Here is a 72,089-nt window from a genome sequence, read left to right as displayed (position 1 = left end):
TAGAAAATCAAACATGACGTGTATGTGGGGACACGCAACAGTTTCTCCATTAATTGAGGAATTTATCCATCAGTTAAAGAGATAAGGATGAGTTGTAATTAGTTGACTTAGTTAACTGAGTCAAGTCTAGTTAGATTAATTCAAATAGTTAGTTGAATTAATGTGAGTTCAGTTAGTTAATGCATGTATGCATGTAACTACTGCACTTCAGATAACTAAATATTATGTCATAAATAACTCATGCATGTCAGTTCAGACAGAGACCTAGTTGAGATCAGATGGAGGGGCAGTGTACTATCAGTTGCTTGAATATTCCATTGTGAATATTCCTTGCATGTAGAACGAATTCTTTCCTTGAGGATTGTGCAGTTACTTCTTCAGGTTTTGTGAGTGTGATGAGGCCAATTCACACATGTGGCTTCACTGGACCCCAAGAAAAACTGCGCAAGGAAATAGGAGGCTTGGAGGGCTTGAGGAGGACATATACAATGTCTATTCAGTCTGTGAGCTGTATTGTTTGATTGCAGAGAGAGCAGGATAGCTTGAGAGCTGATTCTTTTTGTAACTTGAACAAGACTTCCATTTGTATGATAATACAGATATTGGGGTTTTAGGTTGAGGCTTTCCCTGGGTTATTTCTTCTGTGTTATGTGTGATTGATTTCTCATTCTCAGTTATATGTGTTCTCATTGATCGTGCTCAAATTGATTAAGCTTCCACAAAGTTTATTGTAGAAGTAGATCTTGTATTTTTCTTTAGTCTATTGCATAATCTATTGATCTACAGTGGGAATTTCTACATGGTATCAGAGCAAAGGTGATCAAAGGAGAAGAACAATATACAAGAAAGGAGAAGTTCGAAGTTTGTGGTTCCTGAATATAGAAATCGAGTTCTTATCACATCTCAATTTCACCAATCGTGTTCAGTGGTTTAAGACTCGAGTATGCCCTTGATGGCAGCTCGAATTATATAGCCTGGAAGGATCGCATGGAAGTAGTATTAGAGGATAATGGTCTAAAGGACTTCGTTGATCAAGAAGTCCCCAAGCCAACTGATGCTACTCAACTGGCGGAATGGAAGAAATGTGTGGCTAGAGCTAGGAGAATCATCCTGGAGGGAGTTCGAAACCACATTGTCTCAAGCCTCCATGGGAAGGAGACACCATTTTCGATGTGGAAAACATTGAAAGGTCTATATCAGAACAACAACGATCAGAGGAAGCTGGTGCTGAAAGACAAGCTTTGTAAGATCAAGTGTGAAATGGGCGACACGATCTCTACATATCTGAACAAGCTCACCACTTGCAGGGATGAGCTTGGAAGTGTAGGGATCATGACCGCTGATGATGACATGGTGAGTATTGCACTCCTCGGTCTTCCTAAGAGCTTGCATAGCTACCAAGACTTGGTTAATGGAAGAGAAAAACTACTAGATTGGGAACGACTTTGGTCGGATCTGATGTAGGAGGAAATAAGCACCAAAGATGGATCCTCATCGAAGCAAGATTATGAGGAAAATCTAGCCTTAGCGAGTAAGGAGAGGAAAGGGAAAGGGAAGGCGTCCCATCCCAAATCCAGTTCTTCCCATGGTGGGAAGAAGATTGACAAATTGAAAGTGTGATGCTTTCATTGTCATGAAGTGGGCCATTATGCTATGAATTGTCCACGGAAGAAATCCAAGAAGGGTTCCTCGAAGGGATCTGATGGTGAGGCACTGGCCTCATAGCTTGAGCTAGATTTCTCGCTTATCGCATGCATGGTTTCATCCATGGTGGGATATGTCTGGTACCTGGATAGTGGAGCTTCAGTCCACATGTTAGGTGACAAGAATATTTTCAGTACCTTGGAGGAGAAGGATCTCGAGATGCAGATCGAGATGGGTGATAATGGAAAGTACCATGTTTTAGGTGAAGTTATGGTTGTGTTTTAGAGGGAGCATGGAGCTCCCATCACCCTGACTGATGTAAAGTATGTACCAGGTCTGAAGAAGAATCTTATGTTTGTCGCCATGCTAGAAGATAAAGGGTATGATGTAGTCTTTAGTAAAGGAAAGGTATTCCTGAGGTATATCAGTACTGGACAGACGAAGCGAATAGGGATTCGAGTTAAGAATCTCTACAAGCTAGAGGTAGACCACTGTTTTTGGGAAATGGATCCCCCCATAGCGGATTTTTGGGGCTTGTAGCCAGAGTTTTGGTCAATGTAATGTAAAGACCCCGCAAAATGCGGGTGCAGAGCGCAAGAGTCTAGGGTTGTTTGCCCTAAGATAATATAATTTAATGTAGAGTGTGTCGGCCTACCCATGGTTCGCAGACCATGGGATTGTATAAATAGAGCGAGGCTCTAAGTGTAAAGGTCGTCTTAGTCTTAGCTTGGAGAAGTAATATGGGTTTTTGAATAAGGAATTATTTCTAAGTTTGTAAGTCCGAGTCTTAGGTTGTAGTAGTAAGGAGAGGCTCTGCAACTGTGTGTGCAGAGGTTTGGTAGAGTCCGTAGCTATGTGCGTGGGCCCCTGCAGCTGAGTGCGCAGGGCGGAGTTGGAATTTTATTTGAACAAAGGATTAATAAAAGATAAGTTACTTGTGGAATATTTTGTGTCTATGCTTCTAATATCTTTATGCATCTCTTTACTGTTTATGATTTCGTGCACTTGTTAGAATGTTGAATGATTAATGAGAATATTGGGCCCACATAATTAAGTTAAGATCTATAATAAAAGCACAGTAAGGGATAAGGATCTAGAAAGCACCTCTCCACGCTTGGTACAGAGCTACGCGGAAGCAGTTGCATAAGTTGCGAAGGACAGATGGCTATGTGAAGCAGCGCAAGCGTGCAGATTCGGTTTGTGAACTTCCCAAACTTCATCAAGACATCCCTAGGGTGCGGAAACCTAGTTCCAACACCCTCCCATACTACCTCGGGTGAGACCTCAGTCTGCGCACCGCGGACTGTTGTTGGAAGGGCCAGTAGTTTTAGGATTTGTTTGGCTAAATCACTTCTGAACCTAGGTCAGGCCCCAACAAGACAACAAATGGTTTAGTTGCCGGGACTGAGATCTACCTAAGGGATGTCTGATGTCGAAACATTGGAATCCCACGAAGAAGGAAATTGAAGAGTGGTTGGATAAGAAGCTTCACGAGTTCATGACATAGGAAAACAGAACTTTGCAGATATTTGAGAAGAGGTGGCTAGATTGCTACGTATATACGGAAATCCATGAGATCTTCTTCGCGTCCTTCTCTTCTAAACTGTATGAGTGGATCGCGAGGTTAGCTGATAGTTGGGGAATGTACAAGCTCGACCAACCGATAGTGTGGACTCCGGAGTTAGTGTGCAGACTAGAGGAATCAGAAGACAAGATTGCGCGAGTTGTGGACCATTGGATCGATTGGATAATAGGGGGATTCATCACTAAGTTTGCAATAGACACGACTATGAGCTACAATGAAGCAGAGTGACGTTTTCTCAAGGGACTGCGAGGTAGGTACATTAAATCCCTGAATACTTGGATTAAGATACTATTATGTGAAAAACGGGTGATGTGAATGCATTAATGTTTGGAACGACGCAGAGTGGAAAGATATAGAAAGGTACCGAGGAATTAGGAAACAGTCCCTTAATTTCACCTTCATGAGAGAGTGAGGAAGAGCGCGCTCGAGTTTCTCCGAGAAGTGCGGTTAGTTTGATCAGGCAGCGCATTCTACAGTTACCACCTCCACTTACGCCACCACCCGCTTCACCTCCTTCATCTTCACCCACCCCACCTCCACCACCCCCATAGTTCAGCATGGCGAGCGTGATCAAGCTACCTGTATTCAAAGGGGTAGGGAATGAGGATCCAGACTAGCTCTGGTTCGTGGTAAAAGCAGAGTGGAAAGCACAAGGGGTCACAGATGACAACATTAAGAAGGCCACATTGGTGAGCGCGCTGCAGGATCGCACGCTGACATGGTTTATCAAGCACTCGAATGATCACCCAAGTGTAGGAATAGCGGAGATCCAGAATGCACTAAACAGAGAATTTAGCCGATCGAAATTAGAGACACATTTAATCATTAGATTTAAAGAAATCGCGATGCTTCCAAGCAAGACCCGCTAGGATCTGGATTAGAGGCTAAAGAGTACAATCCGTGAAGCTAATATGACACTAATGGATGTGCAACATCGCGTGTGGTTTGTGACATCTTTGACACCACACCTGAGGACGGCGCTGTCACAACAGAAGCTTTCAACCCCGACCGAAGCATTGGAAATGGCGATGAGATTGCATGAAACACCGATATAGGATCCGGGGTTGGGAGTCCAACAAATCCACACGCAACTAGAGAATCTATGCTTGCAGATGTAGAGTTTGAAGCAGGATAGGGTGCCACGGTCAGAGGCACGTGAAGAAGTGTGGTGCATAAAATGCAAAGGTCAGGGCCATGACAAAGACCACTGTCCAGTATTTGTAAACTACTTGGCAGGAGGGTGACTAATGTCGTTGAGACCAAAGGCACAGGCAGGGCCAAGTGTGGCACATGTGCTCTAGTGCGCGATCAGTCAGATAGGAGGAAAGCACACAACAGATAATTGTCATTTGTTGCAGGAGTATACAACGACACCCAAACAACTATTTTGTAATTTCTGTAGGTCGGTTGGCCACGATGAGCCTACTTTTCAGAGCTACGAGTTAATGATGGATCGGACCCCAGCATATCGGATGTAAACAAAAACGCGAGCCCTCGACCTAGTGGCGGGAAGGGTGCGCGGTGGATTTCAAGGGCGAGGTCGAGGATGAGGAGGAATGGGACTAGGAAGGGGCTGCGAACAATTAATTTGTTACAATTGCAGAGGACCAAGACACTATGCCCACGATTGTACCAACCCGACGAGAGTATCCTGTTCATACTGTGATCAGTTTGATCATGAAATGGTAGATTGTCCTATGCTGATCGCACAGATGCGTGAGAAAGGGGTATTCCAGCCTACTCCGACTCAAAATATTCAAATGATGAGGTCTGAACCCTGCGAAGAGGACCCAAATGTGAATATAGTGCTCAGAAGCGGTGCGACCACCAGGGAAGATAAGGGGAAGCAACCTGAGGAAGATACATGGGTTCTCAAGGCTCCTACAAAGGAACCTGAATGTGACTTGGAACGTGCAAAGGAGACATTCATGGAAGCTAAGAAGAGCTTCGTGGAGGCCTCCACTTCAGGTAGTAAGGATCAACCAGAGACAGGAATGGATCCTTCTATGCTTACTACCTTTCTGGAGATATGCTTGAAACTGCTTCATGACAATAAGGCAATTAAAGGACTACATGAGTTGATAACTAGATGCGCAAGGTCAGGGGAATCAAACGTAGTCCGCAAACTAGGAAAGCATGCATTGTGCATCGGGAGGGAAATGAGATTGACGACATAGATTGTCGAGTATGAACTGGATCAGGTAATCCTATACCTGGGTTCAGACGCGAATGTGTTACCAAAGCAAACATGGGAACGCATGGGTAGGTGCGCGTTACAGTGGTCCTCTATTCAATTATGAATAGCGAACCAATAGAAGATTTTGCCCATGGGGAGATTGCAAGGGCTAACAGTTGATATCAAAGGTGTGAGCACACAAACAGACTTCAAAGTAATAGAGATTATTGATGACAACAATCCTTATCCCATGTTTCTAGGAATAGACTGGGCCACCGATATGAATGGAGTCATCAATATGAAGAAACGGAAGATGATATTCGAGAAAAAGTCCCTACGCGTAGTAGTTCCATTAGACCAAGCCGAAGGAGCGCGCTTCACTGAACCTGTGCTCAACGATGGAAGCGACGATGAGCTAGATTGTATGTACAAGATAATTACGCGAGATCAGGATTGGGTGAATCCGATTGCAGATGGAAGGATCTCATGGGAGCGTGCAAGTTCCTGCACCTCAGATTTAGACGAAGAAGACGAACACTGGCACAATCGGTTGAACGAAGTGACAACGTTGAATTGAAAAATGATGACTAGATCACTGCATTGTATAACAACCCAAGCTTGAGATCTACCAACATATGATGGATTGATAATGGTGGATGAATTCTTGAGAAAGTTTGAGAGTGCAGTACCGGAACAACAGTGGTTTGATGTGTTGAAGTGTGTGCTGCGTGTGACACCTGCGCATTGGTGGGGAACACATTAAGGAAATTTTTAAAACTAGCATAGCTGTAAGAGGATGATGTGGTTACGATTTGGGAAACCAGAACTATGGATAGCAGATAAATACGACGGATGCGACGACCCGCACACGAACCTTGCAAAATGGACCAAGGCCTATGGAGAAGAACTGTAGCCTGAATGGGTACACTTATTCTACCATACCCTGGATGTCATACCCATGAATTGGTATACCGAGACGGAACTCTGACATGGTACGGGCGAATGGTATGTCTTGCGCAAGGGATTTTTGTTAACATTCACATTTGAAGACTGATGGTCGGATACTGTTGACGACGCGCTACAAGCCATAAAAGCTGCCATATTCAAAATACCACATGAACCATGGGAAGTAGTTCAACCAGCATGGGCAACCCAGTTAACCAGTGCCCTAGAATGTTATAACGTACAAGTAAAAGAGGATGATGACGACCCCTGAAATATTAATATTCTAGAAACTGAAGGGTGTCATGAAGTTCGAGGACCATCAATTGAGGATCCTGACATCACTGTGCTACTCAAAACAAAAGCATGTAAAGATTGGTATAGATGCGGAGCCAAAGTACGCGATGCTTGTGGACTATTGGGATGATGCTATGATAGATAAGGTGGCCGAGTTACTCCGTGAATATCAAGATTTGTTCCCGACCAAAATCACGGACTTAAAGGGGATCATTGGCGACTTAGGGATGATGAAGATTACTCTGAAACTGAGCGCGAAGCCAGTGAAGCAGTGACCTTACCCTTTGAATCCAAAGGATAAAGAAAAGGTCTGTGAAGAATTAGAGAAAATGCTTGCCGCCAAAATTATTGAACCAGTGGAAGAATCTGATTAGGTGAGTCCCATGGTAGTACAGGAAAAAAAATAGAAGGGCAAAATTAGAATCTGCGTGGACCTCAGGAAGCTCAACGATGCTTGTGTTCATGATCCATTCCTGACACCGTTTACAGATGAAGTATTGGAGAAATATAGGAAGCTTACTCATTCACAGATGGCTTCTCAGGGTACCGTTAGATCAATATTGCCCCGGAAGATAGGATCTCTTTGGACTCAAGAATACGCTAGCGATATTTTTGCACGTAGTGGTGGCCGCATTCAAGGAATACATCTACAAGTTCTTAGAGGTCTATCTCGATGATTGGACTGTATTTGGGTTAGTTGAGTACCATATAGAGAGCTTACGTTTGATGCTGGTGTTGTGGGGAAAAATGCCTATGCAGGACGATCCTATCCACCTAAGGTGTGACAGTGCCTTAGCAAAAAACAGAGACAACTATTCTGGTTTCTTCCTTTATGAAATGTGAAAGAAGAGAGATCAATAGACTTACCGGTGTCTTCCGTTTGTCCCTCGATCCGGTCTCTCTTCTCTTTGGGAGTTCACAGCTACTTGCCTTCTTGCTTATCCAGCTTCAACGGGTTCCTGCAAGATCACAAGAGAACAGCTACTTGCGACAAGAGAATAGCTACTTGCGACAAGAGAAGAACACTACACAAAGATAGATATTCACATTCATAACTAGTTTAGGATTAGAAATAAACTAAACATACTAATTCATTCATACATTAAAAATACATCAGCATATAGGAGAAACCAAGATAGCTTTATTGATGAATAACAAGGTTCAGGAAGAGATACAACCCAGAGGGCTCCAATCCAGCATCCCCTTCCCAGCAAATGGAATTCCTATCTTCACCCCTTTCAAAGCATTAAGCACCCAATGATTCCAATCTCAAACCAACAACAATTCTTTGCAATAAAAAAATTCCAGCCCCCAGATCTCATGGAGGAGAGATCCATATATAGATATTTGGAGAGAGGATGAGTCAGCTTGAGATCTGACTAGTGTCTACTCCCTCTATTATTTCTTGAGTCCACTTGGAGGTTCTTGCTTCCACTTGGAGATTTGGAACCTCTTACTCATCACCAGTCGAATTCCCTGAGGCAAGTGTCATTTTGGAAGCTTCCTGGGTTTTGACACCTTGAGAAATGAGCCTGCCACATGTCCACTCTCGTTCAGCGTAGGTAGCCAGTGTTCCAGTTGACATTCAACGCAGGTAGCCAGTGTTGGCTTTGACATTCAGCGCAAACAGCTAGTGTAGCCACTGAAATGATCCTGAATTGACTTGTTTTTGAGCAGTTTCTGGTGGAGAACTTCTGTGAATTACTGTGGTTTGTTAGCCTTGTTCCTCTAGGGGTAGGAACAACATGTTTAGGGACTTTGGATCCCTTAGATTATGGACATTTCATGCTCAATGCTGTAAGGCACAAAAATGTCTATAACAGTTGCCCCCTAAAGTATGAGGCTGTTTATCGGGCGAAATGCTTTATCAGGGGGATCCGAAGTTCATCCAATGCTGAGAGGAGACCTGTAATAAGATACAATACAATACATTATTTTTCATACTGCTTTCATGATCTAGCTGAGGCGGGCATTCCCATGCTCAGCTTTATAAATTCATTTTTCTGTACATAGAACAGACAATCGTCTGGTGGTAGACTGATAATTTTGATGAAATTATCATCCTTTGAGTAGGATGATTATCTGCTGCAATGATGTACATGTCAATGTCTTTATCTTTCCTGAATATATATCGCGGCCCGGATGGATGAAACTAGATCCGGGGTCTTCAAACTCGTTCGATCTTCACTCTAAGTACAAGTCGATCCATGTGAGAAATGTTCTGAAGTCGAACATGGAAAGACATCGCTTGATTACCGGTCAATGATGTAAACCGTTAACAAGCGCGAGAGGAATCACCGATAATGATAATGACCCTCAAGGTACTACAGTACAATTCACGTGGTGTGAATAAAGGACTTGGCGTCGAACACCACGCAAAATCTTTCGGTCGAAGGTCATTGATGTATACCTATCGCCGAAAGTGAGAAACTTGCCATTGTGGCATGCAAGCTTCAAAGTACTGAAGGGGTTGTTCCTAGATCAACTTCTTGGATAATGAGCTGATGTCGACAAGAAGCGATCCGTCAAAGGTGGGCCTTAATGAATCCCACATCAGTGACACGGAACAGAGCTAATGATTTTAATGGAGTTGAAAACGATCTGTGACATATGATTCAGGGTGGAAAGGATGAAGGATAATGTATGGCAGTGGATGGGACACGGTTGACTTTTCTGAACGACTTCTCTTGATCATATGGCGACACTGATGCGATGGATTGGTAGCATTACCCCAAATATGGATGGTATGGCGAGACCATGGATGTGACCGGTGAATGAAACAACCCAACCCGATTGTGGTACAAAGGAAAAGTGTCATGTTCAAGAGCGACTTGCTACCATCAAAGTTTTCTTTAGTTTCTCCCAATTTTTCCCCAGTCATTGCTGACCAGTACCTCTTTATTTTTGTCAAGCTTGAGGAGGATAACATACGCTTGTTCTATAACCTGCCCTTCGGGCAAGCCCATCGCTATGTTTTAACGAGCCTAGCGATAGTGAAACTCGTTCTCGTCTAAAGACAAGTTTGTCGCTATTTAATGATTTTAACGAGTCTAACGACAAGGATAACTCGGTCCTTTTCATTTTTAGAGAGTCTGAAAAGGTACATAAAGTTAACTCCAAAAGTCATTTTTCGTCATCTAATCCCTTAAGTCCAAAAAAGTATAAAACAATACAGAAGGGATGAGTTTTCGATAGTTTTAACGAGCCGAACAAAACAAGCGCTCGATCTTTTTGTGCAATAATCCCTCAGGTCCAAAAATATTAAAATCTAGAGGAGGGATAGCTCTTCCTGTCCCTTTAACGAGCTGGAAGGCCAAGGACTCGGCAATCTTTTCATATTTTACGAGTCAGTTGAAAATAGCTTAAAGAAGACTCGTCTTTTGAGGAACGAGTGATAAACAGGGTTAGCAGCTGATTCCAGGTACAGGTTGGAATTTTCCAATCACGGCAGTGTCACAAGGATGGCTAGGTGAAATCACTCTTCGCAGCTGTTCCTCAAAATGGGTAAACAATCATATGGAGGTGAACGATCGGCCAAATGAAAAGTGGAGATGACGGTGCAAACACGACCAAGGCTTTAATGGCTGATGATATTACATTCACAGTGGTTATTTACAGGGATAGTTCATTTTTTAACGAGCTTAAACGCGGGTGGAAACATTTGCTCGATCTTACGTTTATTTTTTAACGAGCATGAATTATGTGCTAAAACTGCTCGGACCTTGCGTTTATTTTTTAACGAGCATGAAATTTGTGCTAAAACTGCTCTATATACCAGTCATATGATAAGAGTGTCTCATCAAGATTCTATTTTTTATGGAGCTTCATCTCACTAAGCTTTGCTCCGCATCCTTTCTTTATGCAAGTTAGGAAACGGCTAATCCCAAAAACAGATAAATAACCGCTCTTTGCTTACACTCCAAAAGGGTTGCATGCCCCCAGGTATAAAGTACGATTTCAAGGTTACCTCTACTTCTTTTCCGTCAAAACAATTGTTTTAATGAGAGAGGCTTACCTCTTTCAGGTTACCCAAAGATTGTCTCGTTAATCTTTCAAACAAAACACTTCCTCGGCAATGTCTACCGAAATAGACAAAGGTGAGCGACGTAGCCCGCCAACTCACATAACTTTGACAAAAGAATCTTATTCAAGAATAACCCCTCTTCCTAGACGGACGGGGTACAGACTAGTCATATTCTCCCGCGGAAACCTACTCTATACCCAAAGTTTCCCTGCCGAAGCAGACCAGGACGCATGCCCCCTGGGTTCCAGTCATATCCTCCCGGATTACTCGCGCTCATCAGGAGGACGGACCGTGGGTTGAGACACTTCTTGTGTGAATAGACCATTTAGGGATGGTACATGACTATTTTCGATGCGTGATCCGGGAAATGAAAGTTGGTCCACGAGCTTGACCACTCTTCCTTCATGCGGAAAACACATTACTCTAAAGAGTGAGGAGACTATAGCTCCCATGCAATATATATAGTCTCGTCCAAGGAGTAGGTTATAATCCAAGTGTCCTTGAACGACCATCACGTTCATTTGAACGGTCTTCCCTTTCAATGTTATGGGCACATTGGGGAGGATCCCTAAAGGTCGACTGGTTCCTTTATCAAAGCCTGATAGATTTCTCATTTCAGGCAAAAGCGCTGGCGAACCAAGCGCTTTCCAAGCAATAGAGGAAAGGATACTCACAAATGCCCCCTCATCAATGATAGTGCCAGCCATTACCATTCTGTATATTTGAACGATAATTCTGAATGGTATGCTTGCTGGCAACCGGGGTCTGCCTAGTTGGTTCCAGTCAAAGGACACAACCAGGTTGCTTGGTAGTGAGACCGAATAGACGGCCGGATATGAATCTGACGAAGTTCCTTCCTGCGATAAAGGAATGGGCAAATTGCCCCCTTGTTCGTTGGAGTCTGTGTTGATGAAGAGAATTTGGACGGTGTCATCTTTATTCTCCTCTGTGATGATATCATTCGAAGATAGAGCCTCTGAAGGCAAAACCGGGTCAACTGCCGTTTCAACCTTTTGACTTTCGTCAGTCATGGATCCAGACGGTTCATCTTCAATGATAGGTGCTTCGGCTGACCACCTGGGTGGGCCAGCCGGGTTCTCAACTAGTGAAGGACTTGGCAGGAGTTTTTGATATCCAGGAGGAAGTTGTGCTCGTAAAATCGGGCGGTCTTCCAAAACTCTTTTTGCCTCGTCTAAGAAGGGACAACGGTGGATGGCGTGATCGCCTTCACACTGTTTGCAGGGAAATCTAGCTTTCCCTCTCTGTCCTGGGACTTCACTTTCACTAGTCAACGGTGAGCTGTCAACATGGCTATCAGAGGTCGACGCTACCGAATTGTGCAAACGGGGAGACCAGTCCCTTAGTATCCGAGGGATGCAGGGACAATCTCTGTGGAAGTGGTCTCCCTTGCATATGACACATGGCGATTTAGGCCTGGTCAGTGCTGTGTGTGGATTTTTTTCAGACGACACTTGTTTGCCCCCAGTCGCTTTTGGCTCCTTCTTCTTCTTCTCTTTCTTCTTCTTTTCCTTCTTCTCCTTAGGAACTTGGTTTTTTGTTTTACCAGTTCCGTCAAGCGAAGAGGAAGGAGGAGAGGAAGAGTTAGATGAGGTAGAAGGCTGGTTGGAAACTTTGGTCTGGTCTAACTGTTGACTCGACTGTTCAGGAATGGTGGTGTTCTGAACGACATTGGTTGAAAAGAGCCAGACTGGTAGGCCAATTGTCAGTCCTGGAAGCGACAATGTGGCCATGTGGGGTGCACCAACATCTCCCCAAGAGGAGAAGGGACTAGGATTTCCACCAAGGGGAATTCCTTGGTTGGTGTGCTCCATTTTTTCAACCTAAAGATCAACGCAGGAATAGGGGTGATTGTTCCGTTTAAAATAAATTTTAACGATGCTTTAGACACAACTTGCTTTTTCAATTTTAAAGAGTCGAGAAAAAGCTAAAGATGACTCTAGTCTCCTTCGATGTTTTAACGAGCCCGAAGTGACAAATGCTCGGATGGACTTTTTCCGTTATAGAGTCTGAAAAAGGCCAAAAGGAACTGCTCTGGAGTTCTAGGCAGAGGGTGTGCCAAACTTTTCGCAAAACCGCAGAATACTTTTTAGGGTACGGGCGGTCGATATTCCTGAATGTTGTGTTCAGTGCATTGCGATCAGTAGGGCGGCCGACACGGCTTCCTAAGGATAAAGGTTTTATGCCTATAGGGGTCTCCCAATATATACGCTACGGTACGTGGAAGCACAATCCGTACTGGCGCTATCGTCCCTCAGGAGGAATCACCCACCATCCACGAGATCGACAGTCACCAGGCTTAACGACGCCGGAACACGTCTCTAGCCTAGACCTCTATGTTGTGCGTTATGTTGCAAAGCGTTGTTAAGTTCATTCAATTTATTTTAGGTTGATCTTTTTAGAAGTTTGTCTTTCAAGGTTCACCACGAGATGTATGATACAATTCCTAAATGCAGTCTAAAGATGATAAGCAAGCTTTATATCTTTTCAACTTTGAAAATCCTAGCTACTAAGGGAAAAGAAAGACACCATCTTTTCTCAAAGAGCAATCAGCACACTCTAATGCACTTTTCCTAAATCAAGCATGCAAACTATCAAATGCAAATGCACAATGCAAGTGTTTGTTTTCCGCTTTCTTAGTATTGATGCCTACAAAGAAAGCTTTTTGTACAACTTTGAATTTGCTTTTAAATGACAAATACAAACAAGTTTACTTTTTCGAAATCAGAGAGGGTAGAAGAGATTACAACACTTAACGATTTTCGAAATGAATACTTGTTTTGACACTTAAAAGAGACAAGCTCAAACCAATAAGCAAAAGCAAATGTACAATCAATCTCCAAACAGCCAATGAACTCTCTTCTAAGATCACAATCAACAGATCTGAATCAAGGGCTACATGATGACTATTTTACTCATGCAAAGGAAAACTGTAAATGATGCCACAAACACATAAAAACACTCATAGTCCTTTTGTACAAAAGGAGGTGGAATCTAAGCATAGAAAATGAGTTATCAGATTGGTACCTATGCTGGTTACAGGCTGCAAAAATCAGAGATCAAAACAAGGCAAAACAGAGCAGAGAACCCCAACTGCACAAGGCCAAACTGGTTCAGCGCAACCTCAACACAGGGGTTTTGACATTCAGCGCAGGTAGCCTTCACGGGACCTGCATTGAAATGCAGAATCCCTTCACTGGGTCTGCGCTGAAGGAGAAACTCTCGTTTCCCTCAGGTTCTGGGTCACAGATTGCTATTTAATTCACTGTTTCAGGCCAAATAAAAGCAACAAGCAAGGTACAATCAAAGGGATGCTTTGAGGGGCTACTAAGATCTATCACAAGGATCATCAAATCATTTGTGAATCCATTGTTCAGATCATAGACAAGTCCAGTAATTGGATCAAAGCAGCAACTGTCTACTTTGCATCCCGGAAAGATGCAGTTCGATTATTGCTGTCAAGTCTATGAAGCAAACAATGATAGAAACACAAATAAAATGACTAAACAAATATTCCCCAGTGGAGTCGCCAATTTGTTGTGGGGAAAAATGCCTATGCAGGACGATCCTATCCACCTAAGGTGTGACAGTGCCTTAGCAACAAACAGAGACAGCTATTCTGGTTTCTTCCTTTATGAAATGTGAAAGAAGAGAGATCAATAGACTTACCGGTGTCTTCCGTTTGTCCCTCGATTCGGTCTCTCTTCTCTTTGGGAGTTCACAGCTACTTGCCTTCTTGCTTATCCAGCTTCAACGGGTTCCTGCAAGATCACAAGAGAACAACTATTTGCGACAAGAGAAGAACACTACACAAAGACAGATATTCACATTCATAACTAGTTTAGGATTAGAAATAAACTAAACATACTAATTCATTCATACATCAAAAATACATCAGCATATAGGAGAAACCAAGATAGCTTTATTGATGAATAACAAGGTTCAGGAAGAGATACAACCCAAAGGGCTCCAATCGAGCATCTCCTTCCCAGCAAATGGAATTCCTATCTTCACTCCTTTCAAAGCATTAAGCACCCAATGATTCCAATCTCAAACCAACAACAATCTTTGCAATAACAAAATTCCAGCCCCCAGATCTCATGGAGGAGAGATCCATATATAGATATTTGGAGAGAGGATGAGTCAGCTTGAGATCTGACTAGTGTCCTCTCCCTCTGTTAGTTCTTGAGTCCACTTGGAGGTTCTTGCTTCCACTTGGAGATTTGGAACCTCTTACTCATCACCAGTCGAATTCCCTGAGGCAAGTGTCATTTTGGAAGCTTCCTGGGTTTTGACACCTTGAGAAATGATCCTGCCACATGTCCACTCTCGTTCAGCGCAGGTAGCCAGTGTTCCAGTTGACATTCAACGCAGGTAGCCAGTGTAGCCACTGAAATGATCCTGAATTGACTTGTTTTTGAGCAGTTTCTGGTGGAGAACTTCTGTGAATTTCTGTGGTTTGTTAGTCTTGTTCCTCTAGGGGTAGGAACAACATGTTTAGGGACTTTGGATCCATTAGATTATGGACATTTCATGCTCAATTTTGTAAGGCACAAAAATGTCTATAACAGCTGGATACTTGCTGACAACACCAGATTGCGCTGAATCTTAAAAAGTGCACCTTCCTCGTCCCCTTTGGAAATCTGCTCGGCCATGTGGTCTGCAAACAAGGCCTAATGGTGGACCCTACAAATATTGCCTTTATTCTCAATTTGGAAGCACCGCAAAGTGTCAAACAACTACTCACCACTTTGGGGCACAATGGTTACTATAGAAAGTTTATTAAGAGATATGCACAAATAACATCACCCATGGAACAATTATTGAAAAAGGACGCTACATATTGTTAGAATGATGATTGTAAGAAAAGTTTGGATGTTCTCAAGGAAAAAATGGCATCTTCTCCCATCTTGGTCTTCCCAAAATGGGACATCGAATTTCATGTACATGTTGATGCATCGTGTATTGTGCTAGGCACTGTACTTACGCAGGAAGGCACGGAAGGCATGGATCACCCGATCACATTCGCGAGTCAGCGACTGTCCAAAGCCGAAAAGAAGTATTCTACTATTGAGCGCGAAGGATTGGAAATGGTATATGTGCTCCCGAAATATCGCCACTATTTACTTGGTGGGCACTTCAAGATGTATACCGATCATTCCACGTTGAAGTACCTGGTGAAAAAGCCTGTGTTGGGGGGCGCATATGAAGATGGCTATTACTGTTTCAAGAATATGAATTCGAGGTCATCGTAAAGTCGGGATGCCTAAATGCAGGACCAGATCACCTATCATGAATTGAGACCAACGAGGAGCTAACAAATTCAGGACCAGATCACCTAAACGGTTTTCCTTCTCAAAGTTATAGGCAAATTTGGAAGGATCCCTAACGGTCGACTAGTTCCTTTGTTGAAGCCTGACAGATTTTGAATCTCAGGTAGAAGTGATGGCGAACCAAGCGCTTTCCAAGCAGTGGAGGAAAGGATACTCACAGAAGCCCCTTCATCTCTGATAGTACCAACCATGATCATTCTGTAAGCTTGTACTATGATTCAGAATGGTACATTAGATGGTAGGCGGGGTCTCCCTAGTAGATTCCAATCGAAGGAAACGACTAGATTGCTTGGAGGTGGGACCAAATAAACGACTGGATAAGTCTCTAACGAACTTCCTTCCTGCGGTAAAGGACTGGGTAGATTTCCCCCATGTTCATCGAAGTCTGTGTCTACAAAGATAATTTGAGTGGTGTCATTCTCTTTCTCTTTGGTGATAGTATCATCTGAAGGTGGGTCCTCTGGAGACAATATTGGGTCGACTGCCATCTCGGCTTGTTGACTTTGGTACGGTGTGGACTTAGAGGGTTTATCTTCAATGATAGGTGCTTCGACCGACAACAACGGTGTGTCAGTTGAATTTTCAATTAGTGATGGACTCGGCAAGAGTTTCTTGTATCCAAGAGGAAGTCGCTGTGGTGATGCAGGGCGGTTATCCAAGACTCTTTTATCTTCATCTAGGAAGGGACAACGCTGGAGGGCATGATCGCCTTCACACAGTCTGCAAGGAAATTTGGATCTTCCTCTTTGCCCATTGACTTCGTTTTCACTAGTTGACAGTGTGCTCTCAACATGATCATCAGAGGTTGAAGACACCGGATCGTGCAAGCAGGGAGACCAGTCCCTCAAGATTCATGGGATGCAGGGACAATCTCGATGATAGTGGTCTCCCTTGCAAATGAAACATGGAGATTTAGGTTTGGATTGTGCAGTGTGTAGATTTTCGCCAGACGATGCATGGTTGTCCCCTTTCGCCATTGGCTTCTTCTTCTTCTTCTTCTCCTTCCCTTTATTCTTCTTCTCAGTTACTTGGTTTTTAGTGTTACTAGCTTCACCAAGTGAAGAGGAAGAAGGATAGGGAGAAACAAACGAGGTAGAAGGTGGGGGAGCAACTTCATCTGGTTTTTGATTTGATTGCTGAGGAATTGCAGTGTTTTGAATGACAGAGGTCAATAAAAGCCATACTGGCAGGTCAATTGTGAGTCCTGGAAGGGACAATGTGGTCATGTGTGGAGCACCAACATCCCCCCAAGAGGAGAAAGGACCAGGATTTCCCCCGAGGGGAAATCCTTGATTGGTAGACTCCATTTCTCAACCTAAAGACGAACGAAGGAACAATGATGTTATTCCAATTAAAATAAATTTTATGACGCTTTGACACAACTTGCTTTTTCAATTTTTAAGAGTCGAGAAAAAGCTAAAGATGACTCTGGTTGCCTTCGATTTTTAATGAGCCTGAAGTTACAAGTGCTCAGATGGACCTTTTCTTTTAAGGAGTCTGAAAAGGAACGAAAGTGACTACTCTGGAAATCTAGATAGAGGGATTACCAAACCAATCGCAAAACTACAGAATAATTTTTATGGTGTGGCAGTCAATCTTCCCGAATGCTATGTTCAGTGCATTACGATCGATAGGGCGGCAGACACAACTTCCTAAGGATAAAGGATGTAGCCTATTGTGGTCTCCCAATATATACTCGACGGTACGTGGGAGCACAAGTCTGTATTGGCACTTGTCGTATCAAAGAGGAGGAACCACCAAACCTATGATGAAAGCGATAGTTACTAGGCTTTACGACGCCGGAATACGTCTCTAGCCTATACTTTAAATGTTGTGCGTTAGATTCCAAAGCGTTTTTATGTTCACTGAAGTTTATTTTACAGTTGATCTTTCTTAAGAAGTTTTCCTTTAAGGTTCACAACGTGATGTAGATATACAATTCCTAAATGTGCAATCTAAGATGATAAATAGTCATTTATTTTCTTTTTGCAATGAAAATCCTAGCTACTAAGGAAGGAGAAATGAAATTCTTTCAACCTAGTACAGAGAGAACACACTAGATGCACTTTCCTAAATCAATTTCCACAAGCAGTCCAAATGCAAATGCACATGCATGTATTTGTTTTCCACTTTCTTAATGTATGAATGACAAAAAGAATGCTAAGTACAGATCTGAACTATTCTTCTTTCAAAGCGATAGTACTAACAATTTTCTTTTCAAAAAATGAAAGTAAAGCCAAGACAACACTTTGCGATTTCGAATTCAAAATTTCTTTCGACACTTGAAATACTAATGATTTAAGTCAAATACAATGGCAAAAGTGTAATCGACTATCAAAAAGAGGAAGACTCTTTTCCTTGACTGAAAACGACACTTGTGACACTTTCAAATCAAAAGACGACAGTTCGATTAAGCTACTATTTGCAAAGGAGAACTGTAAATGATGAAAATACATAAAAAACATTCACAATTCCTTCTGATGGAGGCTGAATAATGCAAAGGAAGATGGTTTCAACAGAGATGTATTGATCACAAACATCAAAACTACTAAATAAAGCTGAAGACAATGAAGAAAAACCAAAATATAGAGGCATAAAAAATATCATCTGATCATCGCACCTGTAGCACAGGGAAACAGGGATGCATCTCACCTACAGCACACGGGAGGTGCGATGCATCCAGAATACCAATGAAAGACAATGCGATGGTCTAGGAATGAGACTAAGCTTGGTTTTTGCTCATAGTTTGTAGCTAAGTTCAGGGGTTTAGGCTGAGCTAATGATAGGTAGTAAACACAAAGTATAGGGGGCTGATCTAATGAGGTTATTTGAGCTACCACCAAGGCACTTAGGATGTTTGCAAGCAAGATGTTCAGTTCATAAACCAACCTAGAGATTGACTGAAGCAACGTTGATCTACTTTGCAGTTGCATAGAAAAAGCAGTTCGAAGGCTAGCTGGCTTGACTTCAGGCTCCGTCTGTGGTTTATAAAGCAAACAACAATAATGAAACAAACAAACTATTTGATCTCCAGTGGAGTCGCCATTTTGTTATCGGGAAAACTAATGTCCATTCAGTGCTGCTAGTCCCACTAAGACGGGTAGCTATCTTAGAAACAAACAGATTAAAGTTACTTGTATTTTCCTTTATGAGAGATAGATGAGAGAGAAGCAGAGAGCACCAACCTCAGTCTTTCGCTAGTCTCCTTGCTTGTTTCATCTCTCCTTTGATGAAGCTTTCACCACTCCTTTCTCGCTTGTCCCGTTTCAAAGAACACCTGTAGAGTCAAGGCAGAAAAATACCATCAAAGCATAGAGATCTATAACCATAAATAATGTAGGATCAGATGTACATCAACCATATAAATGCATACATAAACAAGATTCAGATATATACAAGCATATAATGGAGGAAAACTCAAATAGCTTTATTGATAGAAGTAGTAGAAGAGAGGATTACAACCACGTTGTCTGATCCAGCATCATCCTCCCAGCATGAAAGCCCTCTTCACCTCATACAAAGCAAGATCACCCAACAATGTCTTCAAAGAGAAACCAACAACACTTCCTTGCAAATTACAAAATTCCAGCCTCCGGATCTCTTGGATGAGGGATCCATATATAGATTTTTTCAGGAGAGTGAGTCAGCTTCTGGGATTTCGATTAGTGTCATTTCATTGATAGTTCTTGGTTCCACTTGGAGATTTCAGATCTCTTACTCATCCCTGGGCAAACTCAGAGAGGCAGGTGTCATATGATCAGTTTCTAGAAGATTCTCTAGGTTTCCACCTAGAAAACTACTTCTGCCATTTGTCTGCTCTCACTCATCGCACCCTACATAAGGGATTTCTAGTATGCATCGCACCCCCCGTGTGTAATAGGTGAGATGCATTGCACCCTATGCATGGAGTAGTCTGTATGGTCCCGTTTTGACCAGTTTTGAGTAGTTTTTCATGGAGAACTTTTGGGAGATGATGTAATCAACTGACCTTGTTCCTTTAGGGTATGAAACAACACTTTTAGGGGTTTAGAAGCCCTTGGTTTATGGACATATGTGATTGGGGTTGCAGTGCCCAAATATGTCTATAACAGTAGGGGTAAATTTTGATGATGAAGTTAGGGCTTTGTTATTTCTGTGCTCATTGCCAGAAAGTTGGAATGGTTTAGTTATGGCCATTAGTAACTCTGTCTCTGGATCTAGTACTTTAAAGTTTGATGATGTTGTCGATGCAATCCTTAGCGAGGAAATGCGACGGAAAAGCTCTGGTGAGACATCAGGAAATGCTTTGACTGTAGAGACTAGGGGAAGAAAAATGGAAAGAGGAAAGAACCCAGGATATCGCAGTAAGTCAAGAAAAGGCAGATCTAAGTCTAGATCGGGGATAGTGTGCTAGAAATGCAGGAAGAAAGGACAACTAAAGAAAGACTGCAAGTCTCGGAAGGGAAAAGAAGGAGATGCACAGCAAGAAACTAATCATGAAGCGAATGTAACAAGTGATGTGTTGCAAGATGCTTTGATTCTTTCATTAGAAAATATTATTGATGCCTGGGTGGTAGATTTAGGGGCCTCATTCCATGCCACAATTGATAAGAAACATTTTCATGATTATGTTCAAGGAGATTTTGGACAAGTTCGATTGGGTGATGATAAACCCTGCAAAATCGTTGGAATGGGTACAATTTTCATAAAACATCAAAATAGAAATCACTGGCTATTGAAGAAGGTAAGGCATGTTCCAGATCTGAAGAAAAATTTGATTTCAACAGGGCAGTTGGGAGGTGAAGGTTGCATAACTACTTTCACAGATAAAACCTGGAAGGTCACTAAAGGATCCCTGATAATAGCGAAAAGAGAAAAGGTTGGTACATTGTATTTATGCAATGGTATTTCTAATTCTGTTAATGCTTTAACCTCTACAGGAGAAGATATGGCATTGTGGCATCATAGGCTCGGGCACATGAGTGAGAAGGGGATGCAGATTCTTCACTTAAGAAATTTGTTGCCAAGTTTGAAGCATGTTGATTTAAAATTATGTGAGAATTGTGTTTATGGAAAGATTCCTTAGAGTTGGGAAAGAAAAGAAGAGCGAAAATTTAGAGCTTGTGCATACATATGTATGGGGACCTGCTCAGGTATCATCTCTTGGTGGCTCTTGTTATTATGTTACTTTTATTGATGATGCAACCAGAAAAACCTGGATTTATTTTATTCGAAATAAATCTGATGTATTTGATACTTTCAAGAAATGGAAAGCTTTGGTTGAAAATGAGACGGGGAAAAGGTTGAAGTGTCCAGATCAGATAATGGAGGTGAATATTGCAACAAAGAGTTTGATAGGTATTGTTCAGAGAATGGAATTCGTAGAGAGAAGATAGTTCCAGGAACACCACAAGAAAATGGTGTGTCAGAAAGGATAAACAGGACAATCATGGAGCGTGCAAGGTGCATGAGATTGCGTGCAGGATTGCCTTTACAATTTTGGGCAGATGTTGTAGATATTGTTGTTTATCTAATAAACAGAGGGCCTTCAACTTCCCTGGATGGTGGTATTCCAAAGGAGGCATGGACAGGTAAAAAGGTAAACTACTCCTTTTTGAAGACTTTTGGTTGTGAAGCCTTTGTCCACATTAACAAAGAAAATATAACAAAGCTTGAGGAAAAATCAAAGAAATGTACCTTTATTGGATATGGTGTTAATGATTTTAGTTTTCGCTTATATGATTATGAAAATCACAAAATCATTAGGAGCATAGATGTAATATTCAATGAAAAGGTCTTGTATAAGAATCAGTTGCAGGAAAAGAAACAGGAAAAAGAAAATAGAGAATACACAGTGCTTGACGATATCACAGGAAAAGTGATGGTGCCTTAAAATCATAATGATCAACAGCTAGAATAACAACCACAACAACAACAAGCACTTCAAACACCTGAAAGTGGTGTTAGAAGATCTACTAGGATAAGTAGACCCCCTGAACAATACTCTCCATTATATTATGTATTGTTGACTGATTCTGGTGAACCATAATGTTATGAAGAAGCAGTGTAGGTGGAAACTAGGAAGAAGTTTGAGCAAGCCATGAAAGAAGAGATGGACTCCTTAGCACATAGCCAGACTTGGGACTTAGTCAGGTTGCTTGTAGGTAAAACAACATTGCAGAATAAATGGGTTTACAGGCTGAAGGAAGAATATGGAGGAAAACAGAGGTACAAAGCTAGACTTGTATTGAAGGGGTTTGCACAGAAGAAAGGTATTGATTTTGATGATAGGTGCGATGATCTGGGCATAGCCTTTGATAAACTTTTTGTTTGGAGCGAGATCCCCAAAGGGCAGTTTTGGGGCTAAAAGCCCATTTTTGAGTCCAATTTTGTAATAAAATTATAAAGTCTCCGAATTTTGTGGTCACAGAGCGTGAAGGTGTCATGTGTCATAAAGGGTAGTTTGCCTTTAGTTTTGTAAAGTAAAGTCGGCTATAAGAGATCTACCCATGGTCCGCAGACCATGGGATTGTATGAAAAGAGCTAAGCTCTAAGTAGTTTTAAGGACATGCAATGTAAGAGAGTCGTAGCTCTGAAGTAGGAAGTCTAAGTCTTGGGTCATAGTGTAGGTAGAGGCTCTGCAGCTGAGTGCGTAGAGGCTTAGGGTAGAAGTCTGCATCTGAGTGCGTAGACCCCTGCAGTTGTGTGCACAGGGCAGATAGGGGTTGTAAACACTTGGAAGATATCAATAAAGAGAAATATTCGGCAATTCCCATGTCTTTGTTCTGTTATTGCATCTTGATATGTTATGTATGAATTTCCTTTATTATACTTATGTGATGTGCAAATGAATGCAATTACATTGAATAATTGAATGCATTTATGATTATTTGTTTACACAGTGTTAACTATAATTATTTGATAAGAGAAGCAAGTCACTTAGATTAATTAGGGAATTTGCACGGAACATTGCCATAGCAGCGTGAAAGTACCTGAGCAGCTGGCTAGGACTGCATGGAGGTTGATCATACCCTTTCACGGAGGTATTGAAGGATGGAATAAAGGGCTCTTCTTATAAGCCGTAGAGTGAAGCGACCTGCACGAAGGCAGGGATAGAGGGAATCAAACAACATCACAACCATCTTAAGGTGCAGAAACTTGGTTCCAACACCCCCCCATACTACTTCGGGTGAGACTTCGGTTAACGCTCTACAGGCTAATGCTGAAAGGGCTAGTAGTGTAGGGATTTGTTTGGCTAATTAATGTTGAACCTGGGCCAGGCCCCCTCAAGCCAACACTTTCTGTAATATCTTGTATGTCCCAGGGTATCGCGTAGTTGTTTCACACTCCTCGATGCTTCCAAGTTTAGTATCACTACGATCTTCGCGGGGTCTACCATTAGTCCCTGTCTGCAAACCACATGACCGTCCCAAAGGGAACAAAAAACAAGCACTTCTTTACATTGAGCGCGATCTAGTATCTTCGATAGGTATCCAACATCAGGTGTAGACTTGCTACATGGTGTTTCACCAAGCCAAATACAGTCCAATCATCAAAGTATACCCCTAAGAAATTATGAATAAATTCCTTGAACGCAGAAAAAACTACGCACGAGAAGATCGTAGGCGCCTTCTTCAATCCAAACAACATTACAATGTACTGAAAACAATCCCACTTAGTCGCGAAGGTCGTTTTGCTCCTATCCTCCAACACGTTTTGATCTGGTGGTACCCAGAGAACCCATCCATGAAGGAATATTCTTCCTGGCCACCTACATTATCCAACACTTCATCGGTGAACAAAGTCGAGAAAGGATCATGTACACAAGCGTCATTCACCTTTATGAGATCCACACATATCCTTATTTCATCCTTCTGCTTCTTTTCCTGTACCACCATTGGACTTACCCAGTGAGATTGGTATTGAACAAATCCTATTATTCGTGGAGCAATTCAGTGACCTTATCCACAATTGCGTCGTCCCAGTAGTCTCCAATCTTTGCGAATTTGGGTTCTGCCTTCGTACCAATGTTTACCTATTTTGTTTTCAATAGCGCAATTATATCAGGGTTCTCAATCTACAGTCCTTTAACCTTGTGGTGACCTTCTATTTTTGGAATTTTAATCTTTCACAGATCCTCGTCCTCTTCTTCAGCAGATACATTATAACATTCTAGCACGTGACTCAGTTCAGTAGCCCATTCAGGTTGAATCAGGGCTAAAGGATCCTATGGTATCCTAAAGATTGTGGCTTTCACCTCTTGTAGCGCTTCATCAATAATGTTAAACTCGTCCACAAAACTGAATGTCATCATGAACCCCTCACGCAGGATATCCCATTCACCTGTACCATGGTGGAGCTCGGTTTCTACATACCAGTTCATCGGGACAATATCCAGTGTGTGACAGAACAAGTGCACCCATTCAGGTTGGGGCTTCTCTCCATAAGCATGGGCCCATTTGGCCAAGTGTGCACGTGGATCATCCTGCCCATCATACTTGTCTATCATTCGCATCTTTGGCTTCCCAAAGCGAGTTCTCATCATTCTCCTACATTCGTGCCAATCATCAAAGCTTCCCTTGTGCATACCCCACCACCTTGCGGGCGTAGCGCGCATTTCCCAGTCTAACACCTGGAAGTGCTGCTTTTCTGGTACCTCCCTTTCAAATGCATCCAGAAAAATATCTACATCATTCAGGCCATCATAAGTAGGCATATTTCTTACCTCTGACGACACACAACATAATGACAAGGTCATCATGTTACAACTTAGTGTAGTTACTTCGTATAACTGATTCTGCCAGCGCTTTAGTTCTTCATCAGAGTCTGATGTGCATGAACTCCCACAATTCCATGTAATTCGTCCATCCACTGTTGAATTCAACCAATATTAGCTTCGCACCATTATCTTATAGATACATTCCAGATCATCATCGCTCTCATAATCACGGATTGGTCCAGTATAGCACGATCCTTCAGCAGGATTGAGGTTTACTATTATGCGCAACGATTTCTTATCAAAGATCATCTTTTGCATCTTTATATTGATTACCCCATTCATATCAGTATCCCAATCAATTCTGAGCACAAGGTAGGGGTTTTTGTCATCCATAATTTCTATTACTTCAAAATCAGCCAGCGCGCTCGTGCCTTCAATATCCACAGTCACCCCCTTCAACCGCCCCATGGGGATGATCTTCTGTTGATTCGCCATCCTTAGCTGAATCGAAGACCATTGCAGCACGGGTCTCCCCATACGTTCCCAAGTCTTTTTAGGTAGGACGTTCACATCTGACCCCAGGTCCAAAATAACTTGATCCATTTCATACTCTCCTATCTGCATGGTCAGTATCATCTCCTGTCCCGTACTTGTTTTATGCTTGCCAATCTTTCATACTACGCGTGGCTCACCTAGAGCGGTTCCAACGCATCTATTGATGAGCTCTTGTAAACCCTTCACAACCTTACTATCATGCAATAAATTCATGCAGGTCTCCAAGAAAGTTGTGAGCATAGAGGGGTCCATCTCCTGATGAGGCGTATCCTTACTTCATGAGGTGGAGGTGTTACACAACATTTTGTCACTGTCCCTGTACTCCCCGTTCCTTGATCCTGGAGGACCTCTACAGTGAACCCCACATGCTTTGCCTTCATGAAGAAACTCCCATTGTGTCCCTCTTCATGAGTAGATCAATTCCTTCTAACATCCCCAAGTTCGAAGGTAATCCTAGAGAAGATCCTACAAATCGTGTTTGCTCATTTCATACTTGGTGTTCATCTAATTCCATCATTGAAGACTCCACTCATCTTCGTTTGTTCCAATGCACCCTTACTAGAGTTGTTGCTAAGTGGTATGTGGACCAACCACATGGCTCCTATTCCACCTTCATGACTAGCTAAATATTTTCTATCATACTTCCTGTTACCTCTCTGATATGACCTTGGTATCGAACTCTTGACCTATTTCTGTCAAACTTTTGCTACCCGCCTATTTGACCATGTTCAAGAATAGCGTAGAAGGAGGAGCATATGTAAAGCTCTTGAGTTTGAAGATCGTGTCTATATGGATTGGTTCCTTAGATTCATTTTTTCCCCCATTGGTAAATATGTCGGCACCATTTCCCCCAGTCTGAGGAATAAGTTCTCCAAGCATATTTGAAATATGACATGTCCTATGCATAATCAAGATATGTTTATACTTTCATTCCCGATCTTCCTCATCCTAGTGTTGCTTATGCGCCAGGGGAATCTCATGTCACTGATGGTATCATTGGAACTATCTCACACCCTCCAACTCCACCATATCCTCAACCTCACATGAGTTATGGTCAACCCCGAGGGGGACCAGTTCCACTTACACCTATCCTCCTCACGACAACCCTTACCAAGGTTCAAGCACATTATACGCATATCCCCATCCACATCAGTTGATGTTAGGGCTATTTTTTGCTTCACCTAGTTTCACAATCTTTCCTCCAATCTTTTCTATCCTTATGCACTGCCAAGCACTCCATCCCCTCTAATACCAGTGCCCCAACCTCCCATGCCTCCTTCACCTCTGCCACAACAACAACCATCTCTTCAAGGTCAAGTGTATGCTCAACATAGTGCAACCACTCCTCCAAACCCCAAAATAAAGAATAAGGGGAAGGGTAACAAGAACTAGCCATCTCAAGGTAACTAAATAAACCAAGGTCCGCCACCTAACTCCCCTCAAGGGGACCAACCTTCTCCCGCAGCCCAACAAAAGGACAGACAACTCAAGAAAAAGAAGGCTCTTGATACGAATAAACCTTATGCATGTTACAAATTATTTAACAATTTAACACATGAATGTCCCCTATTACCTCAGATGCACCAAGCATGGGAAGCTCAAGCAACTGCTTCTAGAGGACCCCTGCCCATTGCTCCACCTCCTCCACCTCCTGCTTCATCATAAATAGTTGTTCTTACCAATCCTTTCTCCATCAGGGATATATAGTTTCCCAACCCACACAAGGTAATGCAACTCCTCAACCTTCACAATCTGGCCAGGACAATTACCATATTATCATGATGAATTCTGACGAAGTCAACACTCAACAAGTTAACCTCCAAACTCGGTCGCACCAATATGACAAGCCCTTTGCAAAGTCAACGTCTGATTCCCAAACCAATGTATCCACTACGCCTTTATCGTCATCAAATGGCACCTTACATATCCCCCTACCTAAATTCGAGGTTCCCCCCAAGATCACAAAAGGTCCATTACATCGAAATGTTTCTTCTGCCAAAGCCACCCATACCTATAGCATAGTGGATGACTTGGCGTAGCCTCCTACTGCCATGCCAATGCCAGAAGTCCTCCAGACAAGCCCATCCCAAGGTAGAACTCTACTCTCTTATTTAGGTGTTGTTGATCCTTTGACGATCGTCTGATTGTATTTGACATTGACAAAGTGGAATATCCCCCCATTCCATCCTCAGTTTCCTTTCAAATACTAGTTTCCATAAAGAACGCTACAGTCTAGCAGTATATCAAAGACGAAGGTGCCTGCACATGTGTGATGATCGCTAGTGTTTATAAGCAACTTGGTTCCCCTTAAATGTCCCCATCCACTATCACTCTCTGTGCTTGGGATGAGCATCCCTCACAACCCCTCAGTTTGTATCGCAACTATCCTATTACCGTTGTTGGCAACACTTTCTTAATTGATATTGAAGTCATTGACACCCCATTAGATTATAATATCATTTTGGCTGGTAGTTACACCTATGCAATGTACTCTATCGCATCTTCTATCTTTCGCAAGATGCGCTTTCCCCATAATGGAAAGATTGACACTATCGATCAGTTGAATTACTATGACCCCTAGTCTCAAACATCTCCTCAGATCACTATCTCATCAACGAGGTGAAAAAAATACTATCACTTACCTTACCTATGTGTCTCATGGAGTCTATAAATATTTCATGTTGGTTAGGGATCATTTTGACCCACTACCTACTCCTTTTGAGCCCAACTCATACAGTTTTTGCATGCTTCAGGCATCACGGGGTGCCCAAAAGCAGTCTGGAATGCCTTCCCATCAACCAGATCCTTCGCAATTTCCTGCTCCTAACTCAACTCAACCTTCAGTTACATTTCCTCCTGGCTCATTTCCTTCTACTGGTATCTCTCCCACCCCTTTTCAGCCTGACACCATTCCCCCAGGTCTTATCCTACTAAGAGAAGTTACCCTAGGTCATTATGGTTAGATACCTTTCTTATTCCCTCCCCCTGTTATGGCTATGTTGATTTTATCTAACATTAGCTTGGGGATCCCGGTTTGGTACATTGATCCTCCCTCAAACTCTCCTCCTAGTCAACTCAAACCTTAAATAACTTTGACCTTGGTTCAACCTATTGTTCCTTCCCCTTCCTTTGCTTCAGTTCCATAATAACCTCAACATGAAGCCAATCTTGTTACGAAAGCATCTAGTGAGGGGGGAAGGCCAGAAAAAGGGAACAAAAGATAAGGCACCCCAAAATATTTGAGCTCCTACTAAGCCTCCAAATCCTACTCCTCCATGCGCTTATTGTGACGTTATTGGGCATGCCACCAATAATTGTCCTAATCTCCCTCGTATCAAGAATGTGGTGTCTGATACCTTTCCTGACTCTAACATTCTCGAGGTCTATGTCACCTTACCCAAGTCAGCTAAGAAGAACATATCCTTATGCACAAATAACCCTTGTGCTTTATGTGATAAATATAGCCATTATTCCCATCACTATCCCTGTCTCGAATATTTTCGTGATAAACTTCAAGTACTTCGCAATTTAGATGCCGCTCGTAATGATTCCACTTCCCCTCTACTTGTGTGTTTTGGTCCCACTGTTACGTCAGAACAAGAGGTTTCCCAACCCACCATTGTGATTCTCGCTCCTCATGTCAAGATGACGGATAGTGCCTCCCCTATTATCTACATGTCGTCATCTATGGGATCGATCTATTGGGACTCTCCTGATGTTTCTTATTTTTATTTTGTTGAACCTTCTTCGTCGAACAATTTGGTCTCAGCATCTAGTAGATGTCACATCTACTAGTCATTTGTCTCCACTTTTTGATGATGATATATATATATATATATATATATATATATATATATATATATATATATATATATATATATATAATTTTTAATTTTTGTAATTTTATTTTTAAAAGCTTTAAAATAAGCAATTTTTATAACTATTTAAAAAAAGAGTGTTTTGTAACCAAGTCGAGGAGCAGTTCCCAAATTTATTCAATTTTGGCAATTAGCTAGTTAGGTCGGGGAAGGAGAATAAAAGTCTAAAGAAAAAAGTTGAGGGGGGTTCAAATTGTTGGAGTCATGTCTCCCTTATAGCAAGTAAATCTCTCTAAATCAAATAACTTAAAGCAGTTTGATTCTAGCTTTAGGTATCATTGCAACCATTGTTTTTCTTTGTGTTAATATTTTCATTTATGTGCTTTCCTCTCTTAGCTTTGGGTATCATTGCAACCATTGATTTTCTTTGTGTTAATATTTTCATTTATGTGTTTTCCTCTCTTGGATGATGTAATATGAGATTGGTTGTTTCAGTTTAATTTTGCATGAATTTACTTATTGGTACTCATGTTATTTAAATCCGAGACCCTTAATGAAGTGCTACACATCCAGGAAACTCATCCATATTTTCTCAGTTTTCAATATTCTTTCTGCAGAAGTTTAAATTCAAATTCTTAATTTCTTGGGTTAGAACATTATTTTCTTTATTTCTCTTGAAACCACTCCTTCAATCCAAAGACCCTTGAACACTCAAAGTTTTTTGGCCATTCTGTTTTTGAAAGCTAGGGTTTCAGAACTAGAAGCTTTGTTGCAAGCCCTCATGGTTTGTCCCTCCTACCACAAAATATAAAACTTTTCATCAATCTTGAGATGTCTCAGGCACTGGTTCCCTTACAGCCAAGATCTGTCTCTGGGGAAACAACATCCCCACTATTGATTTCAAAACTAAGTTATGATAGGCCAGTGATAATTGTCCCACTACTAATTTGACAACTCAGTTATGATAAATTGTTAACATTGGAAACAGTTATTTTGAACAAGATAATTATGGCATTGAATTCCCCTTTTTGAGAGGACCAAAATTGACCTAATGATCACCAAATTTGGATAAGGAAAAATATATATTTATTCAAAAGAAATTGTATAAGGCATGACCTTATCAAGACGTGAAAATTAAAAATTTGAAATTTAATTTGCCTTCGTAAGTGTCAAGGTCGACTTCACCTCCATAAGGACAAATCGTCATGTCTATTTGTATATATATGTGTCCTCCAACCTCATTTGGAGACACATCCTATGAGCATTAAAATATATGAAACAGGATAGGGCATATGAGGCTAGGGTAAGGAGGCATCTAGCATGAGTTTGTGGTAAAGGTGGTCTCCCGCTTAGGTGTGGATGTCTTCCAAAGAGAGGTTGAATATGTATGGGCTTGGAAAATTCAACAAGGAGGTGTCTTAAGGATGATTCAAGATGGTTTAAGGCAAAGGAATTCTAGACATATCAAGATGCAAGAGTAGAGGTGAGTTAAGTGTATTTGTGGTCTTGTTTATGGATCATTATCTCTGTTTAGTGGGCCGCAGGATAGTAGCATGTTTAAGGATTGTTATTAGAGTTGAGAGACCTATTCTAGGGGTGATTTCCCTAGCCACAGTAAACCTACAAAAATTCGTAGATATACAGAGGTAGAAAAGGCTTAATAAAGGTGTTTTTCATGTCCTAGGAATGCTGCATATAGTGTTGTAGTTGATCTGTCTATTGTTGGGTGACCTGCAAAGGTTCTAAGGCCTACAATAGTGCAGGAAGGAAGTGTTGAAGGGAAATAAATATAATTGTGTCTTGAATAGGGATTAAGGTCATTGTAATGCCCTAAATAGAGTTTAGTATTTTGCTCAAAACCCTTGAGTAGCAACAACGTATATCACTAGCTTTAGAAGACATCATTTGACTACTTCAGAATTGCAAATTTGGACAGGCCATCTATTTATCTAAATACAGAGATTGGCAAGTCAATTTTGACTTTGAATTAATGTATTCTCTCTCTCTCTCTCTCTCTCTCTCTCTTTTGAACATTTACATCGAATAATAAGAACTTATTAGTATTTCCCCATCTTGGGGTTTCTGCCTGGCTTGACACATATTCTTGTGTCCTCTTGTCTTGTCTTGTCCTCTACATTTATCCTTCATGTTCTTTCTTCATTTACTATCAATGATTTATGTGTTTACTAATGGAAGTGAAATAGATTGATAAAATAGCTAATATGGATCATCGACGTAACCATCCTAGGAAAAGAACATGTTTACTTAAAATTAACATGGTATCAAAGCTCAGAAGAGGACATGCCCAAGCAAGAGTAAAAGAAAAAGAAATCACAAGGAAAAGTTTATTGAAAAATCTCATCCCTCTGCACAATAAGACAACATGAAATGGAATATGAGTGCACATTCGTTGTGTCTATCTTGCTAGAAGAAAAGGGTGTCGAAATATTCAAATGGAGCCAGAGGGAGAATCCTTCTGGGAATCCTTAATCAATGACTAAATTGCAATCAAATGACTAAAGATCAAGTACCCGTGATCCCTGTGCGAGAAGTCGAAGAAGATAGTAAAATTTCCATTTAAGTTTGAGCATCTTATCAAAGGAAGCATTCTAATATGAGAAGTGATCCAAATCCATTGAAGTGACTAATCCTGACCTGCTAATGGACTATGGATTGCATCTGTTTCAAGTTTATGACTCATGTACCTTACAAGGGACCTTGCACACTCTACAGGATTGTAACTCACTCTATAAATATCACTTTGCATATTTGTGTCAAAGATAATCCATCCCTTCTAACTATCTCCCATTTGCACAACTACAGGTCTATTAACTCACAAGAACCATCCAACTCTTTTATATTGATATGAATTACATCACTATGTTATGTATGGACATTACTTCAGCAACAAAATTGTATTATGATTGGTCATAATTAGTCCTGGAACTATAATATTTTTCGAATGTCTGTGTTGATTAAATAGTCATCTCAGATCCGTAATATGATCAACACTTCTGATATCATCTTCTGACTTATCAATAATACAAGCCTCTTCCTTGGCTTGACATGATAGTAATACGAGTTTCTGAGTGATGTGTCCAACAAAAAATAACTAGTTTATGAGGGGACAACTCTGCAATGACTCAAGTCTCCCATCTTTATCCGAAGAACAAAGTTCATAGGCTTTAAGATTCTATTAAAATACTATTAAAAGGTATACTTCTTGTTGTCAGATGCTACAGTGAGTGTTGTTGTGATATCCAAGTTGATCTAAGGTGACAAATGCTACAATTTCTTGATCCACGCATTATGAATTTTATATGATCTAGTGTCAAAGTTTTGTTATATGAAGTTCTCAAATTGTATAGAGTATATAGCATGTATAACACAATATGTATGTAATGCAAGTGGTATTCATTTAATCCAATCCATCTCCTAAGGTATGACAATATATGATGTGAAGTATGTTGAAGAATGTATGTGAGTATGTTAAGTTGCTATTGTATGGTTGATTTATATAACTATTGCTAAGTAATGATGAGAGTTTATGTACACCCTTATAGTATGTATACCATTAACAGTGACAAAGATATGGAAAACATATTATATGGCATACATGATCCTCTTATGGATATGGCACATTATATTAATGATAGATAGGATCCTCATATGGATATAACATATGACATATGTCATGAATAATGTGATTTGACTCTTTAATGGTGATATGAACTCCTTGATACTTACCCTTTGATGATGAACTCTTTGATGTTGTGGACTCCTTGACGTAAACTTCTTAATGATGATATGAAGGAAGTTAACTCCTCAATGTCAATTTCCCAATATTTAGAGGGATTAATGATTGAAAATCTAGCTATTAATGATGTCTATTGATATAAATATAAGAATTTCAAAGCCAAGATAGAAATCCTTGATTCACTATTTCCTAGATGGGAAGGAGAAGTTGTTGATCCTTGGTTTTCTTGATAAACGCCTATCACATGCCTCTAATTCAAGCTATGGATGTGCCTCATATATTTGATAGCTGCTTGTTGAGATACCACTCTGATGCTACTATTTATGGTAAGAAATTCACTACTAGAATATAAGATTCCATGGATATTCTGATATTGGCTCGGTTGGCAGTGTGATGAGTAAAAGGAGTACATATAGTGTTGTATTTCTTGATTTTGTTTCTCTGGGAGCACTATTGAAGTTGAATGCATGGATTATTATGAACCTAGTTGATTGATGAATCTCTTTAGTGAGCTATTTGAGCACGTGCTGGAAACTACCATTGTATATTGTAGAGTGGGATTCGCTTTTCAGAGAATCATATGTTCCACGATCCCTCCAATCATATTGGCACCAGGCACAACTTTATTTGGGATATGGTACATCAGGGAGAAATCAAGCTCCAACATTGCAGGATGGATGAACAGATAACCGACATCCTCACAAAGCCTCTTGATTTGTTCAAGTTTATATTCCTACAAGGAAAGGCGGGGAGTTGTGGACAGGCCCTACAAAGAGAGTCTCGATTGAACATTGAGCTCTGGGAGCTCTTGAGGGCATGGGGTACTTCTTTATGATATGTGTCACCATAGGGTGAGTGGTTCACCTTCCCCTATAAGTACGTTGTGTACTGGGTGAGTGGTTCACCTTCCCCTGTGATACTCCATGATGATATATGAGAGCATAGGGTAAGTGGTTCACCTTCCCCTATAGTTGATGATATATACATAAGATGAGCAGTTCACCTTTTCTTATGGCACATGAGCAGGATGTGTGGTTCACCTTATTGTGCGAACACCCTAGTGAGAGATGCATATAGGCATCTGTTGATTGTCACATTTGGACATGTTAGTCGGACACGGTTCATCCTTTCCCCACATGTAGGATGTTCATTCCCTACGGTCGATGATTGACATGTTTTTGGGACATGGTTCATCCTTTCCCCACATGTAGGTTCCTTCCTACGACTGTTGGTTGACATGCATGTAGGATGTGGTTCATCCTTTCCCCAGTCTCGATGAATTTTCTTAGGATGTGGTTTATCCTTTCTCTACGATGGTTGTGATATGTGATTGTAGGATGTGGTTCATCCTTTCCCTATGTGTGGTTGTGAGCATGATGTGATTTATTCTTTCCATGTTATTGCTCCAATATCATCCTACCCATGTAGTCTGGGAAAAGTGGTTAAGGGCCATAGCATTGCCAATTGACGCATCGTGTATTTTCGTACTCTATATGTCTAGGATGCACAATGTTCAAAAACTTGATCACTTGGGATCAATTCCGATTGGGCTTCGACCCATGGTTATGTGAACTAACTTTTGTCAAAGGAGAGTGGAAAGGTCATGTGACTCACTTGATCAATCCTTCTTCATTATCTATATTAGTGTTCAACAGAGATGAGATGGGATACAAAGATGGTTCATGACAACAAGATGGCATGATAATGAATGGATTGACAGGTGGAATTCTCCCTAGTTGAGAGGGAGTGTTAAAATTGGAAACTAGGGAAAAATTCCACTTTCAGTAGGTCTTTTGAAGAAGATAATTATGCCATCGAAATCCTCTTTTCAAGAGGACCAAAATTGACCTAAAGATCACTAAATTTGGATAAGGAAAAATATTTATTTATTCACAAGAAATTGTATAAGGCATGACCTTATCAAGGCGGAGAAATTGAAAATTTGGAATTTAAATTTGCCTCCACAAGTGTCAAGGTCAGCGTCACCTCCATAAGGACAAATTGTCATGTCTATTTGTATATATATCTGTCCTCCAACTTCATTTGGAGACACATCCTATGAGCAATGAATATCTGAAATAGGGCAACATATATGAGGCTAGGCAAGGAGGCAACAAGCATGAGTTTGTGGTCAAGGTGGTCTCCCTCTTAGTTATGGATGTCTTGTAGAGAGAGGCCTAGGCTTGGAACATTTAGCAAGGAGGCGTCTTAGGGCTGATTCGAGATGGTTTAAGGTAGCAGACTTTTGGCCAGATCAGGACGCAGGAGCAGAGGTGAGTTAAGTCTATTTGTGGGCTTGTTTTATGGATCATTATCTTTGTTCAGTGGGCCGTAGGCTAGTATCACGTTTAAGGATTGTTGTGAGAGCCGAGAGACCTAGTTTAGGGGTGTTTTCCCTAGCCGAAGTCAACCTACAACAGGTTGTAGAGATACAGAGGTAGCATACGTTTAATCAAGGTGTTTTTCATGTCCTAGAAAGGTTGCAGATAGTGTTGTAGCTGATCTGTCTATTGTTGGGTGACCTATGAGGGTTCCAAGGCCTACAATACTGCAAGACGTCAGTGTTGAAGGGTAGTAAGTATAATTGTGTCTTTGAAGAAGGATTAGGGTCGTTGTGATACCCTAACTAAAGCTCAGTACTTTGCTCAAAACCCTTGAGCAGCAACAACATATGTCACCGGCTTCATAAGACATCATTTGACTACTTCAGAATTGCAACTTTGGACAAGTCATCTATTTATCTAAAGACATAGATTGGCAAGTCAGTTTTTGACTTGAATTAATGTAATTTCACTCTTTTTTCCTGTTGAACATTTGATTCGAATAATAAAAATTGATCAATGATTTTCCTCATCTTAGTATTTTTCCTTCGCTTGAGCCATATTCTTGTATCATCTTATCTTAACTTGTCTTATACATTACATTTATCGTTAATGTTCATTTTTCATTTATGTGATTACTAATAAAAGTGGAATAAATTGATAAATAAACTAATATAAATCATTGAAATAACCCTGCTAAACAAAGAACATGTTTACTTAAAATTAACATCTTCCTGCTTAGAAAAAATACGAATAAACATTCATATATTTCTTAGGTGCAATTTTATCTTTTGCTTAACTGAAGAGTCATGTATGCCTAAAGTTCAACTTTATTTCAGAGTTTATTAAAAATACATAGATAACCGCACGGTTAAAAGTGTAAAGGCCAACTGTCGATCTTTAACAGAGAATTAGGAGATAAAGGTGTCACTTACGAACTGTAGATCTTTGACAGATAATTAGGAGATTAAGGTATCACAGCCAACTGTTGATCTCTAACAGGGAATTAGGAGATAAAGTTGTGACAGCCGACTGTTGATCTTTAACAGAGAATAAGGAGATAAGGGTGTCACTTGGCCAACTGTAGACCTTTAACAGAGACTTAGCAGATAAAGGTGTGACAGCCAACCGTTGATCTTTAACGGAGAATTAGCAGATAAAGGAAGAAGAATATGCCACAAATGGCAGGAATTCAGAAAAAGCATCTCATTCCTCAAACGATTCAACACATTTTCGGTCGGCCCATGGAGCACCATAATCGAGATTGTGTGCCAAAATTCAACTTTAAAGTCACTGTCATAAATCAAATCAGATCGCTGGTATATTAGATTAATGAATATAGTTAATTTAAAAGAAAGAAAGAAATGCCCACCGACATTATGGTCATCTCTCATTATGGTTTTGTCTCATTTTCAACAATAATATTTTGTATTTTCTACAATAATATTTTGTAAAGAAAAAAATGGCAAGGCTATCACGATCATGTTCATGATAATGTTCAAGAATAATATTTGGTAGAGAAAGAAATGACAAGGTTAATATCATGATAGGTTCAAAAATAACTAGTTAGTATATTAGATTAATAATAATTGATATAAAAGAAAAAGAAAAATGTTATATTGATGATGATGATAATAGTTTATGTCTGTTCAGACCAAACATTGGTCTATCGAACCTAAAAAACAAATTATTATTTTGATTTAAGATTTTATTTCTATGTTCAAAAAGCTTGGAGAGAAGCCTCCCGAGCTCACTATAATTTTGACATTGTAAAAGGCTAGGAAAGTTAGTGTTGTAACAAAGATTGTGACACTGAGATCTAATGTGGTTGTAAGTGGGACACTCTAAAAGGAAGTGGTTTTCATCATCGATGTTCCTATTCTCACATATATGGCAGATTTTTTCCATCCATGGTGTTTTATGCACTGCCCAACTACCTGTTTCACTATGGAGCTCGTGAGAATTCGTCCTAATCTTTGCTATATTAATTTTTTTCTTTGAGCTAGTTAAAATAGAGAGATACTTTTGATCTTCTAGGATGGGGTTGATGACCTTATTATAATAACTTAATTTTCTTTTAGTCGCTAAATCTTTTTCACACCACATTTTTTCTTTGAACTTAGAAGTAACAATATCTTTAATGTTATTAATGTTTTCAATGCATCATTCTCGTTGATCTCCCAATAGTTTAACCAGGCCCTTGTGTCTTTATGCCACCCCCGATTGAGCCTTAGGTGGTTTTCGCTGGAATTTAAAGTTAGCTTAGGAAGTCTATGATCGTCTATGTTATTGAGTTTGTGCTTGTATAGCAGAAACCTAATCATAGCTAGATTCTCAATAGGGGAAAGACCTCCTTCTATGAGGAGAATAAGATAGGGTGTATTACTTTTAATAGCAGAAATCATAGCTAGATTCTCAATAGGGGAAAGACCTCCTTCTATGAGGAGAATAGAATAGGGTGTATTACTTTTAATTTTCAGGTTATAAGATAGGGTGTATTACTTTTAATTTTCAGGTTATAAGTTATAAAACGCTTCTGGATTTGCTCAATCTTTTTCCATGATTCTCTAGAGATGCTCAACCCCAAACCTCAAAGCCATATAAGATAATAGGAATGACTAAAGTTTCAAAAAGGAACTTCTTTTTATCCCACATTACAAGGTTTGTTGTTTTACTATTATTTTCAAGACCAAAATAAGCTTTCCACTTGCCATTAATCATTTTCTCAATGCTATGGTTTCAGTTGAGCTTGTGATGAATATCAATTCCTAGATACTTGTAAAAATACACTTCTTCAAAATTATTATTGTCATACATAAAATTAGCATAACTGCATCATAAAATTAGCGTAACTGCATCATGATGATCATTGCTCATGTCAAAAAATAACATGGACATAGTAAAGTTATATCATAATTATATTCATTCAAAATAACAAAAAATAACAGAATATAAAGTAGAGAATTAAATTAATAATTTAATATCTAAGAGTGTTAATGCATAATGATCATTGCTTATGTCCAAAAATATCATCCACATAAAGAAAAAAAAATGGTAAAGTTATATCATGATTATATTAAAAAATAACAACAGTATAAAGTAGAGAATTATTACATTCAAGAATAACAGCCCTATAAAATGGAGATTTAAACTAATAACTTAATGTCTGAGAGTGACTTAACAGGCCCACCTAATCATCACACTATGCTGGCCATAGACACTCTGAACAGGCGCACCCAATGCTAGCCATGGGTATTAAGAGCCTCCCACAACAGATTTTTGGGTGTCGTCTGAGAGGCGTCTCGGGCTTCGAGTGCTGCAGCGCGCAGAGTGGCAACGGTTCTCACGTTGGCCTCCCAGAAGGTGACCATGGTGTACGGCAATTGGTGCTTGGCACAGAGCGATTTCACAAGGGGGGCAATCTTTCTGAGATTGTAGCGAGGCAACCGCGGGAACATATGGTGCTCCACCTGAAACTGCAATCCCCCGTGAAACCAATCCATCCACGGGTCACACTGTATATCGAGCGTTCCCCTCGCCTGATCCCCAATCCACGATGCGCTGCACGGCCTTCCGACATAGCTCTCCGTCGAAAAATGATTCAAACAGAACTGGACATGCTGGATTCCGGACACCGCGAAGCTGGAGAGCACGAAGGCAATTCTTTCCGGCCAGGAAGGCAGGCAGGACACGAGCAACGGAAACCAAGTCCAGAAGAACAAAAGCCCTGCAACATCTAAACCCTTGTTGGGTACCTTATTTTTGGACAAATGTAATAAAATGGACTGCATAAACAGAAGTACCCTGGCAAAGGCCATGGTAGGATAAAATGTCCAATGCTGGTAACTTACAAGAAACCTAGCAAGGCCATCAAAATTCATTTGCTTGTCATAATAATAAGAATGCAAAGAACCAAAATAACCAGAGGAGACTGCAAACAAGGGTACATATTGAAGATCAGGATCAAAGTCTAAACTATTGCAAGAAATATGATGGACATTATGACTTCTCTTCCACCAGCCCATACCAATCCCAGTCAAGCCATTACCTGCAAATAGCTGAATAAACTTATCAATTTTCTTATGACCCACAAGCTCAGAGTGGCCTGAATCATGGCCTATAAAAGCACTCTGAATCCATACCAACCCCAATATAATCCCACATCCCACATGTAACCAAAACCCTTCATAAAACACCACACCCACAATACAGGCCCCCATCATTGCCACCATAAACAGCACTGTCAAGACATAATCAGACAAAGAATTCTGAAACATCCCAGCCTTCTTCAGATCCCCCAAAAGCTTCCTGTAGTCCTTGGAGATCTCAGAGACCTGGTAGTTAACAAGAAACCCAATCAAGAACTGATCCAAATGCTTCCATGCAGAGGCTGGATGATAGGCAATGAATGCATCTGTCACATCTTGGCCTCCTAGGTTTAACACAGGCAGATCCCCCCCGGGGTGCTTGGGTAGCCATTCTGTAACGTCGTACACTTTCCCGTGTATTGAAACCCATAAGTCTCCTTCTTTGTCATGGGCTTTGAGCTCTTCTAAGCTGATTTTCCTGCTCCTAAGCTCTTCCATGGCGGTCACTGCTATGGCGGACTAATCTCAGATCCAATCGCAGGGGCGCCTGGTTTTTTCAATTAGGTCTCTGATATATAAAGCTATCTGTTTAAATCACGGGCTACAATGGAATTTATGACCACTCATCACATGAATCCCAGATGTCTACTACTCCTTTTGACATGGAATTTATGACCACTCTTCACGTGGAACCCAGAATATTTACTCCTCACGTGAATCCAGATATTTACTCCTTTCCAAATGTCGAAGGATGTCAGAATGGGTATGAGTCGGTGACTTGAACTGGGATTTTTTATAATAATGGTGGTAATTAGAGATTTTTAATTTATTATTTTTGGAACACATGAATTTTGACTTGGCCAAGGGGACCAAATCACACTAAATATGAAGTGGAAATTTTATTTTTTAAACCAGGTCCGGAGTTTTAATATTTAATAAGTAGAATATATATATGGGTTTTAATATTTAATTAATATATATAAATTTCATTGTTTAACGCAGTTTAATATAGTTGTTTATGGGGTTTTGGATGGAATAAATTTGGAGACAGGTACCTTTATTGTTAAATAACAATTTCTTCCTATAAAATTACCAATTTAATTTTTTATTTAAATTGAAGTGATATATTAAACAGGTTAATATAAAATTACTAATTTAATTTTTCATCTAAATTAAAGTATATTAAACATGTTGAAAATTACACCATTTACAAACCAAAAAAAATATAATTAAGCATATATTACCTAATATTTCAATGTGTTACCATATTACCGGCTTTGTTGACTTGGTCGCACTCGTGCGCCTTTAAAATGAAACGCGTCAATAAAAATTAAGTAACATTCGAGGAACGTTCTTTAATAATAGTTATTAAGCTTTGGGAATGCTTCATACTTGATTTTATTTATTTAATATGAGATGTTACTAATTACTAAGTGATTTTTTTTTCATAATTTATATACATATGATACATCTGCTCTGTATTCTACGAAACATGTGTTTTATTTAATATTAGAGGTTAGTTATTATGGAGTGAATTTTGTTTTTTTATAATTAATATTGGATTTATCAAGTATTGAGAGGGTTCAAATTTCTTAAGGTGTAAATCTATTTTTTAAGTGCAAAATTTGAGGAAAGGTTTGTACCTCAAGAGATTTGATCCCTCTCGGTGCTTGATAGATCTAGTGTTAAGATGGATTTACGCTGGTTTCAGTCGTGTGTGGTCATACAATGAACATCTAATTATTTTGATCATTTTAAATATGTTAAATATGTCTATGATTAATCTGGTCAATTTAATTTAAAATATTCTTAGTTACTTCAGTTTGTTTGTTGAGATGAGAGAGACTATTAGTAACTTGAATGATGAAAAATGATGAAATACAAATTCCGAGTACAAAGTGTCAATGTAACAATTTTGATAGATAGAAAATGTGAATACTAAGAATATAGTCAATTACAAACAATCTTCATTGCAATCAATCTGAAACTATTTTCTTCTATTGTTCCTATTGTCACACCTATTAGTTTTTCCATTTTCTCATATCGATCATATGAAAAGAGTAGTTGGAATCATAGACCATTCAAATATTTAACTCGAGCTATTGTATTAAACAACATACCTTGTTTCTGTTGCTCTCCAATATTAATAGTAGTTTTCTCCAAAGTCAACCATTGTGGCTTATGGAGTGTTAAACCCCAAGTAATTTTCAATGGTAGTTATTTTCTATTACTGCATTTCAATTCAAAGTAATTAACAATGTTGAATGATGGAAAATGGGAATAATAAGAATGTACCCAGTTATAAATAGTTTATAGTTTCAAGAAACAAACATTTGGGGTAAGCAAACATTTTATTTAGGATGAAAATTCAAGTGTTGTATTTATGGTTGAATTATTTTTATGTGCTTATATTGAGAGAGAGTGTGCATTTTTGGGGTGAGAGGGAAAGGCAAGGGGAGATAGAGATATAGATGGGGGGGAGAGGGAAGAAGAGAGAGGCAAAGACAGGGAGAAAGGAAGAGATATATATATGGAGAGAGAAATGTTAGAGAGGGAGAGTAGGGGAAGAGAGAGAGAGAGGGAGGGGAAAGGGAGAGAGTGTGTATGTTTAGGGGCTGAGATAGAGAGATAGACAAGGAGAGACAATGGGAGATAGACATATATATGGAGGAAGTAGAGATGTGCTTACACTAAAATCAATGCACACTATTAATCTAATTAATTATAAATTAATGTACATCATTGATCCAGATTTAAACAGGAACACAACAAATTACATAGATAACCATAAACACAGAGATGTAGCAGAAATAATACTTCATTTCATTAATGTAAAATATTGAAATATGCTTACAAACAGAAATGAAATAAACTAGCTAGGGCGATGGTAGCTTATCTCTGAGAAGAGATGTGAAGGCTACATGCTTATGAACTGTGTTACAATGAAGCTCGAATGCCTATTTATTGTTGAGAAACAATGGAAAACCCTACACATCCAAAAACCTAACCCTAGAAGATGAAATGCCAAATTGTGGGCCCCATTTTGGGTAAATTGGTACATCAACTTCCCGGGGTTGTAACTTTGGCATACGATCTCCGTTTGACGCGCACAGTATCTCGTTAGAAAGATCTATCCGAGAAATACAACTTTGGGAAGAACAACATCAACCCATGGACCCATGTTGCTCCCAGTTTTCCAAAAAAACATCATTTAGGGCCTCAAAATGGCTTCGGAAGTTCAAGACCCGAAAAAACTGCTAAAAATAGTAAATTGTGCTACAATTAAGGAAACTGAAAATATGAAAGAAACAATGGTGGGGGTCCAAGTGGACTTGGCGGGTGGCCACCAATATCCAGCTGGATCATTCGTCCCCCCTTAGGAAGCAATGGTCCCCATTGCGTTGAGTTTCTCTATGAGATGAGGAAACTTCTGTTGAACTTGGTCCTTGGTGAGCCACTTGCCTTGGTGAAGGAGTTGGCCTGCTTTGACAACTCGATACAGTTGGATATTCTACTGGTGATTGTGCTTGATCTGTGTGTCCATGATCCGATCAGTTGTAGCTTGTTCCATGTAATCTGGATTTAACTCTGTGGGTGTGAGTTATTCTGCAATGTCGGATGTGTCTAGTAATGGTGGAAAGTATGGCCAAAGGCGATCCACATTGAACACTGGCTGTAGGACAAGGAATGGGGGAATGTTGAGCTCAAATGCATTATCTCCCATAGCCTTGGTAATGGTGTAAGGACCATATCAGAGTGGTTTGAGTTTCCGATAAGCTCCGGAAAGGCGTTCTTTTTGCAAATGCAACCAGACTTTGTCACCCACCTAAAACTTGTGTGGCACCCGACGTTGATCTTGTCGCTGCTTGTAATTGGCATTTGATTTCTCCAGAATGTCATGGACTTGTTGGCGAATATGTTGGATGTGCTCAATGAATTTGTTTGCCTTGTCTGTTTCGTAATGGACATGAGTTGAATCTGCGTGAGTAGTTGCAAATGGCATGGCCACATCAATGGGACACAGTGGCTAGAATCCCAAGCCCACCTGAAAAGGGTTGTGGCCAGTCGAGCTGTGGAGAGCTCGGTGGTAGTTGTGGTGAACATAGGGGAGGCTCTCATCCCATGTGCCTGGATTCTTTGAGTTGTACATGCGCAGAATGTCTATGATCATCTTGTTGACAACGTCTATCTGGCCATCAGTTTGAGGATGGAAGGCTGTGGACTTAGTGAGTTTGGTGTCGAGCATCGACCAGAGACTGGACCAAAATGTACTGAGGAACTTGTTGTCCTGATCTGAGATGATAGACTGTGGGATCCCAAAGTGTACCCACACTCATTCAAAGAAGAGTTTAGCAGTGGCTTTTGCTGTGATATTCTTCTTGTAGGTCGCCATAATGGCCATCTTCGAGAACCTGTCTACGACCACAAAAACATAGTTGTTTCCATGCTTAGTGGAAGGAAGGCCTGACATGTAATCCATGGAGATGGATTCCCAAGGTCGACTAGGGGTAGGCAGCGGGGTATAGAGGCCTTGCTTCTTAATGGTCGGTTTGGGAATGGTGTAGGCAGTGCAAGATCTGATGTACTTCTCGACATCCTGTCGAAGATTTGGCCAATAGAAATACTTCTGTAGTACTGCCACCATTTTCACGACCCTGAAATGCCCAACAACTCGACTGTAGTGTGCTTCCCAAATCATCTTGTCATGCTCACTTGAAGGAACACAAAGGTGACCTAGGTGGCATAATAGGGCATCCTGGAGGTGAAAATCTGGAACATACTGACCCTCCAAGAGTGTCTGGTATGTGTGGCTGAATTCTGGGCCGCTTTTATAGAGAAGTGGCCATTCAAATGTCTCGTGCCCACAAGAGTTGAGCACGGTGGTTAATGCCATAATTGGCAGTCGACTGAGGCAATCTGCAACATTATTGGTGCTGCCCTTCTTATAATTGATATTCAAATGGAACTGTTGTAGGTTTGTGGACCACTTTTGATAGCGATCATTCTGCAATTTCCCTCGGGTCTTATGAACTATAGGGGTCGATGGTCTGTGTGGACGACCGTTTCCTTCCCCAAAATGTAATGCTTCCATTGTCGGCAGGCTTGCACAATAGAATACATCTCTTTGTCATAAGTGGGATACTTCCGGATTGTGTCTGAAAGTGTCTCATTGTGATAAGCCACTAGATGCCCGTGTTGAGTAAGGACTAACCCAATAGCATAGTCGGAGGCATCTGTCTCGACCTCAAATGGTTGTTGCAAGTCTGGTAATGCAAGCATTGGTGCCGAGCAGAGGTGATCTTTCAACTCTATGAATGCCTTCTGTTGAGATTTAGACCAAAATAATTTTGCTTTCGCTCCTCCCTTGGTGTCTTGACTCAAGGGCCAAGTGATATGAGAAAATCCCAACACGAACCTACGGTAGAAGTTGGCAAGACCTAGAAAGTTGCGGATGATCCAACTGGATATTGGTGGCCACCTACCAAGTCCACTTGGACCCCCACCATGGTTCCTTTCAGCTTTTTAGTTTCCTTAATTGTAGCACAGTTTACTATTTTTAGCAGCTTTTCGGGTTCTGAACTTCCGGAGCCGTTTTGAGGCCCTAAACGACGTTTTTTGGGAAAACTGGGAGCAATATGGGTCCATGGACCGATGTTTCTCTTCCTAAAGATGTATTTCTCGAATAGATATTTCTAATGAGATATTGTACGCGTCAAACAGAGATCATATGCCAAAGTTACGACCACGGGAAGTTGATGTACCAATTTACCCAAACGAGGTCCACAATTTAGCGTTTCATCTTCTAGGGTTATGTTTTTGGATGTGTAGGGTTTTCCATTGTTTCTCAAAAATAAATAGGCCTTCAAGCCTCATTGTAACACAGTTCAGAGGCATGTATCCGCCACATCTCTTCTCAGAGATAAGCTACCATTGCCCTAGTTGTTTATTTCAATTTTCTATTTGTATGCATATCTCAATATTTTACATTAATGAAATGAAGTATTATTTCCACTGCATATTTGTCTTTATGGTTATCTCTGTAATTTGTTGCATTCCTATTTAAAAATGGATCAGTGGTATCAGAGCAGTATGATTTTTATCTGTTTTTCTTTGCATGTCCCCAACGAGGTCAGGATATAAGGAGTTAGGGCTTGAACTGGTCGAACCTTTGCAAGACCAGCGTTGCAAAATCCGATGGCCTCCCATGGTAGATGAAAAGAAAGATGAGGTGTAGGAGATCCTATCAAAATCTTGCTCGAAGAAGCCCTTGAGAGAAAAAGGAATGCGATGATGGACAACTTTGCCCAGATCCTTCAACGGCTACCTAGGGGCGATGCATTGGCTTCCCACATCTACTCTAGAAATGCCACACCGTTTAAGGTACAAGTTGATTTTGAAATCCCCATCTTCGAGGGTCAAATAGACGCAGATGTCGTCGATAAATGGTTAAATATGGTAGAGGGTTATTTTTTTGTTCATGATCTTTCTAATGGGGAAAAGATTATTTTTTCTCTTCTCAAAGTAGCCCCCCACATTAAGGACTGGTGGGAAACCTACTGTGAGCATAACGATGAAAGTACTGGCTCACTATTTTTAGCCACACCCAACTGGAATTCATTTCAGGATGCCGTCAAGGAGAAGTACTACCATGTCGGAAGCTATGAGGATCAATACATAAAGTGGACCATGCTGCGGCAGGGAAGGGACGAAGACGTGCTAGAGTTTACCAATATTTTCCATACCCTTCGCACAAAGTTGGGTATCAAGGATTCAGAGCAACATTTGATACTCAAATACCATGGTTGCCTGCACAAGTACATCCAGGAAGAAATAGAATTCCTAAACATCTCCTCGCTCAGTAGAGCATACCGATATGCTGTAAAGGACGAGCAAAAGTTTAAACAGAAGAAATCAAAAGTTATATTTAGGAGCTGCTATAGAAAGGTCACATCCGTCCGAGTTCATTGCCCTGTGGGAGCCTGATCGTGTTGGTACAGAAGAAGGATGGGACTTGGAGACTCTATATTGACTATCGGGCACTAAACAAGATCATTGTCCATAATAGGTACCCAATCCCACGGATTGATGAGCTCCTGGACCAACTGAAGGGGGCAAAATATTTCAACAAGATCGATTTGAAGTTAGGATATCACCATATACCAATTGAACCCTTTGATGTGTGGAAGACTGCCTTCAAAGCCAAGGAGGGCCTTTTCGAATGGTTAGTTATGCCTTTCGGATCGACGAATGCTCCTGCAACCTTCATGAGGCTAATGGATGACATCTTGCGGCCATTCACCAACTCATTTGTAGTGGTATACTTGGATGACATCCTGATCTTCTGTTAGAGTTGGGAAGAGCACCTCCACCACATCTGCCAGGTTCTCCAAACACTGTGGCAACACAAGTTATGTGCCAATTTGGAGAAATGCACTTTTGGCATGACCCAGGTTCAGTATCTGGGATACATTATTGATGAACAGGGGTGCATGTGGATCCATCCAAGATCCAAGTCATTCGGGATTGGCCCTCTCCAACCACTCTAACGAAGCTCTATAGCTTTCTAGGTCTTGTCAACTTCTACCGCAGGTTCGTGTTGGGATTTTCTCATATCACTTAGCCCTTGAGTCAAGTCACCAAGGGAGGAGCGAAAGAAAAATTCTTTTGGTCTGAATCTCAACAAAAGGCATTCACATAGTTGAAATATCGCCTCTGTTCGGCACTAGTGCTCGCATTTCCAGACTTGCAACAACCATTTAAGGTCGAGACAGGTGCCTCTGACTATGCTATTGGGGCAGTCCTTACTCAACACGGGCATCGAGTGGCATATAATAGTGAGACACTTTTAGACACAGTCTAGAAGTATCCCACTTATGACAAAGAGATGTATTCCATTGTGCAGGCTTGCCGATAATGGAAACATTGCATTTTGGGGAAGGAAACGGTCATCCACATAGACCATTGACCCATCTAGTTCATACAGACCCAAGGGAAATTGCAGAATGATCGCCATCAGAAGTGGTCCACATACCTGCAACAATGGACCAATCTATCGGCGCTCTGTTCTAGAGAACGATGAAATTAAGAGGTAGATTTAGGAGCTGCTACAGAAAGGTCACATCTGTTTGAGTTCATCACTCTGTGGAGCCAATTCGTGTTGGTACAGAAGAAGGATGGGACTTGGAGACTCTGTATTGACTATCGGGCGCTGAACAACACCATTGTCCATAATAGGTACCCGATCCCACGGATTGATGAGCTCCTGGACCAATTGAAGGGGGAAAAATATTTCAGCAAGATCAATTTGAAGTCAGGATATCACCAGGTACCATTCAAACCCTCTGATGTGTGAAAGACTGCCTTCAAAGCCAAGGAGGGCCTTTTCGAATGGTTGGTTATGCCTTTAATATTGACGAATGCTCCTACAACCTTCATGAGGCTAATGGATGACATCTTGCGGCCATTCACCAACTCATTTGTAGTGGTATACTTGGATGAAAGCTTGATCTTCAACCAAAGTTGGGAAGAGCACCTCCACCACATCCGTCAGGTTCTCTAAACACTACGACAACACAACTTATGTGCCAATTTGGAGAAATGCACTTTTGGAATGACCCAGGTTCAGTATGTGGGATACATTATTGATGAATAGGGGGTGCATGTGGATCTAGCCAAGATCCAAGTCATTCGAGATTGGCCCTCTTCAACCACTCTAATGGAGCCTCGCAGCTTTCTAGGTCTTGCCAACTTCTACCGCAGGTTCATGTTGAGATTTTCTCATATCACTTGGCCCTTGAGTCAAGTCACCAAGGGAGGAGTGAAAGAAAAATTCTTTTGGTCTGAATCTCAACAGAAGGCATTCACAGAGTTAAAAGATTGCCTCTGTTCGGCACCAGTGCTTGCATTGCCAGACTTGCAACAACCATTTGAGGTCGAGACAAATGAATCTGACTATGCTATTGGGGCAGTCCTTACTCAACATGGTCACCCAGTGGCATATCATAGTGAGACACTTTCAGACACAGTCTAGAAGTATCCCACTTATGACAAAGAGATGTATTCCATTATGCAGGCTTGCCGATAATGGAAACATTACATTTTGGGGAAGGAAACGGTCATCCACACAGACCACCGACCCCTCCAGTTCATATAGACCCAAGGGAAATTGCAGAATAATCACCATTAGAAGTGGTCCACATACCTGCAACAGTTCCAGTTGAATATCAGGTATAAAAGGGGAAGCACCAATAATGTTGCAGAATTCCTCAGTCGACCACCGATCATGTCATTAACCACCATGCTCAACTCTTATGGGCACGAGACTTCTGATTGGCCACTTCTCTACAAAAGTGACCCAGAATTCAGCCACACATACCAGACACTCTTGGACGGTCGGCATGTTCCAGATTTTCACCTCGAGGATGCCCTGTTATGCCACCTGGGTCACCTTTGTGTTCCTTCAAGCGAGCGTGCCAAGATTATTTGGGAAGCACACTATAGTCTGGCTGTTGGGCATTTCAGAGTCGAGAAAATGGTGGCAGTACTGCAAAAGTATTTCTATTGGTTGAATCTTCGACCGGATGTTGGGAAGTACATTAGATCATGCATTGCTTGCGCCATTGCCAAACTGATAGTCAAGAAGCAAGACCTCTATACCCTAATGCCTACCCCTAGTCGACCTTGGGAATCAATCTCCATGGATTACATGTCATGCCTTCCTTCCAATAAGCATGGAAACGACTGTGTTTTTGTGGTCGTCGACAGGTTCTCTAAGATGGCCACTATGGCGGCCTGCAAGAAGAATATCACAACAGAAGCCACTGCTAAAATCTTCTTTGAACGAGTGTGGGTACACTTTGGGATCCCACAGTCTATCATCTCAAATCGGGATAGCAGGTTCCTTAGTACATTTTGGTCTAGTATCTGGTCGATGTTGGACACCAAACTCACTAAGTCCATAGCCTTCCATCCTCAAACAGAGGTTGTCAATAGGATGATTGTACACCCTGTGCATGTACAACTCAAAGCATCCACACTCATGGGCCGAGAGCCTCCCCTATGTTCAACACATCTACAGTCAGGCTCTCCACAGCTCGACTGGCCACAACCATTTTCAGGTGGGCTTGGGATTCCTGACACTATATCCCATTGATGTGGCCATGCTATTTGCAACTACTCACACAGATTCGGCTCATGTCCAATCCGGAATAGATAAGGAAAACAACTTCATTTAGCACACCCAACATATTCTCCAGCAAGTCCATGACATTTCGGAGAAATCAAATGCCAAGTACAATAGCAACATGATCAACATTGGGTGCCAGACAAGTTTTAGGTGGGTGACAAAGTCTAGTTGCATTTGCAAAAGGAACGCCTTACCTGAGCTTATCGGAAACTCAGCCCACTCCGATATGGTACTTACACCATTACCAAGGTTGTGGGAGACAATGAATTTGAGCTCAGCATTCCCCCATTCCTTGGCCTGCACCCAGTGTTCAATGTGGACCGCCTTCGGCCATACTTTCCACCATTACTAGACACATTCGACATTGCGGAACAACTCACACCCACAGAGTTAAATCCAGATTACATGGAACAAGCTACAAATAATTGGATCATGGACACACAAATCAAGCACACTCGCCAGCAAAACATCCAACTGTATCGAGTTGTCAAAGTAGGCCAACTCCTTCACTAGGGCAAGTGGCTCGCCAGGGACCAAGTTCAGCAGAAGTTTCCACATCTCATGGACAAACTCAACGCAATGGGGACCATTGCTTCCTAAGAGGGGAGGAATGATCCAGGTGGATATTGGTGGCCACCTGCCAAGTCCACTTGGACCCCCACCATGGTTTCTTTCAGCTTTTTAGTTTCCTTAATTGTAGCACAGTTTACTATTTTTAGCAGTTTTTCGGGTCTTGAACTTCCAGAGCCGTTTTGAGTCCCTAAATGACGTTTTTTGGGAAAATTTGGAGAAACATGGGTCCATGGACTAATGTTGTTCTTTCAAAGATGTAGTTCTCGGATATATATTTCTAACGAGATATTATACACGTCAAACGGAGATCATATGCCAAAGTTATGACCATGGGAAGTTGATGTACCAATTTACCCAAACGGGACCCACAGTTTGGCGTTTCATCTTCTAGGGTTAGGTTTTGGATGTGTAGGGTTTTCCATTGTTTCTAAACAATAAATAGGTCTTCAAGCCTCATTGTAACATATTTCAGAGGCATGTAGCTACCACATCTCTTCTCAGAGATAAGCTACCATCGCCCCAACTGTTTATTTCCATTTTCTGTTTGTAGGCATATCTCAGTATTTTACATTAATGAAATGAAATATTATTTCCGTTGCATCTTTCTGTTTATGGTTATCTCTATAATTTGTTGCATTCTTGTTTAATTCCAGATCAGGAGTATCACAGTGGTCTGCTTTTTCTCTGTTTTTCTTTGCATGTCCCCAACGAGGTCGGGATATAAGGAGTTAGGGCTTGAACTGGTTGAACCTTTACAAGACCAGCCTCGTAAAATCTGACGGCCTCCCATGGCGAATGAAAAGAAAGACGAGGGGGTAGGAGATCCTATCAAAATCTTGCTCGAAGAAGCCCTTGAGTGACAGAGGAACACGATGATGGACAACTTTGCCCAGATCCTTCAGTGGCTACCCAGGGGCGACGCATCGACTTCCCACAACTACTATGGAAACGCCACACCATTTAAGGTATAAGTTAATTTTAAAATCCCCATATTCAAGGGTCAAATAGATGGAGATGCCTTCAATAAATGGTTAAATCTGCTAGAGGTTTATTTTTCTATTCATGATCTTTCCAGTTGGGAAAAGATTATTTTCGCTCTTATCAAAGCAGCCCCCCACGTTAAGGACTGGTGGTAAAGTTACTGCAAGCAGAAGGATGAAAGTACTGGCTCACTATTTTTAGCCGCACCCACTTGGAATTCATTTCAGGATTCCATCAAGGAGTAGTACTACCCTATCGGAAGCTATAAGGATCAATACATAAAGTGGACCACACTTAGGTAGGGAAGGGACCAAGACATGTCGGATTTTACCAATATTTTCCATACCCTTCGCACAAAGTTGGGTATCAAGTATTCGGAGAAGCATTTGATACTCAAATACCATGGCTACCTGCACAAGTACATCCAGGAGGAAATAGAATTCCTGAACATCTCCTCCCTCGGCAGAGCATACTGATATGCCGTCAAGGTCGAGCAAAAGTTTAAACAGAAGAAGCGAGACTTTGGATTTGTGAATCCGAAGCAAGGGAAAGGTGCCCCAAAATGTATAACAAAGGACAAAGCCAAGGTGGGGTGGCCCAAGACAACTCGCCAAAGCTGCCAGCAAAGAACAACACCAAGAAGCTGAAAAAAGACACGAGAAAATGTTGTGAGTTCCATAGGAGCTCCACTCACAACACAAGTGAGTGTCGGGCCAAGTAGTCACTAGTGGTTGAGCTAAAGGTTTCAGAATTAAATGCATGTTCCAACTTTGAGTTAGAGCCCAATAAGGGAAATGACAAAGGGAAGCAAATTATCGATGTAGAGCCCAATGCCACCATTGCCACCACAAAGATCTAGAAGGAGGAACCCGAAGATCCAGAGGAGGAGGAGCGTCTCTCCACTCCCAAATGTGGGTAAAGGGATCCCCAATACAGTTCATTGTTGATAGCAGGATCCAAAAGAACCTCATTTCGGCAGAGGTCGTGAAGCGGCTGGGCTTATCGACCACAACACATCCACAACCGTACACCATTAGGTGGCTTCACCAAGGACGGGATCTTCGTGTGACCCAATAGTGTTGCCTTCCATACAACATCAAGCCCTTCACGTATGAGGTATTGTGTGACATTGCTCCCCTTGAAATTTGTGATGTATTATTAGGACAACCATACTTTTGGAAGCGACATGTTGTGTATGAATCAAAGGCCCGTGTTGCTATTATTACTTTGGGAAATAAGTTATATAGGATACCGGAGGTAGCACTGCCTACTGCCATCTCTTTTGTTACTGCAAAACATTGCAGTAAGCTCATTTCCAAAACCAGAAATTTGTTTTCCTGATGATATGGCCTCAAGGAAAGAAGAATTCAGTGGCCATGACCTCTAGACAAGGTCCCTTCGCACGACAACTACAGATGGACAAGGTCATGGAGGAGTACGAGGACATCTTCACCTCCCCCGCAAGGGTTCCTCTCCACTATTAGGTCAAGCAATCCATCGATCTGACCCCAGGTGCACCGCTGCCCAATGGACCAATCTATCAACACTCCATTATAGAGAACGATGAAATCAAGAGGTAGATTCAGGAGCTGTTACAGAAAGGTCACATCCATCTGAGTTCATTGCCCTGTGGGAGCCCGATCACCTTAGTACAGAAGAAGGATGGGACTTGGAGACTTTGTATTGACTATCGGGTGCTGAACAAGATCATTGTCAATAATAGGTAACCAATCCCATGGATTGATGAGCTCCTGGACCAACTGAAGGGGGGAAAATATTTCAGTAAGATCGATTTGAAATCAGGATATCAGTAGGTACCAATCGAACCCTCTGATGTGTGGAAGACTACCTTCAAAGCCAAGGAAGGCCTTTTCGAATGGTTGGTTATGCCTTTCAGATTGAAAAATTCTCCTGCAACCTTCATGAGGCTAATGGATGACATCTTGCAGCCATTCGCCAAATCATTTGTAATGGTATACTTGGATGACATCCTGATCTTTAGCTAGAGTTCGGAAGAGCACCTCCACCACATCCGCTAGGTTCTCCAAACACTGCGACAACACAAGTTATGTGCCAATTTGGAGAAATGCACTTTTGGCATGATCGACATTTAGTATCTGAGATACATTATTGATGAACAGGGGGTGCATGTTGATCTAGCCAAGATCCAAGTCATTCAGGATTGGCCCTCTCCAACCACTCTAACGGAGCTCCGCATCTTTCTAGGTCTTGCCAACTTCTACCGCAGGTTCGTGTTGGGATTTTCTCATATCACTTGGCCCTTGAGTCAATTCACAAAGGGAGGAGCAAAAGCAAAATTCTTTTGGTCTAAACCTCAATAGAAGGCATTCACAGAGTTGAAGGATCGCCTCTGTTCAGAACCAGTGCTCGCATTGCCAGACTTGCAACAACCATTTGAGGTCGAGACAGATTCCTCCAACTATGCTATTGGGGTAGTCCTTACTCAACATGGGCATCCAGTGGCATATCACAGTGAGACACTTTCAGACCATGGATCCATGATCTATGGAAAGTACCGTGTTTTAGGTGAAGGTATGGTTGTGTTTTAGAGGGAACATGGAGCTCCCATCACCCTGACTGATGTAAAGTATGTACCAGGTTTGAAGAAGAATCTTATGTCTGTCACCATGCTAGAAGATAAAGGGTATGATGTAGCCTTTAGTAAAGGAAAGGTATTCCTGAGGCATATTAGTACTGGACAGACAAAGCGAATATGGATTCGAGTTAAGAATCTTTACAAGCTGGAGGTAGATGACTGTTGTTGGGAAGTGGATCCCCCCATAGCGGGTTTTTGGGGCTTATAGCCATAGTTTTGGTCAATGTAATGTAAAGACCCCGCAAAATGCGGGCGCAGTGCGCGAGAGTCTAGGGTTGTTCGCCCTAAGATAATATAATTTAATGTAGAGTGTGTCAGCCTACCCATGGTTCGCAGACCATGTGATTGTATAAATAGAGCGAGGCTCTAAGTGTAAAGGTAGTCTTAGTCTTAGCTTGGAGAAGTAATATGGGTTTTTGAATAAGGAATTCGCTCTGAGTTTGTAAGTCCGAGTCTTAGGTTGTAGAAGTAAGGAGAGGCTCTGCAGCTGTGTGCACAGAGGTTTGGTAGAGTCCGCAGCTATGTGCGAGGACCCCTGCAGCTGAGTGCGCACGGCGGAGTTGGAATTGTATCTGAACAAAGGATTAATAAAAGATAAGTTACTTGTGGAATATTTAAGTTAAGTAGTTACATGCATACATGCATTAACTAACTAAACTCACATTAATTCAACTAACTATTTGAATTAATCTAACTAGACTTGACTCAGTTAACTAAGTCAACTAATTACAACTCAATATTACAACTCATCCTTATCTCTTTAACTGATGGATAAATTCCTCAATTAATGGAGAAACTGTTGCGTGTCCCCACATACACTTCATGTTTGATTTTCTACAACTAATTAACTCATGGTGAATTAATTAATTATTTTACAAACAACCACTAAGATCAAATTCGAATTTTACTTCTCTATTTTAGTTCGGGGACTAACTAAAATAGGAAGGTATCCCGCAATGCTATTTATAGCTGTAATAAATTTAGCACTTCTATATTTAGCATTTCTGTTGCTATTTTCAACAATCCCCTTGTCTCAAAACTCCACGATCTAAGAACTGCATGTGTTGGAGAACCATTTAAAAGGATTGAGAAAAAGGGGGGAAATGAGGGATTAAATCCATTTGATCCATTATGGTGAAAACCCAAATGCTTCCAACGCCCTAAGAAAGTATTTCCAATTTAATGTTGAGATTGCAACAAGATGATGGAGTTTAGTGAAAAGAGTCGCCTTCACTAAGTGGGCCCGCAGGCTATTTTTGGCGCAAGTCTATTTTTAGACTATGTCTATTTTTAGACATATGGATCATGTCTATGGATTGCAGGTTGCTGTTTATGGATGATTGATCGAGTTGGAAAAAATAGATGGACTTCTATTTTTTATGAAAGTGTGAGTGATCAAAGTCTATTTTTAGACTGGCTGTCAAAAATAGAAAAGTCAAATATTATTATCTCACAATAATATTTGGACTATAAACTTAATCTTATTCTCTTGGAGCACTTCAGTTTGAGCTACAGAGGTGGCACATGCAGCTGTCAGAAGGAAATACACTTTTCTTATGAGTCAGTTGAGTTGTTGCATGCATGACTTCAGTTAGAACTCAATCAGTTGAGTTTGGTGGAGTTGATTGTAGAGTTGATGGAGTTGTGTTCAGTTTAGCTTTGTTAAACTGGTTGTATTTAGTCTAACTAGCAAATAGACTAGAGATGAGTTGGGTGAATTAGTTATTAATTAATTCACAAGTTATTAACTCATAATACAACTAATGTATACATCAGTTAACTGAGTTGCATGTCAGTGCATGTTCAGTTCAATAGGGACAGGTGGTAGAGAATCAGATTGCTATCAGTTGTGACTATAGTTGTGCACCAGATCTTGCACAATCAAGGGATTGAGTATGCAAATGAGTTTGCTCACGTATTTTCCCACATTATAGCTTGTTCTCACGTCCAAAAAAGTGTGAGTGACTATTTTGCAGGTGAAAAACGAGTTTGGTGAACCATTCTCATCAGTTCTTGAGCAGGTATTGAGCAGTGGAGGCAGGCAAGCAGTGGAAGAGATTTGGAGATCAGATCTGAGCTGTATTGTGTGTAACAGAGGTGGAGATACTTGTGAGAAGTATTATGCTGTGTAATGTTACATGACTCAATCATTAATATACAGATAGTTGGGGTTTTTAGTGAGATGCTTTCCCCGGGATACATAATGTGTTAACGTGTGAATGCTCTTGATGTTTTATTGTTATTGATGCTGCTATATTGTTGATCAACGTAGAGGAGCTTATGTATTTTGTATGTTTTCCGCAATAGTACATGATCAGGATAATCTCCATTGAATATGTGTTAAATTATTCAAAATTTCTACATGGTATCAGAGCGAGATAGATAATAGTAGAAAAAGTTTCTACATGGTATCGGAGCTGTTGATCATCAGATCTACTATTCAGGAAGTGTTTACATTCTATTTCTTCAGGCAGAGTCTGTAATCGGGCCAGGTAGCCTCTGGATTCATCCTTCCTTTGGAAGGTGAGATATCCGGTGAATTCCCATACAGTCAATCTCTGTACGAGAAATATTGTGTTCTCACGAATTTTAGATCGGAAGCAGTTGAGTTTGAGCTGGTGGAAATCGAATTTGCAGCAGTGTTGTTGAAATGTCTTTCAACGAATTGCAAATGTTATTCCAAAGCAAGAGCGACCTGGTGCTCAAGGATAAACTCAGAAACAATAAAGGTGAGAATGGATCTTCATCAAAGGTATCTGATGAAGAGAATTGTGCTTTGGCTGCCAAAGCAAAGAAAGGGAAGAGCAAGAAAGCTTCTCAGTCGGGTGCGAAAGGCAAGAAGCAGGATATGTCCAAGGTGAAGTGTTTTCACTGTCACCAGCACGGACACTATGCTACAAATTGTCCGCAGAAGAAGAAGAACAAGCAAGCTATTGGATCTGCAGGGGGAGAGGCCTTAGCTTCTCAGTTTGAGCTTGATTTTTCATTGATCGCATGCTTGGTTTCAAGTGTGATGGGATCAGTGTGGTTCTTGGACAGTGGTGCGTCTTTTCACATGACGGGAGATAGAGATTTGTTCTCTGATCTGGAGGACAAAGATCTTGGAGTGCACATCGAGATGGGCGATGATGGTAGATACAGTGCGACCGGTATCGGTACCATTTCCTTTGAGAGGGAGTCTGGTAAACCCTTTGTATTAAAGGAAGTCATGCATGTTCCAGGATTGAAGAAGAATCTCATCTCAGTGGCGATGTTAGAAGACAAGGGGTATGATGTTGTTTTCAGCGAGGGAAAGGCCTTCCTGCGCAACAAGACAACTGGTGAGACCCGGAAGATAGGGGTTCAAGTGAGGAACCTTTATCAGTTGCATGTAGATGGATGCGTAGCAATGGCATGCAAGGCAGAAGGATTGGTGAGCTGGGATGATGGCGAGTTGTGGCACAGGAGATTGGGTCACCTTCACCATGGAGCCTTGAAGATATTGCAGCAGATCACTACAGGGCTTCCTAAAGGCACACTTGCGCTGTCAGATCAGTGCAAGGGGTGTACTTTGGGGAAGTTTGTGAAAGCCACCTTTCACGAGAAGGATAGTCGTGCCACGACGATCCTTGAGAGAATTCACACAGACGTGTGTGGACCTTTCTCAGTTGCTTCGACAACAAAACACAGGTATTATGTGATTTTTGTTGATGATTTCTCTCGTAAGTGCTGGATCTTCTTCATGCAGAAGAAGAGCGAGACATATTCAAAGTTCTGTGAATTCAAAGCACTGGTCGAGAAGGAGTCGGGGAAGAAGGTGAAGGCTCTTAGGAGCGATAATGATGGTGAATACATCTCGAATGAGTTCAAGGATTTCTGCAAGACAGAAGGGATTCGTAGAGAGCTCATAGCTCCCCATAACCCACAGCAGAACGGGGTAGCTGAGCAGAAGAACAGAACGATTGTGGGTGCTGCACGGGCAATGTTGCATGATCAAGGCCTACCCCTTCACTTGTGGGCGGAAGCATGCAATACAGCAGTTTATGTGCAGAACCGTTGTCCTCATAGGATACTTGGCATGAGTACACTTGAGGAGACTTATTCTGGTAAGAAGCCTGATCTTTCTCATTTGAGGATTTTTGGTGCTAACGTTTACATGCATGTGACGAAGGATGCCAGGAAGAAGTTGGAGCTGATTGCAGAGGTTGGGATATTTGTGGGGTACACTGATACGCCCCACAACTATCGTGTGTATTTTCCAGACAGTGGTAAAACTGTTGTGCGACGGGATATAAAATTTCAGGAGGAGAAAGCCATGAAGTATTCGCTTGAGAGGGAGCTACACTTGCATGCAGATGAGGAGCTATTAGTTCCTAAGGATGAGCTTCAGGACGTGGATCAGCTACAGGACGGGGTTCATGGAGTGGAAGGGACCACTCATGCAGCGCCAACCATCAGAGGGCGAAAGCGCTTGACAGAAGCTGAGCGACTGGCTCAAGATGCAGAGAAAGTTGTAGGACCATCTACAGCCCAACGCAAGCAGAGACAGTCACCTGATCGGTACACTGGATACATGGCTCTTATGAGCAAGTGTGTTGTGACTGAGCCATCCTCTTTCGAGGAAGCTGTGGAGGATCCCGCATGGGTAGACGCCATGGTGGAAGAGTATGATTCTATTGTCATAAACAGTGCATGGGAGATTATTCCTAGACCGGAAGGGAAATCAGTGGTGGGTTCGAGATGGATCTACAAAGTTAAGCAGGCAGCTGACGGGAGTGTGGAGAAGTACAAGGCGAGATTTGTTGCCCGAGGCTTTTCATAGATTGAGGGGATCGATTATGAGGAGACCTTTGCACCTGTCGCAAGGTATTCTTCCACACGGACGACTCTTGCTCTCTCAGCGCAGATGGGATGGCACATTCATCAGATGGATGTGAAGACTGCGTTCCTCAACGGAGTCATTGAGGAGGAGGTGTACATTGAGCAACCCGAAGGCTTTGAAGTCTTCAGCAGCGAGTCGCATGTGTGCAGACTCAAGAGAGTGTTGTATGGGTTGAAGCAAGCACCACGTGCTTGGTACACACGGATAGACAGCTATTTCACAGGACTTGGATTCTCCAAGAGCGAGGCGGATCCAAACCTATACATGAATATCACAACGACGCAGTGGATGAATATGTGCAACCATGGGACAGGGCTCTTTCAGTGAAACGAGGACCGGCAGGATGCGTAAGCATGCTCGACTGGCCGCCATCGGCTCGACTGTTAAGGAGAGGACCGATAGGGGCTCACCATTCCGATGGTGAGGACCGGCAGGGGCTCGACTGTTAAGGAGAGGTGCAGGGTAAGTTGCTTATCATTGTACTGTATGTTGATGATTTGATTCTAACGGGTGATGAGTTGTTGATACTGTCATGCAAGAAGGATCTTGCTACAGAGTTTTAGATGAAGGATTTGGGCCTCCTTCACTATTTCCTGGGATTGGAAATATGGCAGCGCAGTGGTGGACTGTTTGTTTCTTAGGGCAAGTATGCTTGGGAGATATTGGAGAAGTTCAACATGCATGGCTGCAAGCCTGTTGATACTCCTCTTCCTGAAGGTTGGAGGAAGGAGGATGCCACTTCGGGAGAAGAAGTGGATGCCACTGTTTATCGATAGTTGGTGGGGTCGCTGATGTATTTGGTCAATACACGACCTGATATATTCTATGCAGTTAACCGGCTTTCACAAGCTATGGTTAAGCCTACCAAGCTCTTCTGGAAGGCGGGCAAGAATGTATTGCGCTACTTGAGAGGCACATCGGGATATGGTTTGTGGTATGACAGGAGGATGAGGTGAAGCTATGTGGCTTCACGGATGCAGATTGGGCAGGGAGCCCAACAGACAGAAAGAGCACATCAGGAGGGGTCTTCAGTATTGGATCGACAACAGTTTCTTGGTACAGCAGGAAATAGAGATCCGTGGCACTCAGTTCAGCGGAGGCCGAGTATATGGCAGCAAGTTTGGCTGCATGCGAGGCTATATAGATGAGGAAGATCCTAGTTGGTTTGTTTCATTCTCATTTGGATCCTACTGTGATTTACTTTGATAACCAGAGTTGCATTAAACTCTCGGCTAATCCTGTATTTCATGATAGATCTAAACATATTGACTTCAGGTACCATCATATCAGAGATTGTGTGCAGCGGAGGATCATGTTACTTTCGTACATTCCAACGGAGGATCAGGATGCTGATATTCTGACGAAGGCTCTCACCAGGAGCAAATTCGAGTACCACCGAGGTAGGATAGGGGTTGTTGATAATCCATATCTTGTCGAGAGGGAGTGTTGAGATTGCAACAAGATGATGGAGCTTAGTGAAAAGAGTCGCCTTCACTAAGTGGGACTGTAGGCTATTTTTGGCGCAAGTCTATTTTTAGACTATGTCTATTTTTAGACATATGGATCATGTCTATGGATTGCAGGTTGCTGTTTATGGATGATTGATCAAGTTGGAAAAAATAGATGGACTTCTATTTTTTATGAAAGTGTGAGTGATCACAGTGTGAGTGATCAAAGTCTATTTTTAGACTGGCTGTCAAAAATAGAAAAGTCAAATATTATTATCTCACAATAATATTTGGACTATAAACTTAATCTTATTCTCTTGGAGCACTTCAGTTTGAGCTACAGAGGTGGCACATGCAGCTGTCAGAAGGAAATACGCTTTTATTATGAGTCAGTTGAGTTGTTGCATGCATGACTTCAGTTAGAACTCAATCAGTTGAGGTTGGTGGAGTTGATTGTAGAGTTCATGGAGTTGTGTTCAGTTTAGCATTGTTAAACTGGTTGTATTTAGTCTAACTGGCAAATAGACTAGAGATGAGTTGGGTGAATTAGTTATTAATTAATTCACAAGTTATTAACTCATAATACAACTAATGAATACATCAGTTAACTCAGTTGCATGTCAGTGCATGTTCAGTTCAACAGGGACAGGTGGTAGAGAATCAGATTGCTATCAGTTGTGACTATAGTTGTGCACCATATCTTGCACAATCAAGGGATTGAGTATGCCAATGAGTTTGCTCACGTATTTTCCCACATTATAGCTTGTGTTCACGTCCAACAAAGTGTGAGTGACTATTTTGCAGGTGAAAAACGAGTTTGGTGAGCCATTCTCATCAGTTCTTGAGCAGGTATTGAGCAGTGGAGGCAGGCAAGCAGTGGAAGAGATTTGGAGATCAGATCTAAGTTGTATTGTGTGTAACAGAGGTGGAGATACTTGTGAGAAGTATTATGCTGTGTAATGTTACATGACTCAATTTATTAAGTATTGAGAGGGATCAAATTTCTCGAGGTGTAAATTTATTTTTTGAGTGCAAAATTTGAGGAAAGGTTTGTACCATGAGAGATTTGATCCCTCTCCATGCTTGATAGATCCGGTGTTAAGATGGATTTACACTAGTTTCAGGCATGTGCGGTCATACAATAAAAATCTAATTATTTTGATCATTTTAAATATGTTAAATATGTCTATGATTAATCTGGTCAATTTAATTTAAAATATTCTTAGTTACCTCAGTTTGTTGAGATGAGAGAGGCTATTAGTAACTTGAATGATGAAAAATGATGAAATACAAATTCCGAGTGCAAAGTGTCAATGTAACAATTTTGATAGATAGAAAATGTGAATACTAAGAATATAGTAAATTACAAACAATCTTCCTTGCAATCAATCTGAAACTATTTTCTTCTATTGTTCCTATTGTCACACCTATTAGCTTTTCCATTTTCTCATATCGATCATATGAAAAGAGTAGTTGGAATCATAGACCATTCAAATATTTAACTCGAGCTATTGTATTAAACAACATACCTTGTCTCTGTTGCTCTCCAATATTAATAGTAGTTTTCTCCAAAGTCAACCATTGTGGCTTATGGAGTGTTAAACCCCAAGTAGTTTTCAATGGTAGTTATTTTCTATTACTGCATTTCAATTCAAAGTAATTAACAATGTTGAATGATGGAAAATGGGAATAATAAGAATGTACCCAGTTATAAATAGTTTATAGTTTCAAGAAACAAACATTTGGGGTAAGCAAACATTTTATTTAGGATGAAAATTCAAGTGTTGTATTTATGGTTGAATTATTTTTATGTGCTTATATTGAGAGAGAGTGTGCATTTTTGGGGTGAGAGGGAAAGGCAAGGGGAGATAGAGATATAGATGGGGGGGAGAGGGAAGAAGAGAGAGGCAAAGACAGGGAGAAAGGAAGAGATATCTATATGGAGAGAGAAATGTTAGAGAGGGAGAGTAGGGGAAGAGAGAGAGAGAGGGAGGGGAAAGGGAGAGAGTGTGTATGTTTAGGGGCTGAGATAGAGATATAGACAAGGAGAGACAATGGGAGATAGACATATATATGGAGGAAGTAGAGATGTGCTTACACTAAAATCAATGCACACTATTAATCTAATTAATTATAAATTCATGTACATCATTGATCCAGATTTAAACAGGAACACAACAAATTACATAGATAACCATAAACACAGAGATGTAGCAGAAATAATACTTCATTTCATTAATGTAAAATATTGAAATATGCTTACAAACAGAAATGGAAATAAACTAGCTAGGGCGATGGTAGCTTATCTCTGAGAAGAGATGTGAAGGCTACATGCTTATGAACTGTGTTACAATGAGGCTCGAATGCCTATTTATTGTTGAGAAACAATGGAAAACCCTACACATCCAAAAACCTAACCCTAGAAGATGAAATGCCAAATTGTGGGCCCCATTTTGGGTAAATTAGTACATCAACTTCCCGGGGTTGTAACTTTGGCATACGATCTCCGTTTGACGCGCACAGTATCTCGTTAGAAAGATCTATCCGAGAAATACAACTTTGGGAAGAAGAACATCAATCCATGGACCCATGTTGCTCCCAGTTTTCCAAAAAAACATCATTTAGGGCCTCAAAATGGCTTCGGAAGTTCAAGACCCAAAAAACTGCTAAAAATAGTAAATTGTGCTACAATTAAGGAAACTGAAAATATGAAAGAAACAATGGTGGGGGTCCAAGTGGACTTGGTGGGTGGCCACCAATATCCAGCTGGATCATTCGTCCCCCCTTAGGAAGCAATGGTCCCCATTGCGTTGAGTTTCTCTATGAGATGAGGAAACTTCTGTTGAACTTGGTCCTTGGTGAGCCACTTGCCTTGGTGAAGGAGTTGGCCTGCTTTGACAACTCGATACAGTTGGATATTCTACTGGTGAGTGTGCTTGATCTGTGTGTCCATGATCCGATCAGTTGTAGCTTGTTCCATGTAATCTGGATTTAACTATGTGGGTGTGAGTTGTTCTGCAATGTCGGATGTGTCTAGTAATGGTGGAAAGTATGGCCAAAGGCGATCCACATTGAACACTGGCTGTAGGACAAGGAATGGGGGAATGTTGAGCTCAAATGCATTATCTCCCATAGCCTTGGTAATGGTGTAAGGACCATATCAGAGTGGTTTGAGTTTCCGATAAGCTCCGGAAAGGCGTTCTTTTTGCAAATGAAACCAGACATTGTTGCCCACCTAAAACTTGTGTGGTACCCGACGTTGATCTTGTCGCTGCTTGTAATTGGCATTTGATTTCTCCAGAATGTCATGGACTTGCTGGCGAATATGTTGGATGTTCTCAATGAATTTGTTTGCCTTGTCTGTTTCATAATGGACATGAGTTGAATCTGCGTGAGTAGTTGCAAATGGCATGGCCACATCAATGGGACACAGTGGCTAGAATCCCAAGCCCACCTGAAAAGGGTTGTGGCCAGTCGAGCTGTGGAGAGCTCGGTGGTAGTTGTGTTGAACATAGGGGAGGCTCTCATCCCATGTGCCTAGATTCTTTGAGTTGTACATGCGCAGAATGTCTATGATCATCTTGTTGACAACGTCTATCTGGCCATCAGTTTGAGGATGGAAGGCTGTGGACTTAGTGAGTTTGGTGTCGAGCATCGACCAGAGACTGGACCAAATTGTACTGAGGAACTTGTTGTCCTGATCTGAGATGATAGACTGTGGGATCCCAAAGTGTACCCACACTCATTCAAAGAAGAGTTTAGCAGTGGCTTTTGCTGTGATATTCTTCTTGTAGGCCGCCATAATGGCCATCTTCGAGAACCTGTCTACGACCACAAAAACACAATTGTTTCCATGCATAGTGGAAGGAAGGCCTGACATGTAATCCATGGAGATGGATTCCCAAGGTCGACTAGGGGTAGGCAACGGGGTATAGAGGCCTTGCTTCTTAATGGTCGGTTTGGGAATGGTGTAGGCAGTGCAAGATCTGATGTACTTCTCGACATCCTGTCGAAGATTTGGCCAATAGAAATACATCTGTAGTACTGCCACCATTTTCACGACCTTGAAATGCCCAACAACTCGACTGTAGTGTGCTTCCCAAATCATCTTTTCATGCTCACTTGAAGGAACACAAAGGTGACCTAGGTGGCATAATAGGGCATCCTGGAGGTGAAAATATGGAACATACTGACCCTTCAAGAGTGTCTGGTATGTGTGGCTGAATTTTGGGTCGCTTTTAGAGAGAAGTGGCCATTCAAAGGTCTCGTGCCCACAAGAGTTGAGCACGGTGGTTAATGCCATAATTGGCAGTCGACTAAGGCAATCTGCAACATTATTGGTGCTGCCCTTCTTATAATTGATATTCAAATGGAACTGTTGTAGGTATGTGGACCACTTTTGATAGTGATCATTCTGCAATTTCCCTCGGGTCTTATGAACTATAGGGGTCGATGGTCTATGTGGACGACCGTTTCCTTCACCAAAATGTAATGCTTCCATTGTCGGCAGGCTTGCACAATGGAATACATCTCTTTGTCATAAGTGGGATACTTCCGGATTGTGTCTGAAAGTGTCTCATTGTGATAAGCCACTAGATGCCCGTGTTGAGTAAGGACTGACCCAATAACATAGTCGGAGGCATCTGTCTCGACCTCAAATGGTTGTTGCAAGTCTGGTAATGCAAGCATTGGTGCCGAGCAGAGGTGATCTTTCAACTCTATGAATGCCTTCTGTTGAGATTCAGACCAAAATAATGTTGCTTTCGCTCCTCCCTTGGTGACTTGACTCAAGGGCCAAGTGATATGAGAAAATCCCAACAGGAACCTACGGTAGAAGTTGGCAAGACCTAGAAAGTTGCGGATGATCCAGCTGGATATTGGTGGCCACCTGCCAAGTCCACTTGGACCCCCACCATGATTCCTTTCAGCTTTTCAGTTTCCTTAATTGTAGCACAGTTTACTATTTTTAGTAGTTTTTCGGGTCCTGAACTTCCGGAGCCGTTTTGAGGCCCTAAACGACGTTTTTTGGGAAAACTGGGAGCAATATGGGTCCATGGACCGATGTTTCTCTTCCTAAAGATGTATTTCTCGAATAGATATTTCTAACAAGATATTGTACGCGTCAAATAGAGATCATATGCCAAAGTTACGACCACGGGAAGTTGATGTACCAATTTACCCAAACGAGGTCCACAATTTAGTGTTTCATCTTCTAGGGTTATGTTTTTGGATGTGTAGGGTTTTCCATTGTTTCTCAACAATAAATAGGCCTTCAAGCCTCATTGTAACACAGTTCAGAGGCATGTAGCCGCCACATCTCTTCTTAGAGATAAGCTACCATTGCCCTAGTTGTTTATTTCAATTTTCTATTTGTATGCATATCTCAATATTTTACATTAATGAAATGAAGTATTATTTCCACTGCATATTTGTGTTTATGGTTATCTCTGTAATTTGTTGCATTCCTGTTTAAATATGGATCAGTGGTATCAAAGCAGTATGCTTTTTATCTGTTTTTTTTTGCATGTCCCCAACGAGGTCAGGATATAAGGAGTTAGGGCTTGAACTGGTCAAACCTTTGCAAGACCAGCGTTGCAAAATCCGATGGCCTCCCATGGTAGATGAAAAGAAAGATGAGGTGTAGGAGATCCTATCAAAATCTTGCTCGAAGAAGCCCTTGAGAGAAAAAGGAACGCGATGATGGACAACTTTTCCCAGATCCTTCAGCGGCTACCCAGGGGTGATGCATTGGCTTCCCACAGCTACTCTAGAAATGCCACACCGTTTAAGGTACAAGTTGATTTTGAAATCCCCATCTTCGAGGGTCAAATAGACGCAGATGTCGTCGATAAATGGTTAAATATGGTAGAGGGTTATTTTTTTGTTCATGATCTTTCTAATGGGGAAAAGATTATTTTTTCTCTTCTCAAAGTAGCCCCCCACATTAAGGACTGGTGGGAAACCTACTGTGACCAGAACGATGAAAGTACTGGCTCACTATTTTTAGCCACACCCAACTGGAATTCATTTCAGGATGCCGTCAAGGAGAAGTACAACCATGTCGGAAGCTATCAGGATCAATACATAAAGTGGACCATGCTACGGCAGGGAAGGGACGAAGACGTGCCGGAGTTTACCAATATTTTCCATACCCTTCGCACAAAGTTGGGTATCAAGGATTCAGAGCAACATTTGATACTCAAATACCATGGCTGCCTGCACAAGTACATCCAGGAAGAAATAGAATTCCTAAACATCTCCTCGCTCAGTAGAGCATACCGATATGCTGTAAAGGACGAGCAAAAGTTTAAACAGAAGAAATCAAAAGTTATATTTAGGAGCTGCTATAGAAAGGTCACATCCGTCCGAGTTCATTGCCCTGTGGGAGCCTGATCGTGTTGGTACGGAAGAAGGATGGGACTTGGAGACTCTATATTGACTATCGGGCACTAAACAAGATCATTGTCCATAATAGGTACCCAATCCCATTGATTGATGAGCTCCTGGACCAACTGAAGGGGGAAAAATATTTCAACAAGATCGATTTGAAGTTAGGATATCACCATATACCAATTGAACCCTCTGATGTGTGGAAGACTGCCTTCAAAGCCAAGGAGGGCCTTTTCGAATGGTTAGTTATGCCTTTCGGATCGACGAATGCTCCTGCAACCTTCATGAGGCTAATGGATGACATCTTGCGGCCATTCACCAACTCATTTGTAGTGGTATACTTGGATGACATCCTGCTCTTCAGTTAGAGTTGGGAAGAGCACCTCCACCACATCTGTCAGGTTCTCCAAACACTGTGGCAACACAAGTTATGTGCCAATTTGGAGAAATGCACTTTTGGCATGACCCAGGTTCAATATCTAGGATACATTATTGATGAACAGGGGGTGCATGTGGATCCATCCAAGATCCAAGTCATTCAGGATTGGCCCTCTCCAACCACTCTAATGAAGCTCTATAGCTTTCTAGGTCTTGTCAACTTCTATCGTAGGTTCGTATTGGGATTTTCTCATATCACTTAGCCCTTGAGTCAAGTCACCAAGGGAGGAGCGAAAGAAAAATTCTTTTGGTCTGAATCTCAACAAAAGGCATTCACATAGTTGAAATATCGCCTCTGTTCGGCACTAGTGCTCGCATTTCCAGACTTGCAACAACCATTTAAGGCCGAGACAGGTGCCTCTGACTATGCTATTGGGGCAGTCCTTACTCAAAACGGGCATCGAGAGGCATATAACAGTGAGACACTTTTAGACACAGTCTAGAAGTATCCCACTTATGACAAAGAGATGTATTCCATTGTGCAGGCTTGCCGATAATGGAAACATTGCATTTTGGGGAAGGAAACGGTCATCCACATAGACCACTGACCCCTCTAGTTCATATAGACCTAAGGGAAATTGCAGAATGATCGCCATCAGAAGTGGTCCACATACCTGCAACAATGGACCAATCTATCGACGCTCTGTTCTAGAGAACGATGAAATTAAGAGGTAGATTTAGGAGCTGCTACAGAAAGGTCACATCTGTTTGAGTTCATCACTCTGTGGAGCCAATTCGTGTTGGTACAGAAGAAGGATGGGACTTGGAGACTCTGTATTGACTATCGAGCGCTGAACAACACCATTGTCCATAATAGGTACCCGATCCCACGGATTGATGAGCTCCTGGACCAATTGAAGGGGGCAAAATATTTCAGCAAGATCAATTTGAAGTCAGGATATCACCAGGTACCATTCAAACCCTCTGATGTGTGAAAGACTGCCTTCAAAGCCAATGAGGGCCTTTTCGAATGGTTGGTTATGCCTTTCAGATTGACGAATGCTCCTACAACCTTCATGAGGCTAATGGATGACATCTTGCAGCCATTCACCAACTCATTTGTAGTGGTATACATGGATGAAATCTTGATCTTCAGCCAAAGTTGGGAAGAGCACCTCCACCACATCCGTCAGGTTCTCTAAACACCACGGCAACACAACTTATGTGCCAATTTGGAGAAATGCACTTTTGGCATGACCCAGGTTCAGTATCTGGGATACATTATTGATGAATATGGGGTGCATGTGGATCTAGCCAAGATCCAAGTCATCCGGGATTGGCCCTCTTCAACCACTCTAATGGAGCTTCGCAGCTTTCTAGGTCTTGCCAACTTCTACCACAGGTTCATGTTGAGATTTTCTCATATCACTTGGCCCTTGAGTCAAGTCACCAAGGGAGGAGTGAAAGAAAAATTCTTTTGGTATGAATCTCAATAGAAGGCATTCACAGAGTTGAAAGATCGCCTCTGTTCGGCACCAGTGCTTGCATTGCCAGACTTGCAACAACCATTTGAGGTCAAGACAAATGAATCTGACTATGCTATTGGGGCAGTCCTTACTCAACATGGTCATCCATTGGCATATCATAGTGAGACACTTTCAGACACAGTCTAGAAGTATCCCACTTATGACAAAGAGATGTATTCCATTATGCAGGCTTGCCGATAATGGAAACATTACATTTTGGGGAAGGAAACGGTCATCCACACAGACCACCGACCCCTGCAGTTCATATAGACCCAAGGGAAATTGCAGAATAATCACCATCAGAAGTGGTCCACATACCTGCAACAGTTCCATTTGAATATCAAGTATAAAAGGGGAAGCACCAATAATGTTGCAGATTGCCTCAGTCGACCACCGATCATGTCATTAACCACCATGCTCAACTCTTATGGGCACGAGACTTCTGATTGGCCACTTCTCTACAAAAGTGACCCAGAATTCGGCCACACATACCATACACTCTTGGAGGGTCGTTATGTTCCAGATTTTCACCTCGAGGATGCCTTGTTATGCCACCTGGGTCACCTTTGTGTTCCTTCAAGCGAGCGTGCCAAGATGATTTGGGAAGCACACTATAGTCTGGCTGTTAGGCATTTCAGAGTCGAGAAAATGGTGGTAGTACTGCAAAAGTATTTCTATTGGTTGAATCTTCGACAGGATGTTGGGAAGTACATTAGATCATGCATTGCTTGCGCCATTGCTAAACTGATAGTCAAGAAGCAAGACCTCTATACCCTGATGCCTACCCCTAGTTGACCTTGGGAATCAATCTCCATGGATTACATGTCATGCCTTCCTTCCAATAAGCATGGAAACGACTGTGTTTTTGTGGTCGTCGACAGGTTCTCTAAGATGGCCACTATGGCAGCCTGCAAGAAGAATATCACAACGGAAGCCACTGCTAAAATCTTCTTTGAACGAGTGTGGGTACACTTTGGGATCCCACAGTCTATCATCTCAAATCGGGATAGCAGGTTCCTTAGTACATTTTGGTCTAGTCTCTGGTCGATGTTGGACACCAAACTCACTAAGTCCATAGCCTTCCATCCTCAAACTGATGGCCAAACAGAGGTTGTCAATAGGATGATTGTACACCATGTGCATGTACAACTCAAAGCATCCACACGCATGGGACGAGAGCCTCCCCTATGTTCAACACATCTACAGTTAGGCTCTCCACAGCTCGACTGGCCACAACCCTTTTCAGGTGGGCTTGGGATTCCAGACACTATATCCCATTGATGTGGCCATGTTATTTGCAACTACTCACAGAGATTCGGCTCATGTCCAATCTGGAATAGATAAGGAAAACAACTTCATTTAGCACACCCAACATATTCTCCAGCAAGTCCATGACATTTCAGAGAAATCAAATTCCAAGTACAATAGCAACATGATCAACATTGGGTGCCAGACAAGTTTTAGGTGGGTGACAAAGTCTAGTTGCATTTGCAAAAGGAACGCCTTACCTGAGCTTATCGGAAACTCAGAACACTCCGATATGGTACTTACACCATTACCAAGGTTGTGGGAGACAATGAATTTGAGCTCAGCATTCCCCCATTCCTTGGCCTGCACCCAGTGTTCAATGTGGACCGCCTTCGGCCATACTTTCCACCATTACTAGACACATTCGACATTGCGGAACAACTCACACCCACAGAGTTAAATCCAGATTGCATGGAACAAAATACAAATAATCGGATCATGGACACACAAATCAAGCACACTCGCCAGTAGAACATCCAACTGTATCGAGTTGTCAAAGTAGGCCAACTCCTTCACTAGGGCAAGTGGCTCGCCAGGGACCAAGTTCAGCAGAAGTTTCCACATCTCATGGACGAACTCAACGCAATGGGGACCATTGCTTCCTAAGAGGGGAGGAATGATCCAGGTGGATATTGGTGGCCACCTGCCAAGTCCACTTGGACCCCCACCATGGTTTCTTTCAGCTTTTTAGTTTCCTTAATTGTAGCACAGTTTACTATTTTTAGCAGTTTTTCGGGTCTTGAACTTCCAGAGCCGTTTTGAGTCCCTAAATGACGTTTTTTGGGAAAATTTGGAGAAACATGGGTCCATGGACTAATGTTGTTCTTTCAAAGATGTAGTTCTCGGATATATATTTCTAACGAGATATTATACACGTCAAACGGAGATCATATGCCAAAGTTATGACCATGGGAAGTTGATGTACCAATTTACCCAAACGGGACCCACAGTTTGGCGTTTCATCTTCTAGGGTTAGGTTTTGGATGTGTAGGGTTTTCCATTGTTTCTAAACAATAAATAGGTCTTCAAGCCTCATTGTAACATATTTCAGAGGCATGTAGCTACCACATCTCTTCTCAGAGATAAGCTACCATCGCCCCAACTGTTTATTTCCATTTTCTGTTTGTAGGCATATCTCAGTATTTTACATTAATGAAATGAAATATTATTTCCGTTGCATCTTTCTGTTTATGGTTATCTCTATAATTTGTTGCATTCCTGTTTAAATCCAGATCAGGGGTATCACAGTGGTCTGCTTTTTCTCTATTTTTCTTTGCATGTCCCCAACGAGGTCGGGATATAAGGAGTTAGGGCTTGAACTGGTTGAACCTTTGCAAGACCAGCCTCGTAAAATCGGATGGCCTCCCATGGCGAATGAAAAGAAAGATGAGGGGGTAGGAGATCCTATCAAAATCTTGCTCGAAGAAGCCCTTGAGTGACAGAGGAACACGATGATGGACAACCTTGCCCAGATCCTTCAGTGGCTACCCAGGGGCGACGCATCGACTTCCCACAGCTACTATGGAAACGCCAAACCATTTAAGGTATAAGTTAATTTTAAAATCCCCATATTCAAGGGTAAAATAGATGGATATGCCTTCAATAAATGGTTAAATCTGCTAGAGGTTTATTTTTCTATTCATGATCTTTTCAGTTGGGAAAAGATTATTTTCGCTCTTATCAAAGCAGCCCCCCACGTTAAGGACTGGTGGTAAAGTTACTGCAAGCAGAAGGATGAAAGTATTGGCTCACTATTTTCAGCTGCACCCACTTGGAATTCATTTCAGGATTCCATCAAGGAGTAGTACTACCCTATCGGAAGCTATAAGGATCAATAAATAAAGTGGACCACACTTAGGCAGGGAAGGGACCAAGACATGTCGGATTTTACCAATATTTTCCGTACCCTTCGCACAAAGTTGGGTATCAAGTATTCGGAGCAGCATTTGATACTCAAATACCATGGCTACCTGCACAAGTACATCCAGGAGGAAATAGAATTCCTGAACATCTCCTCCCTCGGCAGAGCATACTGATATGCCGTCAAGGTCGAGCAAAAGTTTAAACAGAAGAAGCGAGACTTTGGATTTGTGAATCCGAAGCAAGGGAAAGGTGCCCCCAAAACGTATAACAAAGGACAAAGCTAAGGTGGGGTGGCCCAAGACAACTCGCCAAAGCTGCCAACAAAGAACAACACCAAGAAGCTGAAAAAAGACACGAGAAAATGTTGTGAGTTCCATAGGAGCTCCACTCACAACACAAGTGAGTGTCGGGCCAAGTAGTCACTAGTGGTTGAGCTAAAGGTTTTAGAATTAAATGCATGTTCCAACTTTGAGTTAGAACCCAATAAGGGAAATGACAAAGGGAAGCAAATTATCGATGTAGAGCCCAATGCCACCATTGCCACCACGAAGATCTAGAAGGAGGAACCCGAAGATCCAGAGGAGGAGGAGCGTCTCTTCCACTCCCAAATGTGGGTAAAGGGATCCCCAATACAGTTCATTGTTGATAGCAGGAGCCAAAAGAACCTCATTTCGGCAGAGGTCGTGAAGCGGCTGGGCTTAC

At 41.5% G+C, this 72,089-nt stretch overlaps 1 protein-coding gene across 1 annotated transcript; it reads right to left on the bottom strand.

Annotated features, from left to right (window-relative positions):
* Positions 1-38,220: 38,220 nt before the first annotated feature.
* Positions 38,221-39,926, bottom strand: LOC149198035 (delta(8)-fatty-acid desaturase-like). The gene has a single exon (XM_089406061.1). It carries the CDS (start codon positions 39,752-39,754, stop codon positions 38,411-38,413), a length of 1,344 nt encoding a protein of 447 aa, XP_089262187.1. The 5' UTR covers positions 39,755-39,926; the 3' UTR covers positions 38,221-38,410.
* Positions 39,927-72,089: the final 32,163 nt, after the last annotated feature.

The sequence above is a fragment of the Pinus tabuliformis genome, chromosome 2_2, assembly GCF_031772625.1.
Source record: "Pinus tabuliformis cultivar Carrire ecotype Pingquan chromosome 2_2, CPIR1, whole genome shotgun sequence".
Classification (NCBI taxonomy): Eukaryota; Viridiplantae; Streptophyta; class Pinopsida; order Pinales; family Pinaceae; genus Pinus; species Pinus tabuliformis.
Note: the sequence above shows the minus strand (reverse complement) of the source record. Positions and strands in the feature narration are given on the sequence as shown.

Coding starts and splice junctions, on each gene's coding strand:
- LOC149198035 (XM_089406061.1), bottom strand. CDS start 39,754: ATGGAAGAGCTTAGGAGCAGGAAAATCAGCTTAGAAGAGCTCAAAGCC.